At 29.8% G+C, this 72089-nt stretch overlaps 1 protein-coding gene across 3 annotated transcripts; it reads right to left on the bottom strand.

Moving 5' to 3' along the window:
• Window positions 1-18445: 18445 nt before the first annotated feature.
• Window positions 18446-57055, bottom strand: LOC132722108 (glutamate receptor 1-like). Of its 3 annotated transcripts, XM_060706542.1 has the most exons (13): window positions 56626-57054; window positions 30670-30798; window positions 29984-30223; window positions 27647-27825; window positions 26389-26442; window positions 25797-26030; window positions 24986-25090; window positions 24208-24336; window positions 23069-23272; window positions 21602-22431; window positions 21175-21352; window positions 20454-20475; window positions 18446-19806 (listed from the first exon to the last, which is right to left on the bottom strand). In XM_060706542.1, coding segments are annotated over exons 1-13 (2412 nt in total). In that variant the 5' UTR covers window positions 56732-57054; the 3' UTR covers window positions 18446-19804. The 3 variants fall into 3 exon arrangements, with proteins under 3 accessions (XP_060562525.1, XP_060562523.1, XP_060562524.1); XM_060706540.1 differs by lacking the exon at window positions 20454-20475 and having other exon boundaries at window positions 56626-57055; XM_060706541.1 differs by lacking the exon at window positions 20454-20475 and having other exon boundaries at window positions 18446-19055.
• Between the last annotated feature and the right edge of the window lie 15034 nt (window positions 57056-72089).

Here is a 72089-nt window from a genome sequence, read left to right as displayed (position 1 = left end):
TTTTTTTTTACAATTATCTCAGATTAAATAAACTGTTCAATTTGTTTATTTTATTGGGTTTTACGTCACACCGACACATTATAGGTCATATGGCGACATTCCAGCTTTACTGGTGGAGGAAGACCTCGGAAGCCCTTCCGTGCATTATTTCAGGCACGAACGGGCACCTGAGTATAACCACCGACGTTCCGTAAGCTAGATGGATAGCTTCCTCAAGTTTCTTTTTAAATAAACTGGCTAATAACAGACTTAACATTTGTCAGTTTTCGAAAAATATCACGCTTAACGTTTGGGCCAAAGGTGAGCCTTACCAAAACAAGACTGTTCTCGTGTGTTATGTGATTAAGCAAGAAGAACATTGTCAGTATTAATATTGGATTTGTTTTCATTTCCCATGGCATATCGATAAGATTGGTCTCCAAAAATGTTAAATATATCAAATGATAAATAGATGGGACGAATATAACAAAACAAACCTTTAAGTGTAATGTATACATGTTATGTGGTAATTTTAGTTTTCTATTTGCCGTTTTCCAACTCGGTTGGTTCCAGTATTCCTACTTGAATACTGTATAATCACCCTCAGGATATGTTGTCTGCTTTTTAATTTTTTCTTTTGGGGTCTTGTCTGTGATATGAAGGCTTCATAACCTCTGATCCCCATTCAAAACTCAATTTTATTTAGTTACGCCCATTGTTTTCTCGTTTAGGGCACACGCATTCTTTAAATTGGGGATCATACGCCGCTTTTCATGGAATGGCACTACTGTGTCACTTTGAAGGTTCCATAATAACCACCGTATGGACACATCTGCGGATGTTTTTCGTGTTTAAATGTTGAATACTGCTTAAGCCTGTGCTAGGGGGCATGGACGGTAACTTGCACTTTCCAGTACTGTGTATGAACAGTCTCTATCAAACCGAGACCGCAACATTGTCAGTTTTGCCGTGTTTGGCTTCCGCTCAAGCCGGTGCTAGGGGGCGTGAGGGATGTTGCACGTATTCATTATCCCTCATGTACAGATTCAATCAAACCGAGTCTGCAATTCTCTTGTAATTTTGTTGTGATTAATGCTTCCGTGGGATCACTTAGTTTCCAGATTTTTATACTTCACAACAGCAGGTGTCAAGTGCTGTGTGGCAGCTGTAAAAAGTTGCCCCGTACTTCACTTCAGTGTTGTTATATTTTTCCGGTCCTTCGGGATCATTGATGCCAGCTCTATTAAGTGTTGAAAATTGAGTTCCGCTCAAGCCGGTGCTAGGGGGCGTGAGGCATGTTGCACGTATTCATTATCCCTCATGTACAGATTCAATCAAACCGAGTTTGCAATTCTCTTGTAATTTTCTTGTTATAAATGCTTCCGAGTGATCACTTTGTTTCAAGATTTTTTCCTTTAGGGATTCTCTTTTTCTCTATTTTATACCTCGTGTTCTTTTGTTATTTTATTCCAAGAAGTGCTATTGATAATTTTAATTGATGACAACATTTTAATCTAATAAAGCTGTCACGGCTTTTACCCTTCTTTATTTATACCTGTTTTCTGTACATTGTAAATTTTAAATATCTTATTCTTATCATTCCTTTTAAAGTGATGAAATTGATTTCATGGTATTTTAAGGAGCAATGGTTTCCTCTTATGTTGTCCCAACAAATTTAATTCCTAAATAATAGTGTTATTTGCGTCTTTCCTTCAATATTAAAAACATAATATATATAATGACATTTAGTAAATAAAGATTTAAACAGTACGTTATACGTGTAATTACTTTTAAGTTAAAATAACTAGCTATCTTAGAATGTATTTTGTTCCTTTTATTCATCTATCATATAACCGCTTTGCATCTTTTTGTGCAAGATGGAAGTCATAAAGTGATTTTTAAGTTAGGTACTTCACAATAATGGTTAACTATGCTTTTAGTTTATGGAAATGTCTGGCATATTGTTCACACTTGTCTATAGAAAATAATATCTTGTCCAATATAATTAACTGTCATTTACATCTCCTTGTGCTTGAAAAAGTGTATATATAATTAATTCATCATGCTAATATGATCATGTTAAGGAAGTACACCCCTAATCTCCACTTTGAAAAGTTTTCAAATAGGCTAGGATCACTGTAAAGTGTATTGAAATGGAGGGGCATGGGTTCAAACCCCAGAAGGGGCAACTTATTTATTCTTTCTTTTTTTTCTTTTTAACATTTTTTTATTAATCTCTTAGATCCCTTATGGAAGAAAAAAGTGTTTCATTGTAATTATATAATTTTTGTAGGTATTTATTTACTAAATAATGCCAAATTTAATAGCAAATATGATACCAAATATATTCAAAGTTTGGTAAAATAAAAACTACACGGTAAAAGTATTTTATATTTTGCAAGACCAACAAATATACATTTAAGAAAATTTAGACAAACTTTGAAAACAGCCCCTCATTGTGGAAAATTTTAGGGATATTTTAAAAAAGTTTTTTTACACATGGGAATGGTCAAATAAGTGTTAAAAGTGAGTGGGGTAGGGTTACATTTTTATTCATATTAAAACCATTTCGTTTAAAAACAATCATTTTCCTTGTTTAATTTGTTACCTAAATGTCATTATTTGTTTCTTAACAATGAGCAATAGGAAAACATTTTTCACAATGATGATATTATAGATTATTTAGAGTTTCCTCATTTCTGAAAAAAGTCCTTCTAATGGCAAAGTTTTAGTTCAGACAAATGGCCATAACTCATAAACCGCACGGTAAATTTTGTTTAAATTTTGCATACAGGTGACATTTAAGGCATATAACTGTCCTATGTTGTCAATTTTACAGTTCCTTATAGTGCCCATTAGGGGTGTACTACCTTAAAGTGTTATTAAAGAAGACAGCATTCGGTCATGTTTGATAACACGCAAGTGTTGTATACAAGCGCCAAAGTGATTTTTCAATCATTCACTGTGAATGCTTACTTTTACATACGATAGACATTGTACTCTGCCGTTTTCAATATTGAATAATTTATTGAAATAATTTAATAAATTGAAATTTATTTTGATCATTTTTTTTGCCAGACATGTGGTTATGTACATACGTAACAATTTATACGGAATCAATTTAAACATTTATTTTCTTACATGCATCCTACGAAATTGTTACTTATTTCGTTTATCTCGAACTTTAAGTGTATAACTAAGAAAATAAAACAAGCAAAGAAACAAACAAAAACAAACGACATAAATTCATAAAATTTTAATGTATGACTTGGAATGATTAGAAAAGTATAATTATGATAAAACAATGTTATGAAAATCTTTTGATTTAACAAAACGCCACTTATTGTAATTTTTTGTCTATTGAATCTTTTGTATCTGCACGACGTCTCTTATTCACAAGTACAAATGTTGCTGCAATGCAGCAATTGAGAACCTCCGCGCAAAAAAATGCGCTCATTACAAATACCTTACCAAATTATTCCTACGCACAGGTCGTGTTATATTCAGATTAAGTACTAAAGTCCATTTTTTTCCGAATGTTTTGTAAACCGTCTTTTGCATAATTATACTTATCTTATGCACTGTCCATAAGAGAGGGGCTAGATATTTTATTAAAAAAATGCTTGCACTGATGCCGACCTGGTAAGGAAAGTAATTCCATTGAATACAAACAAGACTCACAAGACTTGTAAATGTTATGTGACATGACTGTACTGTGTTCTGTTTGTGTCACTACTGTAGTCAGTAACATAAGATTATAAAAGTATCAAAGTGTGTTGCTTTTTTATTATTATAATTGTAACAAATATACAAATAGTAACAAAGGGGACTTATATTATAATATAGTAATTTTACATGCATTTTTTTTAATGTCAAATTAAAAAAATGGTTTCTTTCAATACTGTATGTACAACACATTCTGGAATGAAAAATGGGATGAATTTCAAATAGTCCAAATCAGGAATTTTTGTTTGTTATTATCAGGCGTTACATGGTGATAAAGTATTTATCAATATAATAGAAGACTGTTACCTGAATTTTAGGCAGGTATGAGGAGATTCACTACCATCATGTTTGTGCGAGTCAAAGATATAAAAGCTACTTGACATTGGTGATATATAAAAAGCTATTGTTAATTGATTTATGGGGTGATCAATATACTATTTTGTTGAATTGCTTTAAAACCCTCCGTGTTTACATTCATAAAAAACATTGCACCTCATGTTCAAACTGCAGACCAAAGTTTCTGTTGTTAAAATGACAGTATTCGGCACAAAACCGAATGCATTCAAACAAAATAGAATCAACATCTTACAGAAAAAAATCGAGATATCATGGTTGATTTAAATATTCACGGTAAAAAATGTCAGAAGTGCAATTAGCAATCAGGGCGGTTAAAAAGAAATGAGCTATATACCAGAAGAACTAACGGAAAAGACAATTTCAAAATGATAACACTATAATATTACATTTCGAAAAAATGGCCTTCTTAATTTATTTCGATAAATTTGTTATTTATTACCATAGCGCGACATGAATGACCACTTCGTTTAGACTAACACTACTTCTATAGATAGATATTCGGACTTTCACAATGTTAAGGTCATCTAACTATTTATAGCTTTTGAATTCATGAACAGCAGTACTGCTTTCCTGTTCTCATTCATTAATATGACATGCTGCGAATCACCGAAGGGGAAACCACTATAATAGAAATTGTAAGGAGTTCTTGAATCCGAATATCATTTAAGCTGTAAATCGAATTGATTAATTGATAAAATCCGGGCCAATGGTCAAAGAAAAATAGTAAACACAGATAGCTCCGCGTCTGTGGGCACGGAGCAATAATCTTAATCCATACATTTGACCTTATGTATCTTAAACAGTGAAACATATAAAAAGAGGTCGTGTCTGGCATCGAAACATAATTTTAACTTTTATTATATAATGGAACACTGTTCAAAATTCTTTTCTCAATTATTTATGATTACATCGTGTCTGCCATAGAGTGTGGGCGTAAATATCTTTAGATAAATTGAAGTTCAAAATGTTGATCTCAGAGTTATAAGAAAATGTCTTTATTATGAATAATACGTTAATTTTTTCCATATCTCCTATGTACGTAGCAAGAAAGTGTGCCATGATTATAATGCTGCAAATGGAAAGAATTGATAGTATAGGAATAATATCTGAAAGAAACGCAAACAATATTGCACAAAATAGTCAGGATTCATTCAATATCAAACAATAAACTAAATAGTAAATAGTAAATAGTTGCATGTGAATCCAAAACAAAATACTAGTACTGACACTTCAATGTAAAATCTTATCTATTTAACCTAACCCTTTATCTTTGTCATTCACAGTTTGTTTATGTTAAGTTCTAAGAAGAAATCTAGATGAACTTAAAAATAAAATTCTCTCACCTGGTGCATCTTTTCTGAATTGTTCGAAATTCAAGATTGAAAGGTTGTTCGTATTTAAAATAATGTTTCATTTACAATGACTGACACAAATGTGTGTACAAATGGTACAAACCAGCGGCCAGGGGCAAGATTTAATAATAAATTGTGCTGTTGTCCCTAATGTACAAACTCAACCAAACCGAGTCTGCAATTTTTATGTAATGTTGTTGTTAATAATGCATTGGAGGGACCATCTGTACCAGGTATTTGAATATGACTCGTAGTAAAAATATAATTATTATTATGTTTCCTTTATAATGACATTGCAGGTACAGGAAACATTTAGTGCAATTTAACAATTAGTAATGAAAAAGAAGTTATAACAAATGCTTTGTTGATTGTCTTTGTTATTTTTTTTTATATATTTGATGAAAATTGTTATGAGGCATGGATGTATTTAAGGTCATCAGTACACCAGATGGTAAGCTGTTTCCTGTGGGATAATTATCATGAGACTGGTTGACGATTTTGTACAGAAACTAATTGATACTTCGAGAATTACTGCCTTTCTATTGTTTTAACTTATCTCAAGCTTTTGTAGATTTTATACGAAAACTTATAAACATGTACACTGGTCATCAACCCTCACAATTACGGAGAGTACAAAAATCTGGAAACAAAGTGATCGCTCGAAAGCATTAATCACAACAAAATTACAAGAGAATTGCAGTGTTGGCAACAATGATCCCGAAGGACCAGAAAAATAAAACAACACTGAAAACCGTATTTTAGAGACTATCTCTATTTGTAAAATATATCCTACTCCTTTTAAAGTTTACACACCATTGTCTGGATGGTCATTCGTGCTGTACATTAATATGTTCATTTATCACACCGCGCAAGAGTTGAATATATAGAGGATATTTTTTTGTTTGTGTGTAAGGTGAAATTTTATTTCATCGAGTGAGCTTTAAAAACAGTATTCTCACGAGTGATAAGAAAATAAACACAAACTAACAAATCCGTTATTGTATATCTTCTACGTTGAATATTATTGAAATTGTTTCTGTTAATGGAAGACATTGTACAATAAATCTAATAAAAATAGTGTTAAATAATTTAAAACAAATTTATTGTTCAAACATATTTGAAGAACATATAAAATTATGTGAGTGAGCAGCCGATATAATTTATCACAGTCATTCAGTTATTTTTTAAGTTCTCGGTTTGATGTGGCAAAGGAAATAAACGTATAAGCAGAACCCAGCTTTTGATTACATATAACACGCAACTGAATTAAATTACATATTGTTTACATAATTATGCTTTTGTCTTAATTTGGGAACTTTCTATTTTATCTGTATGTAAAACTAATCAGCTATTTACATATTAATAACAGCCAATGTGAAAGGATATTCCTGTATGGAATGTTAAGAAAAGCGGTCAATTATTCAATTAACGTATCGTCGCCCTATTCTAAAAATGGTGTATCTACAATTTCCTCTTTTTTCGGAAAAAGGGGTTAAAGGTTCAAGACGTTGTAACTTTTATTTAATAACTCCTAACAGTGTGGACTTCTGGATTGGTATTATAGATGTCAACATGTGATGAAAGCACTTTGTTATATACCTTTATAATTTGCAGTAATTGTAAAAATTAAAAAAAAAATTTGGAGATAGACCAAAAATGTTTATTTTTAGATTAAAAATTACTCTAAAAAGAGTTTGCGGAGATATGACAAAGTAAGGCTAAAATTGTAAATACTTTTTGAGTTAGCATTTTTTAAGAGTAATAATTTTACTATAGAATATTAGTAGATTTTTACATTCTAAAGAACATTTTCAGCCAGAGTGGGTGAACCGCTGACACTGAATCACTTTATCTTCGTAAATTACTATGTCAAAGTGTAAATTAATTCACGTGATCTCCAACGTGGGCCTTTCTCGATAATAACAATATAAAATTGTGCCATAAAAAAAGAAAAACAAACATTTTACAAAATTTTTAATCAATGAACTTGCTAAAACAAACTGACATATTTTGAACCATTATGAAAAATGAAATGATTGTAACCATCTCTAATATTGTGATTAAATGATACAGATATAAATTATATTACCATTTCATTTTATTGGCAAATCGGCAAATAAACATTACCTTTAGCCATTAAAAGAGTATCATGAAAAATATGGCCAAAAGTTAAATAGTTACAAACATTACATCATACAATATATAACAAAAAGATAACAAGAATGAAACTAATTAAGAAGCAGTTACATCTTCAAGAGACTGTTGCCTCAACTTAAATGCATTATGAACATAGTGAGCACATTTAAGAATAGGCTTTTTGTTATTAGTGGACAATATAGGCGAAAATTTTTGTATAGTAGGCCATGAAATGTTTCCTAAATATTTGGTTCTTATAACAGTATAAATTGGACAACATAAAAGGAAGTGGTATTCTGATTCAATAGAGTTATATATACATAGTTTACATTTGCCATCGTTTCTATCAATGTTAAAATGTTACCAATAATTCTTTTTAATTCACACAAAGTCAATACCACATGCATTCAAAGTCTCAAGTATTGTTTGTGGTTTAATATCAACGTATGAAAAAATATCTGCTCAAGTTCTTAAAATCTTTCAAGATTGCAAAATCGTCGTTTTCAAAGATTTTACATCCAGTGAATTTGCGATCTCCCATGATTGGTTTTTGTCCGCACAACGTAGATACTGGACATTCCATGAACAGGCTAAGTCAAACCGAGGCCGGCAACATTTTAGATCATGCCGTATTGTGCTTTAAGAATTCTGCTATTATCTAATAAATATAATCATTGATGACCCGGAGAACACTGAAACTCGCATGCAAACTTAAAATCTATGTTTTGAACAAAGACATTGGTATTCCCGATCCCATTGGAATGTTAAATATCTATTTATTTTGTGAATATTTTAAGACTTAAAACAATGATTTATCTGAAACTGATGCAAGTCAAAACTTCCCCCACAGACTTGATGTTGTTGATATAAAATTCCATAGTTTTGTGGAAGTTCTGCTAACTGCAGTCACAAGTTCTAAGAGACAACATTTCTGAAAGGACAACGTCTGATAATGTAAGTAAGTCTGACCTGAAATGGACAAAATATTATCAATTAACAATTAAACAACAACAATGTTCGATACTCCAAATAGTTCCAAAATAGTTCATACGAATATCCGAATATAGTTATCCGAAACTATGTGATTGTGAAACTTTGAGAAATATATATAAAATAATGATAATACTATGAAACAAATACTAATACAAAATATTAAATTCACTTATAAAAACGTATAAGAGCTAAAATATATTACTTACATGCTTCAGAAATCATTTTTAACTGCTACAATTCCTAGTTAGGCTGGCTGATTTAGATACGATTGTTGTTGTTATCACTGGAGTTAGAAACAATTATATTGTCAGGGCCCTTCAGGTCACATGACATATATTTTTCAACTTGATTGGCTGGCACGAAAGATTAGCCTAAAAGTGTTACATGTGTTGGAGATACGACGAAAAAGGCTAACAGCAAAGCTTTCCATTGGACATAGAACAAAATACAGACGCTATATCTACAAAAGTATGACGTAAATCTTCACAAGTTTTGTTTTGGAGATAGAACAAACTAATACTAAAATAAATGTGCAGTTATCCGTCATTTTTGGTAAAAATGGAGTTAGGACATTTTTAGAATAAGGCGCCCCGGGTATTAGGGAAACTTTTTTTTTTTTAAATTTTTTTTGGGGAACATAATGAAAAAGTAAGCTATTATGTCCAGTATCCGGGTTTCTTTTTTTAAAATAAGGAATATCCCACGGGATTTGCAAATTAGAAGGGCAAACATTTTGGTTTAAACAAGATAAATTTAAATTTTTAAAATTTACACTAAAAATTTTCCTTTTTTTTTCTTAAAAATTTTCTTTTCTATTAACCCCAATTTTCTGGTAAATATTTTTTCTAGTTCTTAATGGGGGAACCCTTTATCAGTAAATAACCTTGGTTTTTTAAAGTGAAATTTTTTAAATATGAAAGAAAAAAATCCCGGTCGGTCTAAAAATTTAAAATCAGTCTACTTTTTTATTTTAACCCCAACCCGGTAAAAAAGTATCGTTTTAAAATCTAATATATTTTGATACGGGTTTTAAAAATTTATATATTTTAAAAGGAAAATCCGAAGGTAACATTTAAGTTTGTCAAGAACATGCTAATGAAGACTGTAACTAGCTCGTGTATGCGCTACCTCACGGTGTTAGACTTTTAAAATATCAATAGCTGTAAAATAGCTTTAACGGCTTTAACATATTTCATCCATAAATCGTATTCATTGCAATAAACAGAATTGATAATATAAAAGGAATAACTTGTCTAAAACGTGCTTCTTTTAAAAAAGGTTAAAGAAATAAAAAGAAAAAGAATTGACAAAGTTTTGACAGAGTTTGATATGATACACAATATTCCACTATTTAAATATGAACACATTTCTCTGTTCTTCAATTAGCAAAGATAGCATATATTTAACAGCGCAAAGTGCGTTGGATGTATTCCTCAGAATAAAAATAAATGTATTCATGTTAAATATTTAAAGGTTAAATTAGAAAGCATGTTCTCTGTATTTTATTAGAATTTGGTTCAAAGCAACACGCACAGATTACATGGAATAGTTCATTATCGGTGAGTTATGTTGATTGTTTGCAATATTTGTTGGCGGCATAGCACTAATTTCTGATTTAATGATACTCATTTATAATTGTTTGGCGTCTCTCATTGCTCACCTTAACACTGAAAGCATTATTTTTGTTAAAATCAAATAAAAAGTGGCGCATTGCTCTATTTCCTAGGTTCACTGTCATAGTATTTGTATAATTAAGTAAAACAAATCTTTGAAGTGTTGTCGAAAAACTTCTACAATTACGTCCATTTGTTTTCTTCGTCAGTGATACGGGGTTGATTTTGTTGCTTGACAATCAAGTTTTTTTTTGTAATGTCTTCTATATAAAAAATGTTTTGATATTGCGAAAATAAAAGTTGTATATGATGCTCCTCTGACGAATTTCGAGGCATTCTTTATCTTTATCATTTTCTTACCCGCAATGTTTGCGTCAGGACGCTGCTTTGATACATGCGTTATGATTTGCTCTAAAACATAACAAAGCTTGCGTCATTCAGAATTAAATTTCAATATACGTTTTGAATGAATACCATTTCCTTTCACCTCATGCAACTTTCTTATTGTTGTTCAGTTGTTTTGTTCCATTTATCAAATTATCCATTTGTGTGGCTTTGTCTTATTATTGTAACGTTTGATATGCATGATAGCAATCACTTTTTTTATGATCGAGTGTGTGTGCAATAAGCTTCTGATATCTTTGCTTTTGTTCAAACAGGTCAGTTGTAGATGAACTCGTTTGATTAAATGCTACAGGTTGTGAGGAAACTTTTGCCCTTTAAATTGTTTGATGAACTTGATTTCCTTACATCAGTTATTCCCTCACAAAAGCAAAAAGAACAACAATTTACGAAATGTTGGCCGTTTTGTTCTGTTTACATAATAATTACTTGATGGTGCAAATGAAAGAAAGATAAAGGACACAGAGATATAAATGATCTCTCTTGACAATCTGATGTACGCAAATACGACATTGATAAGTTCGTGACCCTAATCAGTTTAATTTGAATTCTCATGTTAGTGGATTACAATAAACTTCTTCCTCAATATATTTGTTAACAAATGACCACATGTTCATGTTTATGGTAAATATATATTGTTATCCATTTAAAAGGTCAAAGTATTAATCAATCGTTGTCAATTATTTTATTGTTTCTTTTAACACACAATCATATGGTAGTGACTTGTTTCTAAGATGAAAGAGTTCAGTTATAAGTAAGAAAGAAGTTACTGGTGTTACGTTTACTTTATTTACGTACAGACACTTTTACATTTTTCGGCTGGGTAATTCTAATCTTATTAACAAAACCTCATTAAAAATGCTTGATACCTTTTTAATGCTATTTGCAATTTTTTTATTGTCTTACACGCAACAAGTGCGTCAAGATGTTTCTTTGATAGATGTCTCTTGATTTTCAAAAGATCGTTACCTTTGTTGTAACTATTGTTTATCTATATACAAAACATTTTAAATTACTTTATTTTAGAAAAAGGCTTTACATTTGCTGATAGCATATGATTACCGATGGATTTTACGTCTCAAACATTACTTCTGGAAAATTAAAATTGTAAAATCAATTTAATGCTGTTGTAGTAAGTGCATAAAGTTCAGGCAAAATGATTTTGACAACCTTACGTTGAATATGCCAAACAAATTATAAATATATCAATAATCAGATATTAAATCCCAAAGACTTGTTTTACCTCTTTTGTAGGCAGCAAAAAGTTAAAACAAAATCCTTAAAGAATATTTAAAAATAATAGCATTCTAGGTAAAATAAATGAAGGATACCATATCTACAAAGACATTTTAATGTCAAGGCAGATTGAATAAATAAATTAGCAGATCTATATGAATAATAATATCTGTCATATTTTGCGGTTCGGATCGGAATATCCGTCCCGAGGTGACCCGCCCATTGGGCGGTAACGAGGCTTGCCGATCCGAACCGCAAAAACATATGTCAGATATTTTTTCTTGCATATTCTACCCATATTCCATTATATTTTAAAATTCTTTTATCTTTATTTTCAAATGAAAAATTTATATCATTACAACCGTAAACTACTTTCATTCAACAGCGTATGAATTACAAAATCATTCATCAACGGTAAAATGACGTCATCTTTTATCGTGCCATTGGTACAGCACGCGACTCATCTGGAACCCCCCATGCCAGATGACATTTCCGGCATGGGTAAAACTAACGGAAACGCCAGTCTGATATGCAAGAATATATTTGGTCAATCATAAGATGCATGTATCTTTTTCAAAATCTAGTTTAATATCAATTTTTACAAGACTTTAAAGAGTATATAAAGGATATTTGTTTGTTTGTGTGTAAGATGAAATTTTATTTCATCGAGTGGGCTTTAAAAACAAAAACAGTATTCTCACGAGTGGCGTTTTTACTGTTTTTAAAGTTCACGAGATGAAATAAAATTACATCTAACACAAACAAACAAACAATTTTCTTTTTTATTTTATGCCTAAAAAACAAGTTTAAAACGAAAATTTCCTTGATTATTAAAACTTTTAATATTAAAAATCTGTTTTTCCCCACTGGTAGCCTTTATTATGTAATGTATTTAGTCAAATTTCTCATAAAAATACAAGAAGTCTTTGGGCTGAAAAATAAGTTCGAATAATTTTCAACGTTTAAAATGGCGGTTCGATATTATTCATTTTATTAAAAATATATGAATTGATCGCTTGTTTTAATAATAAAAACCAAAACAATTCTAGTAGGAGAGAAAAAGTCCAAACCATCCATCCATATTTTCTGTTACTTACTGCGGAATTTATATTAGACCTGGCTCTTGTTAAATGTAAACGGCCGCTATTTTTAAAAAGTTTGTGTATTTCACGGGGAGGAAATAATTTGTGTTTTGATTCCAGAGGGATATCATTTGGTTTTGGTTGGTCATTACACCTTTTGAAAAGAAAGAAAACTTATTTGAAAGGATTGAAACAGACAATATATAAGTGTTGACAGATGTGTTAACATTTAAAAAAAAACGGGACTTAGGGGAAATTTGGAAACTTGGATTTGTTGAAAGGCTGCCTTACGAACGTTGGGTTGTTTTCTTATTCTTCGGGGGACTGATGGCTGTCATTACTTTTCAAGTTTTCATTAAGCATACGGGCAGTAAATTGCTCGTAGGATACATATTGCCCAAATGTCATCAAGAACAGTTTTTGCATGTGGAAGGAATGTATTTTTCAAGACTGTTTAAAAAGGGAAAACCCAAAAAAAAATAAAGAAAGACGATATTTGGCAGTTTTGGTAAATTTGGATGAAAAGAAGTTAAGTTTTTCTTCTTTTTATTACTTTTGACATTTAAGTTATTTAATCAATTTCGGCTTTGCCTTTTCTCTAAAAACAAAGGGCCTTGGACATTGTCAAAAATTGTCAGGCAAAAAAAAAAAATTGAGGTACCCACCATGGGAAAAATTCCCTTAAAAAAGTAGTTTCCGGTCATTGAAAAAGTGTGGAAATCAATATTTTGGAAAAAATTTTCACTGTTTTAAAATTTATCAAATTGATAATTTTTCACGGATAAATTTCAGTAATCCACTGCAAATCATAAAAAAAACCCATTTAATAAAATCAATATTAACACTTGTTGAAATTTTAACACTTTGTCGGGGACGTCATTGCGTTTATATACAAGGGGCATAGGCTGTAAACAGCGCTCCTAAAAGTTAAGCGTTTTCACAACAGGTACGGTTCAATTAAAAAATGGGACTCTTTTAAACTGTAAAATGGGTCGGTTTCTTATTCTAAGGGAAAGGTGAAAATAAAGAAAATCATGTTCGTGGATTTAATTCACTTCTAAAATGTATTTAAAACTGTTAAATAAAAAAAAACCACCTATTATTTTATAAAAACCTTCAATAAATTAAGTATTAACATTAACACCACTTGCTCATTTAATATTCTCTATCTATTTCTATAAGGACTCCATAGTGGTCGGAGTTTAAACAGGGTTTCTGAAGAAACCGGGGTTTAACATTCACAAGTGTTGTTGAGTAACTTTGAGGAATAATAAAAACCATATTTTTCTTAAAAGTTTGTAGGCAAGCAATATCGGGTAAAGTTATGGCAAAACAATAATTCTTATTCAATGTTTTATTCTAAACACATATTTGATGTTAATACAAAATCATTAATATGCAGATTCACATGGAAATAAAGCTTCAAATACGTTTACTAGTACTTGTTTATATCAGTACAGTGGAGAAAAGGAATAAGTCAAGCAGTAGTCGATATCAGTCAAAAGTGAATGCAAAAAGCCTTTCCATTAGCTCTGTGGATAGCTTTCTCACATATAAGAATCTAAAATATCTGGCATGAACTCACAGAAGTTGGGACAAAAGCATTTTTTTTGTTCAGGGAGGACAATTATACCATAAATTTATAATTATGTCTAACGACATTCATTTATGTTGTGGCATCGCTAACTGTTGTCATAGCTGTCAAAGCGACATAAACAAGTAGTAACAAAATCAATAAACGTTTTCTACTTTCCTACTTTGACTTAAATTAAAATACATTCATCATTACCCGTTCAAAAAAACGTCTATAGGGTCCAATAAAAGAAATCCCCTGCATTCCAACAGTCAATCGCAGAGATTAATTCACCTACTATGTACCACCAGATATATCTCCATTTTATTCGATGGTATTTAGGTTGATAAAAATGTGTCCATCGCATCTTTTGACTTTTCTTACATTGTAATTTACAATTTCAGCTCAGAAGGAAGACATACGTTAAAGCCTTGAAATACCTTAATATACTTAATACTTAATATAATGTCTTATTTTCTCTTTCTGATAGTTTAGTAGAATCGAAAATACGCTATTAACATAATTTACACATTTATTTATATATTTTTAAAACATGAAATATAATTAGATTGCTAGAATGTGTTTATAAATAATTAAGCAGATTTTTCCGTAAGAGTTTTATATGTACATTGGCACGGATAATCTTATTTAATGTTCTGTCTTCAGCTCAACACAGTTAGGTTATATTGCGACTTTCAAGTTTCATTGTGGAATGGAGACCACAGGTGCCCCTCCGTGCATTATATCAGGCAGGAGTGGGCACTCTCGAGTAAAACAACCTACGTTCAGTTAGCTTACTTGATGATGTTCTCAAATTAAGACTACAAAATCCCTGGCAGGATCCGGACCTACAACGGTGAGTAGGATTGTCTTGATTTAAGTGAAACTATAATAAAATACACTATAAAAATCTCAAGCTCTCCATTTGTTTTTTTGTTTAAAAATTGTATCGAAAAATATATATATACTCACATTTTATTATTAACACTAACCAACTACCTATGGACTTGGTTCATTTAGTCCGATGTCCAATTTCTAGTCAACTTCTTGTCCTCTTTTGCGCTATTCGGCTAGATTATTTTGGGTTTGTATCACGTTGATACTTTATCCCTTTGTCTAAAAACGTCCATTCGGTTGTCCGAAGCAGGAAATTGCCCGTCGTATTCAACATGAGAACAAAACGTTTAGCTTCTTATGGACGTACATGTACATGGTCATGCTGAACATTAAATAAGATATTTTAACATTGTTTGATGTTAACAAATTATCGAAGATATCTGCCTCTATTTAAACATTGTCTTATTTATAGAAGGAAATACTCTCCATTAAGCATTATAAAAGAACGTGCAGTCAATATGACCATCACGGACATTGCTAATGAATCTCAAATAAAGAGAAAATGGACATCAACTGAGCAATTCAGTGAACGATAATTTTCTATAAATCAATATAAAGAACAACGAGTCGAACATTGGCAAACCTCGGAAAACGCACCGTCGTATAATATACAAAGCGCATGTTTTTACAATGTTGAAATAAGAAAATTTGAAATTTCGTTTCATTTTCATAGAGTAGTATTTTGCATAAAAATATAATCGTCTATTTGTCGGATAATGGTATTTGTTGTGATCAAAGAAGTCATAAACAGACTTAATGCGTTCGAAGGATCACTTTTTTCAATAAAATATATACATCACAACAGCAGGTGTCAAGTTCTGTGTGGCAGCTGTAAAAAGTACTTCACTTCAGTGTTCTTATATTTTTCTGGTTCTTCGGGATCATTGAGTCGAGCAATTTAAAGTATTGAGAAATGAGTACTGTTCTAGCCAGTGCTAGTGGTCGTGAAGGATGTTGCACTTTTTCATTATCCCCCATGTGCAAACTCAATCAAACCGAGTCTGCAATTTTCATGTAATTTTGCTGTTTTAATGCTTCAGGGGAATAACTTTTTTCCAGATACTCGGCTATTATTTGGAGTTGAAGTTCGTTTGAGAAGCAAACTGTATACTGCAATAACTAAAGTAAGCAAACATGTGCATATTTAGAAAAAATAATAAATTGATGCATATTTTAGTTATAACCTCTAAACTGTAATAATTTGAATGGGTTATACACACAATAAAAGGACAACAACATTTCGTCATTTGTTGCCAAATTTATTTCAATTTGCCTATTTATTAGGCCAGTACAGATATGTCAAACAAAATATAGGTTTGTGTCACAAATGGTTTACGACTGAATGCTGTGATGAACGATATGAGAACCGTTATTTCTTTTAACATTGAAATAAAACAAAATGACGTTTGTTATGTAATAAAACAAGAATTATTAAAGATTATGACATTTTAAAACAATCATTTTTCAAGAAAAAAGATTTATATTTCATAAATGCATCAGTCGCCGATAAATATATCTTACATTATTTTATGAATTAGCATTATGATAAGTTTTATGTTATTCCTACTGAATTAATAAATGAGAAACTCAATACTTATTATTTTCACCTACCCCTTACGAAATGATTCATATCAAATTTCGTACAATAAGTATTACAATGTTATGAAATTGAAACATTTTATTATGAAAGGAAATATACATGCACACACTATAATTATTTTAACATACTGATAAACGAGATAACAAAAAGAGTAACATGATATTTATTTTAAAACTTTATCTCTTCTTACAGTAGTACGCTTTATTATTAAGAAAGCATTATATACTTTCACAATAATCGAAAAGTTTTAGTGATAAGAATGTTTCCAGGGTATTTAATTACCGGTATTTGTCTAAATTAGACATAGTAAGACGAGGGCTTTTCCACGAAGGCGTGCATAATCATTATATAACACAAATATAACATCCGGGCTTAAAAAGATGTTGCACAAATGTATCTCAATCTATTTGAAGAAACATAAATAAGAATTATTTAATATGCAGTTATAAGAATTATTATTTCAAACAATATTCATACACTAAATATTAAAGGATTAACACGAACCCGGGGTATGCATTTCGGCTCACGTCAACCAGCGACATTTTACAAAACTTACAACATGGTAAGTGGTCAATAACGTAAAAAATCCCAATGTTATGACTGAAAGACATAACTGCAAGACAATCGCTAATTTGTTCAAAGTTATTTTTCTGCTTCACAATTTGATAGTATAAGCGATATTAAAGAAATGCGGGTTGCATTTCGTTTCCAGGAAGTCTTATGTGTTCACACATGTACACTCAACAATAGTGTATTAAATACTTGTAAAAATCTGAAAGAAGCCCGATAAGCATTTGGTCCGTAACCGTTGTTTTTCATCACTTATTTGGACAGCCCTCGCACAGTTTTGTACACGTGTTGTTATAGCCAAACCATATGGTTAAGGATAAACACTTCTTAACTTACTAAAATTTCATATTGATCAAGGAAATGGTTGCGCTGTGTATTCTACATCAATTTATAAATACTTGTTCCTAAAGTTCAGAATTGAGTAAATATATTAAGTGGTAAGTCATTTAAATGACGTAATGCCCTGACAATTAATGGCTTGAAAATGTAGCAGTAAAATGGTCAATATATCACAGAATATAAACACTATAATGGTGTAAACTGACAACCTAAGAACACATACATTACTTAATAAAAGTGCATAAAGTGAACATGCTATGTATGACATTGTGTATGAAAAAAAGAACAATACAATCAATCAATCAGATATACAAAATCATCATACGCAAAAGGGTCATTAGAATTATTTACACTTATAATAATACAAAATTACATTCAGAAAGATTAATATACATACACAGTATTTACAGTCATGCACTTAAAACACTGACGTCACAATCCTTGAACATGTAGTTAATAAAATCAACAGTATCACATTCAATACAATACGTTATATATTTGTATTGGCGACACTTTTATCGAGCTCTCAAATATTCGGACATGGACCAAACCCAAGCATTAATAGTATATGAATAATAAAAATGCAAACATCTCAAATATTTAATAAATGATAAGATATTACCAAATCGGATGTGTGTTTTTTTCTCCCGAAAATAGGTAAGTAACTAAAATATCTATTATGTGTTTTGTTAAAGGAGTCTGAAACTGTTTAAGACGGAAACAACTCTCCCCCCCCCCACCTCCTTATAATTCATTGTTTCTTAATTTCTTAATTGTGTTTCACAAATTGTCAGGCATAACAGTTTTTTTTCCTTTTGTTCTGCTACTAATATTTCAAGTCTTTTTCCAATCTTTGTTACGCGTCGTCAGTTAAATAGGATTTTCTAAAACCTCCTCCCATTGCTTTACACACTAGTTAGATATAAATATCGCAATAAATAATTTTAACAGGAAAATATTTCCGGAACTGTAAATGCTTTAATTTAAGAAGAACATTACTTAAATTTAGGGCGATAAACTGAAGTCTGGTAATTTATTTATTAGGTTTAATAATATTTACAAGAAACAACAGACAAAATGTAAATAGTACATAGAATCACACAATTGGTTGGCGAAATATCATGCATGACAAACACTGATTATTCCATGCCTTTACAGGAAACTCTCCCTCTCTTTGTCTGTCACCCGTGCATGCTTCTCCTACAAATATATAAATAGAAACATCTGGACAAATGTTGAGAAATTTATTAAACGATTTTGAAAACTTTGTTCATGCATTTAAGGAATTTACTGTAAGAAACTCATGCAAAAAATAGGTATTTGACATGCAGTTTATAAGTAATGTAAAAAAGTATGAACATTATATTATGAAAGGACTGAATCCGTTTTTAACAATGTTCACGATAATAAATGAAGAAAATATGATAAAAATGTATCATCTGTAAGATAACTTTTAATCGAGATAACACTTGGAAATAATATTTATTGAAATATATTAAGCTGCACTGGTGTGCTTCCCTAAATGATCTCTAAAATAGGATTGTCTTCGTATGGCCTTATGGGATATATATTGAATCAAATAAATATAAATGTTATAAATAATACAATTGTTTGCTAGCATAAATGTCTATAAAAGTCAAATATATTGCTGCAGTAAATATTGCCTTGAAGAAACCAGGTGTAATAAATTTTCAATTAACAATACGTAATGTCAACAGCTATTTTGCATAATGTATAAACACATATAAAAACAGAATCAGAAGTATATATCTATATCCCAGATAAATCATGAAAAAATGATTATAACATCATATAGTATAGTGTATTTATATCATAAAAGTATGTAATAATGTTATGGCGGAGGGGTTCTATTTTGTTCATCAGTGGACATTGTCCGGCCAATGTTTTGAAGAATATCCATCGCAACAAGCGAACCTCTCACTAAAGCCCTCTGAAATATGAAATATCATGTCAGTTTGTTTCACATCAAAGAAAACATTGAGTATGTACAACGATCTGTTATTTGTGTAAACTTAATTCATTTTGAAAGCGCACTACTCACATTATAATGTTAACGTCACATCACTAATTTTTATAAAGCCGAACACAAACAAATTATAAACTAATCTCGCGTTGTTTACGTTAAAAGTAGGATAAACCAAAGAAATGCAAGTTTATTTCACTCTTAAAACTTACGTTTAGTAATTTAAACAACAAACAACGGACGCAAACAAATTATAAACTTATCTCGTGTTTTTAACTTTTCGATACCTAAGATCAATAGAAATTCAATACACGTACGTGTCCCTTTTAATATTTTTTTTTCTACTGCTCACGTTTTCGTTACTGATTGAAATTACTTTTTTCACATAATTTTTCACATAAAGATAAAGAAATGAAATCATAATTTCATGATAGCGGATTTAATGTTTTGTTAGTTTAAGTTATCTACGAAAACTGCAAACATAACACATTTTAAGTAAAACTTTTATCTAACATGAACACTGGTTACTCTCGCATGCTACTATGTTAATAAGTTTAGAGATGTTTTCTATGTGAATCTCAACTAGATCACACGAGGCTGTGCAATAAACTTACATTGCCTGTTTCTATTCTTAGCCTGTATCAAAATTAAACCCTTATCATTTTATAAATTTAAAGAAACGACGTTTTTCTTCTTCTTCTTGCACACAAGAAAAGACAATAACAAATGACACAACAAATACTGTTTATTGAATAATTTCTGATTACGCACACTTTTTAACTAAATAAGTATGACATTTTATTTAATGCGTACTTTCTGGAATAGCGTTATAATATTATACATTGTGATCGCAAATAAATAAACGAAAACGCAATGTGTTCTCACTAATTGATTGTGATTAACTACATATAGTGATACAACAAAAAGTTCATGAACTTAAAAGGAATAATTGACGACCAGTCGCTGCAACACAAATCAACCAAAACATGTATTTCCTTAGGGCAACATTATTATTTGCCAGGAGATTATAAACGATTATTACATCATGTAAGCATGATTAGCCAGATGCTTTGAACACTGTTTTATATGCCTAATAAAATTGGGTGTAAAATCATTTAATCCTTACGTTAAATGCATATTTCATCCCAGTAAATCTAAACAGAATCATTTGCATTTTAGTTTTGCATTTAAATAGGTTGCTTTACTCAAGCACAATCAATCTTATCTGCAATATGTAAAATTGCAAGAGCAGTTTATACATTAAAGTTTTTTTTATATTTCCAAGTGAGAAACCTTACATGTGAATATTGTAAAAACAATTTGATAATGATTTACCTTTTTGACACTGTTTGAAATTTGTTTGGCAAAATATTCACCAAGGCACACGACAGCAGCAACAGCAACTCCTCCCACGAGAATAAAGAACACCCCAGCAACATTATCAATCTGCAGTTCTGACGTCTCATCTGTTGAAGGTTTACCATGATCAGGACAATTTCGTCTACCCCACCACCTTCAAAGTGACAATGTAAGATAAATGTCGAAAACATGTCAAATCGACAAATTATATATGAGCAGCAATTCAGATTTATATCATGTCATAAATCTATCTTTTTATATTTTTCTTTACAATAAGTCAATACATTGAAGGATAAACAGCGTTAAAACACCAAAATGCATTGCCTTAATTGTTTATTTCGATAAGCATTGATAAGCAAGAAATAATACATTGTATTATTACGCATTTGTTAATTTATATTACCTGTTTTCTAGCTCGTGAAGCCTGCCAATATCACTAAGTTTTAGAATCGCCATTGACAACTCTTCTCTATACGTTGCACCAGGTGGAACACCAATCCCAAAACCTTTAGGATCAAATGGTGGTCCAACTTCCATGAAATCACAGTTTTCGATGGTCTTGTATTTATTGACAGTTGTATCCCAGAAAAATGCATAAAGTTCTTCCTTCACTTTCTTAAAACCCTCTTCTGTTGACTTAACCATAGAAGAAGGCTCGATCTCTGACATTTGTGCCCACATTTTGGAAAAGTGTTCAATGTCGGTGTTTTTAAAGAATGACATAATACCACTACTTTGGACTGTTCCATATTTAATCTTAGTTTGTGATGCTAAGTCAGTTACGGTTTTTATGGGTGTATTAATTTTCTTAACAGTCAAAAATGCAGCTAGATTAGCGGTATAAGACGATATAAGAATAAGCGCGAAAAACCACCAGGATGATGTAAGAATTCTTCCTGGTAATGTAGATGGTGATGAATCAGTACTTCCTTGTAGTAAAGAGCCAAATACAAACCAAAAGCTCTCTTTGAAACTAATTGATGGACACTCTTTCCTGTCTAAAGTCCCAATACGTTCAAGAATATATAAAACTATACTAACAAATACAAAGGCACCGAGGGTACAAAACCAGACTGTTGGGTGGAGAGGATTAAGGAATTCAAAATAAGATGTCTCGGATCGTGGCACTTTCATTAACACACTTATATATCTTGTCATAAATGGTTTTGTGAAGTCAACAGCTGCCTCACGTTCAGAGTTTATACTTAATGGTGCTACAGACATCGTGGCATTCTGGAAGCAACACATAATAGGGTTATTCCTACAACTATAAAGTTACGTTTAAAATCTATTCTAAGAAAGTTTCATGACATCAATGCTATCAATTACATGACATAATATAACGAAACATTTATTATAATTATATATAAATTAACATCACGTGACGTTATTTCTAGATAAAAAATTAATGTTATTTTGTTACCATGCTAATATAATTTTACCTATCATTAATACCGATGTAACTAAATAAAGCCAAAAGAAATTGTAATTGTATGTATTATTAACTTAACTTATAAATACACATAATTTATTTCAAAAATCATCGCCATTAATGCGTACAATTGCAAAATGTGTTAATCTGGAGCATGTTTTGATATGATAATGTATTTTATTATCAATGCTGAAAATATATCTGACGATAAGTTTTAATGTCTAATAATGATAATCAATAATGCCTCGAAATGTAAAATATCTATTTAAATTTTTTATATGTATATATAAACAATTAATATATTGATATATTTATAATTTTATTAAATATACTAGTCAATAAGTTAAACATGCTTTATAAGAGAAGCACGTGAATAATCTATATAATTTCATACCGAAATACGATTCATTATTACAGCGTTTTCTCAACTTTACTTACACCCTGTAGAAGTTCTCCAATCATGCCATTCCAACTTCCGTCGGGCATTTTTGATCCAAAATTTCCGTCATGAACGAGATAGATTTCATAATCAAACTTTAACATTGTAGCCACCTCATGAATCAAATCTACGGCAAAACCTTCAAATCTATCATTACCCTTCCGCACTTTGTGATCTCTTTTGTACATGCAGAACGGCTTTTCCTAGAAATAATTGAAAACGTAATTAAATGTCGGAATAATGGTAAACTTAATCTAAATCTAGACAATAAGCTTTGATTGTCAACAAAAATGAACGGATAGAAATGTTAGCTGCTGGCATAATTGTGTATAACAATTTTGTGCCTAGGGATTCAATATAAAAACACAATTTCGCATTTAATCATTCACTCATTTTATTACAAATTACAGCCTTTAGTTATGAACCTAATAACTTCCGAGTTTGATTACCAATGTAATCTCATTTTATGTTCCCCTTATTAAAGGTTAAACCGATCAGTCAACAGATTGTTAAAGCAGTTATTTAAAACAGTTTAACTGCTTGCATTATAAAATCTGTGTTAGGAACATGTATCAAAATGTTCTGTTTCGAAGTTTTACAGTCTAGCAATATGCAGTAACTTTCATGTACGAAATATGCTTTAGAAAGCAAAGCCGAGAAATTTGCAAAATGTTTCCATGTTCATGTATATATTGTGCTTTAGAATAAATATATTCAACATATGTGTTGGTAAGATGACCGTAACGATGAAGTATATTCTTATAAGTAAATAACGGAAATAAAAACAAAGTCTTCTGTTTATCTATCAATAAAGTAATAACTACCAAAACAAAAAAGGCCAGGCACAAACATTCAATTTTATTTTGATAATAAAAGTTTCAAAATATTTATTTTGTTTGTTTGTGTAATATTCATTAAAATTCATTTACTTAAAATATAGTAATTATATCAGAAGTATACTTTTACATCCCAGCTTAATGCATTGAAACGTTTTGAAAAGTAAATACTTGTATGATGTTTAAAAGGCCTGTTTAAATAAAGCGCATCATACTTTATGACCGGATATACCAAGATATCAATATGAATAATACAAACTCTTTAAATACATAAAAATAGTAATTTAGTACGTGAGACTTACCAATATTGTAACAACCCTTGCTGTTCTTCCAACTAATGGGAACGGATGAGAAATATTACCAAAACCAAATCTTTTTGAGATCTGTAAACGGTTGTCAAACAAGCTCACATTCGAGTACCACATGCCTATCTGTAAATATAATCGTTAAAATAAATAATGAATAATGTATAAATTTGAATTAAAAACAAAATAAAGAAAAAAATGTTATATATAAATAAATCAACCTCTCTGATTAAAGGCATAAATAATCGTTCTCATATACATGTAGCTGATAATGTCTGTATGATTCATTTTTTTTCTTCAAAAAAGTGAGAACAATGTAAAAGCAGCATGCCTCCAGATTCATATCATTGTATATGAAAGTTTTGTAAATGTATTTTAAGATAACATATTGTATAGTGAATAAAGTAATAAACCCATAGCGAACGGTATTTACAATCCATGTGAATTATCAAAAATAGGTCAAAATACGAAAATGGAGCTCTAACTGCGTAAGTCACGCAAAAGAAAATTTGGTGATACATTCTGCAAATCAGTCATTAATAGCACAAAACATTTACATTGTAAATAATTACTTGAACCTTGAATATGTTTTAATTCTCTTGCAATCTTAGTTCATGTTTCTTTAAGTTTGATTTGCCTGAAATGGTTTTGCTCATCTGAAGGCATGCAGCCTCAAAAGTCTTAATATTTTGCCATTTTTACACACATTTATTTGTAAAAAAAATGTTATCGAAAATTGTCGGAATATGTTGATTAAATGCAGTGCTGAAAGTACCTGTTGTGTTGCATAACCAGATATCTCAGTCAACAAAATGGACAAATTGACTCGTTTTCCGCTTTCATCAAACTGTATTGATCCTGATTTACCTTTGAATTCGATCTGAAATACATATCGATAAAAATACAGCGGGATATTATTATTGTTTAAAAAAATTGTTCTGGTTACACAATTCAAATTTGTGATAAATATTGACCAGGCTTAACATATTCGATAAGTAATTGATGCGGTTTCTTTACAGATACAATTCAATGGAAATATCGTACTTTGTAAAGTTTGTTATATTTTCTAGACAGTGAGAAAAAATGTGCACATTGACCGCAACTCATTGGAGCCACTTGACTATATTTTTTATCAATTTAGCTATTCGGCTGCTTACAATTTTTTACAATATGATTTTTCATTTTTATACCGAAATACACTTATAAACTATGTTGAAATTCGGCTCGAATGTCTTATTGGTATATAAAACTCTTATTGACTTCGGAGGTACAAACCACCGTAGTCATGGTAGTTTCCGGTTTGATTCGAAATGGATGAGAAAAATTTGCTGCCTTGCTAGTACTCAAACCCGGAACCCACGTAAATTCCATTCTGTGGCTCTATCGACTGAACTTTATGGTTGCTAACTGAATTACTCTCCTTATCAGTAAACAGTTCTATATTTCATCATACCAATACACAACCGAATTTATGAAAGCCAGTTATACATATTATGTATATGGTGCTCATGTGCTATTATCCTAGTCCTTGCATGGTGACAGTAACAAACTGACACAAAATACTCAACAAATAAAATATATCTTACCGATTGCATTCTCTCAAGTAGACTGTTCCTTACAGATTCAGTGCTATTCTTTTCAATTGGTTGAATCACACATTCCTGAAGAATAGCAACTGAATCTCGCGCCAGTGTTTTATTAAAGCTATCCCTGAAATATTGTTCGGATGGAACTGTACTATTGAAGGGCATCATTGTGAACACAGTAAAGTTAACATGAATATCTGGAAAGTTATTCATAATATCTGCTAACTCATCGCCCTGTTTAAATAGAAATCAAAGATAGGAATTATATTTTTCAATAAATAACAATACTAATACTAATGCTTATGCTAATGCTAATAATCATAATAATAATAACAATAATAATAACAACAATAAAAAAATCAAAATATGAAAACAATCATATAGAAAAGATGACTGATAACATTCTAAACACGCCAGATCTTTTTTATACTTTCATTTATTAAATTTTCAATATATTAAAAAACAACAACATTTTTTACCACGTTACGTTAAACTGGCATTTTTATTAGACTTTATGATCATTTTTTTTTATTTAAATCATTTTTGCTCAGTAATAACAAAGTCGTAAGCCGTTTTTCAGCTAAACACTTACAGGATCGTAGAAAAACCACTCATACGGTGTTGAAAGCATTGCAAGTGAACGTGCCTGAAAGCAATGTAAACAACGTACTTTTGTCATTTTATGAAATTAAAATAAATCAATAGCCGAATAAAATGACAATAAACAAGAAAAATAAGTGACAAGTACAATTTACGCTTAAGGCATTTTTGTTTGATTATCAAATAACAGAATAAGGTATTATTAATTCATCATAAATTTAAATTACTAGAAACAAAAGACCAATCGAGCGTTTCAATGACGCAAGCCAGACGTGAAATAAATAAATCAACTCAACTGTCAAAGGCAGAACATTAAACTTATCCGTGCTTTTGTTATAAATCGGGCTGTAATGCATTTATGAAATTGAATGCATTTGTTTACACAGCAAATAGATGCGTACGCTTGTTTGGCGTCGCAATACGCTTGCATTATGGATAGTTTTAACTGTTTTTAAGTAATATAATATTACTACATTTACAACAAAATGTTAATTTGAGCTTTGCAAGGGACAGAGCATCAATTTTACATGGTTTTCTGAAATAAATCATAACGTATTCGTTCCTGCAAGGGCAATGACGATATATATTATCTGATAATCCGACAATGCATTGCAAAGAAATGTCATATTGTTGATAAAAACAAAACAATTTGCAAATAACCAGACTGCAAATAGTGTAAATCAACAAACAAATTTGAATTCCTGAGTCTGTCGTTAAGTATTTTCATGATGAAATAGTTGGAATAAGAACATAATAATAGTAACTGGTATATGATCGTTTTGTAAATATTTGTTTTGATAATCGCGAATTTTCGCAACCTTACTATATTTGCATACGCATACTGTATTATACTTTGTCATTTTTTTCTTGATTGATTTCTTTTGTGGAGAGTGGGGGGGCTCACTGCGCATTTGCATGTTCTGGATGATAATGTTTGTGTTTGTCTTGTTCATGTCTCACTAACTGTATTGAGATGTTGTTTCTTCTATTCCATTCATGGTCACTCGTTTATATAATATGAGAGTTATATAATACGGGTATTAAAGACAGAATAACCAACTATATCGCGCTACCTGCATATGATATGCTGTAATATTATTTTTACAAAACAGACTCGATCATGAACAAGTCTGCCGAGTATTCCTGTCTTGTCCTCCAGCATTTTATCTGTAAAGCAAGCCTAATGATTTGGTAAACTATCTTTAATACAACAAATGTGAAAAGGTGCAAATTAATGTATAATTTTATACCGTTTCAAGCAGGATTTCTACATTCCCTTTCTGGCAGAAGACAATTGATCTTTGCATAAATATTCGGCGCATATGAACAAGATGATCTCGAACTTGCTTTTCATCAGAATTGTGATTTAAACGCCAGGATTTTATTAATAATTCGTGGTCTGTAAGAAGCTTCTCCACTACTGATATCCCTGTATTATTTAAATATATTTATACAATAAATGGTGTAATAATGTTCAAAGTAAAGGCAATAAGCGTAAACTAGACTGTTTTAGGCAAGTTCCATATCTTTAATACAATTAATATTTTGGTATTTTTAGCTACATGCATAGGGTTTATCACTAAACAAAAAATGAAAAACATGTTAGTTTTAAAAACCTTACAATATTTCAGTTACAATATATATTCTGTAGAGGAACATCTTTTTGTAGTGGAGGCAAAAAATTAGTTGTTGCTGCAAGGAATTGCCTAATACATTTATTTAATAGGAATTTATGTTGTTGCTGTTAAAAGGATGTTGCTCTTGAAGGGGCCAACCTGCCTAGATTGCAATATTTATTTGTGTATAATAAATGTTAAGTAGATCAAACAAATGAGGTCCGGTGAAGCAATAAAGAAATACTTTCAAATCCCAATGTGTTGTTAATGAATCAGTTCGTAATCAATAAATTAAATTAATAAATATTAATCGTTTTTAATGATTATTCATACTGCACTTTTTGTATATTGTACCTTGATAAAAATTTATAATAGATATTCAAAAGTTCATTTAATTAAACAGCAGACATGACTGATACGGAACAAATTACAATGCATAATGTATGATTTTCATTTAAGGCTTCAGATTATAATGAAACAAGCAATTATCATAGTATTGCAAGCAATCCATAAGTCCCCTACCGGTAAGAGCCCAAGCAACTTTCTGAAGGGCCATTGTCCATTCACTTAAGTTCCTATTTTAAGTAAATTTGTTAAAAAAGTTATTTAAAAGTAATCACAGGAAACAGTTTTTATGTACAGACAGACAAACTGAAGGACACTCTAAAGTTATTTTTTAAACATCCCTGTTATCAAAATATAACATTTTTAAAATCCTATCATGATTGAAGAAGTTGGAGTAAAAATAACCAATTTCTCAAAAAAAAAGTCTAAGTTCAAAAGGGGCATAATTCTGGAAATAGTCTTGCTAGAGTATTGAACACTCACAAATGTTGAGTGATGATAAGAAACCTTTATATGAAGTTTGAAGAAGATACATTCAAAAAAAGAAGTTATTAAAAAAAAATAAAAAAATGTTTTTTTTCATGAAAATTTTAAGTTCAAGGGAGGTAACAATTCTGATAAATTTTGTGCTAGAAATGTAAACCTTGTCACATATAATGTGGTTGATGACAAGCAACTTATATTTAAAGTTTGAAGAAAATACCTTAAGAAATAAAGAACTTATAGTGAAAAAACTTTAAAAAAAACTAGAATCAGAAATCTTGAAATTCAGTCTATTTGTTGCCATAGCAACCAGAATTTTCAACATAGGAAGATAAGAAAAGAATGTGCATAATTTCCATACTGCCATCTACCCATATGTCAAGTTTCATAAACATATTTTCAGTACTTTTTGTGTTATCAATGGATCCAGGTTATGTGTAAAATTTGCCATATTTTCAGTCTATTTGTTGCCATAGCAACCAGAATTTTCAACATAGGAAGAAAAGAAAAAGATGTGCATAATCTCCATACTGCCATCTATCCATATATCAAGTTTCATAAAAAATTTTCAGTACTTTTTGCGTTATCGCGGGATCCAGGTTATGTGTAAAATTTGCCATATTTTCAGTCTATTTGTTGCCATAGCAACCAGAATTTTCAACATAGGAACAAAAGAAAAGACGTGCATAATCTCCATACCGCCATCTATCCATATATCAAGTTTCATTAAAATATTTTCAGTACTTTTTGCGTTATCGCGGGATCCAGTTTTGTGGACGGACGGACTGACGGACGGACAGACGGACAGACAGACGGACAGACGGACGGAGGGTAAACCTAAAAAAGATTTATTTAGATTTTATTTCTAAATGATTGCTATAAATATGATTTTTGAAATTCAGATGAAGATTTAGTAGGTTTAGTAGGCACATTCTTTAAATAGTTCTGTTTTTTATCATTTTATCCTTCTCACAGTTCAACTACAAACTATAGTACTGCTCGAGAAAGAAAGAAAAAACATATTAAATAACAATTTGATTTTAATGAAATTTGACTAAACATTACTGCATAAAAGGAAAGTGTTGCATTATTAGACTCAAGTGAAAATAGTTAAGCAAAGAGGTAATTTAGTGCAAATCTTACCTTTACTGTCGTCAAAGAAAATGCTAACTTCACTCCAGCCATATCGTTTCACCATGTCAAGTAAAGCTTGACTAAAATCATTTAGTCTTGGTATCATTTGAAATGTTGAATTGGTGAACCTGGTCTTTACTTCTGAAGCCGCTAAGTATGTAATGTTTAGCGACTCTGTGGCTAAAGATATTGGTACATCAAAGGGTCCGACAACAGCATGTATATTGTGGTCTTTAAGGTTTTGTATCGCTAACAAGAGAAATGATTTAGCTTTTACTATGGAATAAGCATTAATTGTATTAACATAGAATAAATATAAGTCCATGATCGCAATAAAACAAAACTATGAAGCAAATGTTGAAGACTTGGACTTGTATTCATATTGTTGAATACTCATAACTGATACAAACTGTGTTACATTAACAATCGGATCCTAAAATGTGATGCATTTCGTCGGCGTTTTCAGGGCTTTATCCTACTTTAGTTATAATAATTTATAAGATAAATTCAAGCATTTATTTTAATTGGATCACTCACTAACTTAACAATAAATCACAGACGTGTTTAACTATAATAATGTTTACTATTCAAAGTTTATGAATTATATTGATGTACAATTATTTGTACGTTTGAAACAGCGCTGTCTGTCAGTCGTTAATCTGTTAACTTAATATGAATATATGGGGCAAGTTTACCTTTCTTTACTTTGTCGTATTCCGATCTAGTCTTGCCGAGGTCGAATGTGTTGAGATTAACAGGAACAGAGCCAAGATGTTTAGATGCCATGATAGGGTTTATAATGTCTTTCCATTGTGGCAAAACAGCTGAAAATAGAAAATTAAAAAGTCTTAGATATAAAAAATAAATCATTTATGCTGTGAAAACATTTTCAAACCAAGTTAATATAAATAATTTGCGCCAGTAGACATAAATACATCAATTTCGGCCATGAAAAGTTATTGTTTATGCTAGCATTATTGTCAATTATACATTTGCATTAAGGAGCAGTTGCAGACATTTGTCAATAAGGTTACAAAGCTTTGGTAATAAAGGAATATTACTACAGTAAAGGATATTGAATAACGGTAATCAGAATATGATGCATTTCACATTAATTTTCCAAACCAAATTTCGATACATTTATGAACCTATAATATTGCATGAAATTCTATTATTTACGGAATATGTTTTGATTATGTTCTCCTTTTGAAAACATTTGTATAATTATACAGCATTGCAAAACAAAATTGTTTTGTTGTTTTCGACTCTGTTTATGCTAATGATAAGAATATTAAAAATAAGTTCACGTCATTCACTGATGATGACTAGTTCGAAAAAGTACATCCGTTGCAATAATAATGTATTACATGTTTTAAAAAACAATATAAACATTGTAAAAATGAATTTTAAACAGATTCGAAGGTTGAAAAAAGAGATAGGGCACGAAAATGGCATAAATAGTACGTATTTTTTTGTTCCCTACGTGTTTTGTATTTGTTGTGTCTACCATCTTATGACATAATTCATCTTTTAATTTGATGAAATAATTTCCAAATGGTTTATGCCTTTGCATGTTGTCTTTAATTTCCCCTTAATAAAACTCAACTTTCAGAATTACAGATTCGACTCGCTGGCACACACATTGATTGTCTTATTTGGAATTATCCTGCGACAATTCACATTTTGGTTCCATTATATTGCGTGCAGAGCAAACTGGAAGCAACCTCGAAGTGCGTTGTTAACGTCAACGCTGATGACTATTTTACAATTAGCCGACTGTGTACCTATGCAAATATTATATCTAATACTATATACGTGTGCCAGTCATGATTCGTCTATAATATTAAACTAAACTGTTACAAATGTTAAGTCTTATTCCTAAATATTGGTATATTTCACTCTAATTTTAAATTAGTGTTTGTATATGGAAATGTAGTAAATACTATTGAATTTGTGGCCTAATTCCAAGCTTTTCTGGGTCAACTCCTGTACTTGTGTCTAATTTAAATTAATCACGAATTAACGGACAGCAAAATCATCTGGTACCCAAACAATGAGATATATCGTTTATGTTCTTGAATTAAAACGTAACTGAAATAAGATGATCCAAACCTTTAATAATTATAGAAATAACCTTAAATTATTTAAAATTAGTAAATAGAACAAAACAAAAACGCTTTTGATATTGACAGTGCATCACGCACATAACACATGACAGAACTTTGTTTAATAAACAAATAACACAAATGAATAAAACGTCTTGCCTTCTATTCAATTGGTTCTTTCCGTATTAGGTGCATTATGTCTAAGTAACAGTCAATCTCATTTTCACAACAAAGAGAAGTGTTGCTAAAAAACAACAATATGCTGCCCAACCATTATTTGCCTCGTTTAAGAATATCAGAAAATCTGTCGACTTCAGTAGACCAGTTTTTTCTTTAAATAAGATCGGTAGAACCGTTTCACTATTCTTACAACAAACAAAGAACAAACATTCATTCATTATGTCATATTACATACAATAATTATTTGAATTGTTTCGTTGCAATTTTGAGAACAATTCCGGTTGCTAGCTTGTAATGTAAAAATTGTTCTGATATCTTTCCGCTTTTCCGCAAAATATATTTTTATAGCGTCAAACCTAACATAATAATCTATAGGTTATCATTAGTTCATGACTTTATTTCGGTACTTAGGGAATAAATAAATTTCATTACAAGTCTGGAGGATGGTCAATGAAAAATGAAAATGATTTGATTTTTTATCACCATAGGGATATTAAGACAACTCATTGCACTTTCTACCTAGTTATCACATATTGTTGTTTCATGAGTGTTCAGATTGATTGATTAATTGAAACTTGACAATCGTCAGTATGTTGACGATCTTCTTACTATGTCATGGGAAATATTGGACTGCACGGTTAATATGTACTTTCAAATTAGTGTAGTCAAAGAAACCGTTTAGCTATCCGTTTGATGTTGCCTTAGACAAAGCAGAAAATCTTGTCAGTTACGATTTCGGGTAGGGTATTGTGGTTTTTCTTTAACATTAAGGCAATACGTATCACTTATATGAAATAAACTACATCATTCTGTGCAGTGAAAATGTTCCGACTGAATTCGTCATAAAACAAGCTAAACTTATTCCAGTATAAATATGAGGTAAAATAAGATGATTTAGGAAGTAATTATTGATTAAGGTTGTATACGTAATATCTGAAATCAAGAGCTGTGATATGTTAACATTTGCATATCGGGATAACTTAATTAATATTTATTACTTTTTAGTTATTTAACTGGCAAGGAAAATACGATTATCATAACCATAACATTGTGATATCATTAAAAATCAGAAAGTAACATCTGTTTAAGTGTGTCGCAGTCAGAATCAATGTCTACTGGTCGTCCTTCTCAAAATATGATAGCATAGATATTATAAGTAATGTGTACTAATTTTGTTTGACAGATTAATTACGTATAATACTTGCATATCAATTTTTCTAGGATAAGTAACTAAGCCATTTAAACAATATAGTTGAAATATATACGCTGCAGGTGTGCAGTATGAAACAAATATCAATATTTCAGTTTAATCATAGAAGTCCATGCCATTTTAACAGGGCAGTATATAACGGTATTTTTATGATGTGTATGATACAAATTTTAAAGATTAATCTTTACAAAAACGTTAAGGTACTATTGACCTAGCATTATTAGTTGTAGTCAATGTTAAGTGAATATAGTTCCATTACAATATATCAGTTTTTTTGCTGTTTGTTTAGTTTGATAGATTGTTCGTCAACATGTCATCAAAAGCAGTATTTATCATTGAGGATAGCTTCATATTGATCTATGAATCACGTCCGACATATGATAGCCTTAATGGACATGCCGACCTTTTAATAATTATATAAACAAAGCTCGATTCCTTAACAATAGTAACTTCAGATTGGTCTGTAAATATGACTACGTTGAAAGCGAAATAGTTATTATGAAAGTAAATATACTTTTCATAACCGTTAAAGTAAATATATCAATTGACGGTCAGTTTTATGAAGCTTTCAGAACCTGGAGTACCTAATATACATTAATAAAGGAAGCATAGTCTCGCTATTTGAAAGACATAACGCTTAGTTTTTCGCTGTGTGCATGATTATGTTGTCTGAGAGACATTGACTGTTGAAAACGCGCTTTCATCCACAGAAGCTAAAAAGTGCAAGTCTTTTAGATGGTATTTCAAAAAATTAATAAGTAAATAAATAAATATGAAGTATATGAAATTATGTCCTCTTATTTACTTTACATTTTTGTTTTGACCCTTACCATTGGAACATATATTTAATGATCCATCATTTAATCTGGACAAGACCATTCATCATTTTTTTGGAAACAAATAGACAAAAAAATGTAATGACTGAATTAGGAACACATAATTCCATGACTGGACTGCATTAATGTGATGACTTATTCTGTCATACACAGGTCACATGGTTAAATTGTGAAGCGCCAACCGGCTTTGTGTAAAACTGCAGAAGTTTTCACGCGGGACCACTTACAAATAGCACCATCAAACTACCGATGTTATTAATTGACCCATGCTTTGAATATATTTGATTAAAAACAAGCGCAATAATTACGAAGAGGTTTTCAGCAGTCCATGTGTTATTTTCCGCACATAAAATGCTCCTGTTTTCTATTGGGTCCGCAATCAATTAAATAAATCCAAAAAATTAAGCGTCCTTTATGTATCAAAGGTCATGCATGTCTCAGCTGTTTCAATATCTAGATGAAATGATAGTACACAATAAGCAGCTTGCAAAGTACGTATTGCACATGTTGTAAAAAGGAGATGCACTTGAAATGACAATTCATCGTAAAGTATCAGTGTAGATTTATAAATAACTAGAACAAATACAAGAACATTTCAATATTGACTAAAATCAAAATTTATATTGAAATAGATAAATTATAATATATTAATATAAATTTAAATACTAAGTCGTATTTAAGATTGTAGTTTCAATAATTTACTACTAGTCCCATTAACATTTGTATTTACGCTATCGGAATTGCCAAGTACTTACAAATTAAATCATTTTGTGTAGACATATTCTTATTGATGTTTTATATTTATGTAAAGGTGCAACTGTTTCAAACTGTAAAGTGCAAATGAAGTCAATTCAAGCAATCTGTAACATAGAACATATTTAGATACAAATGCCAAAAGGTTTTGCGGTTGTTACGAAATATAAAGTGAAAGCAGACTTATATAAATTTCTTATTACAATGTTGATAGAAATAGAAGAAATTGTGCCTCAAGTTATGGTTTCATTACTCTAACAGTTTTTTTGTAAATATAAAATCCTTTTCCGCTATAGTATAAAGACAGTTTCAATCTTGAGATAGACAATCCAATCTTAATAATTCGTTATTTCTTAGCGTTTGTTAGTTCATTATGTACTCTAAATTATTTTTCTAATTTTATTTTTCAGTCAAGGCTTGTCATAGAAACCATCATGTTGGTTAATTGCTATGTTGAAAAACAAACAAACAAACAGACAAACAAAAGCTGATATGTATCCAGCCTTTTAGAGATACAACAACACTTGTCAAAGCTGTTTAAAACACATAGAGCGCGTGCCTGCGTATGGTTTGTTGTTTGATTTTTATCTCTGTTTCGGCTTTACTTTTTACTTAATCAGCAAATATCAAAAATATTTCAGACCTATCCACGTAAAGTTGACTAAGAAAATATTGAGAACTATTGTGTTAACTGCACATGTGTAAATTATATTTTATAGAAGGGACCTCGTTTTTTTTTACATTATAGTGAAAAGAACATGATGTCATCACACCGACAAACATTTTTTTTTTATATAATTTAATATAATTGTAACAGTGTTTATTAACACTGGAATTCCGGTATGTATATTATTGATAATGTCAGAATTTACGAGCTACGTATTGTATACAATTTAACAGCACGATTAAATAAATACTTGTGTTTATAATCTAGTTATTATCATAACTGCCAAGAAAAATGTAGAGAGTTACCATGACGTGACACATGGCTAATTTTCTGATATTTGCAGGATGCTGTATCTGCTTTTTTAATTTTTGATGTGAAAACACATGGCTAATTTTCTGATATTTACAGGATGCTGTATCTGCTTTTTAAATTTTTTGATGTGAAAATAAATCTTTACCTGATGTTTGTAATCAGTATATGACGTAACAGATATTACAACGTTATGTTAAATAGGAATGTAAATAAAATATTTCATAAAAGACTGTATTGTTCTTTTCTGGATTTGTTCAGTTTCAGTTTATTGAAAATCAAAAAAAAAATTGCCCTTGGCCATTATAAAAAAAAACGAGAGAAAAAACGAATAATTCAGTAATTTAACTTATTGTAATTAAAATATATATTCAATTTAGTGAAATCTACCCAAAGTGTAGAAAATACTATTGTATTTAAAAGAATTAGACATTTATGCTCTTATATTCTATCTCACACCCAGTTAACTTTACACTACACCAATGCTCTGCATTGAGAGTAATAGATGACAACATTAGGTTACAATTAGCAAGAATGTTCTTAGGTTAAAGACATGCAAAAATGACATGTGATTGTTTAATAAATGTTACATTTATACGTTGGACTGAATTAAAACCGTTTTTTTTTTTGTTAGTTAAACAAATCTCAATTTCCTACATATGGCTTTTACTCTAATATATAAAATTGCAAACACATTAGGCTAATCTATAGATTATTGACTCGTTTCTTTATCTATGAGTTCAGCTTCAAATTGACCTATTTATCATGTCCGATATATAATAGCCTTTATGTGCATAACGACCTTAAACGACTCGTCCTCATTTCATCAAAACTTGATTTATCTATGAGGTCAGTTTCTTATTGACCTATTAATCATGTCCGATATATGATAGCCTTTATGGGCATATAACAGATATTTTATATGAACAAAGTTACTTCCCTCAACAAAAGTAAAGTCAAATTGTTCTTTGAATTTGTCTATTATGTGAAAAGTAGAACAATTATTTTGAAGGCAAATATATTTCATAATCGTCAAAGTACGTATTAAGTAAACATACAACTGACGGTCATATTAAAATGTCTTACAATGTATCTATAACCGGTTGATAAAAGATATTAAAATGTATGTTTGATTAGGATGCCAATGCACTTTTTCACATAAATATTATATAAAATGTATCCGGAAAAATAGCTAAATTAATATAACAAGTGTTGTTTATTCGTATACTGCAACTATAATGAATTAACGTTTACGATCAATTGTGTTTCCTTATGAATATCTGTTATCAATGCCCTTATACATATTTTTACAACAATTAACAGATTGAATTCATCCGGTTAAAATTGAACCTCATTAATTAACCCTTATATAGGACTGCAATTATACATTCACAACGTGACATGTCGCATGTCCAAATTTAACATATGACGTGTCAAATTAAATGTAAATGGAATTGTGAAAACTATGTTAGTAAGTTTTAAATGTCTAAAAACCGTCTATCCACATTAAGCATAGCACTGTTATTACTTTAAGGTAAATGATTCACTTGCTTATACTTTATGATTCATGTGGATAGATTAAACGTCATAACAGATTAAAAGCCATGCATGCATGAACAATTTTCAAAAACATAATTGCGCAATATTCAGACATCAAATTATTTATTGAATGTGTTGTTTCAAAATATTGCAAAGATAATTCTTTGTTCAATAACAATACGGGTATAATAGTTAATTTGGAGATATTAATTTTTACTTAATATTAATTGTTGTTGTTCATTATGATTTCTTTTATATGTATTTATAGAAGTGTTTTAGATAATTATGTCGTTGGATGTCGAACAATATTTTGTTTTGATTTCATGGTATTTAAGTAATCCAATGAATCTTTTTGCCTACTGAGTGAAAGTAATTGTTTAACAAACCAATTTCTGGGTTATATCATTATTCCACTGCTGAATGGACAGAACTCAAGTCTAAAAAAGACATGAAAACACTCTTATATTCAAATACAATCAACCCCAACCCCTGCTCACCCGGTAATTAAAAAAAATGGCTAATTTTTTCTTTTATGGCAATATCTTGAAAGGACAGAAATATACAATATTTTACTATAATTAATTATCTACGCAATAATAGTATAAACTTGAATTATTTTTGTATGCGCAGCGTTCGCGTAGTCGTTGCACGCCTAACACGTGCGTCTTTCTTCCCGCGCTTCAACGAGGCAAAAATTGTACATGTATAATTATAAGGTTGAACTTTTGTGATTTATTGAAATTTCTTAGCCTATTCATATAATAAAACAATTATTGACTAGTGAACCATTGAATATGATGTGATATTCACCGGCAGAAAGTCATATTGACCTCGGCTATCGCCTCGGTCAATATGTCATCTGCCGGTGAATATCACATCATATTCAATGGCTCACTAGTCAATAATTGTATAATAATGTTGAATTCATTCCTGGTTTTTTACGTATCCAAATGAATACATTTGCGGGACTGAATGAACTGTAAAATGTAGTTTAACAAACATAATTTTCAGTGAACAATTTGGCCACCACATTAAGAGATTTAACATAGCATTATCTGAAAATGATATAAAGTCAGAACAACAAATCATGCAAAAAGAAATATGAATAAACATAAAACCTCTTTATAACTGACAACTAAACAACATTCCAACCCCCACCCTCCCAAAATGTCATCAATAAAAAACTATTCATCCATTTCCCTACGGAAATATCTGTGGTAAAGGACAGAAATAAACATATCATGTGTATACATAATTAATTATCTACATCAATAGAACAATTAGTAAGATATTATTGATACAAAGGAACAATAATAGAGAGCAAGATCACTATCAGACGTAATTTTACAAGTGTGTAATGTGCAGATGATTCATTTAGCATGGTGATTCATGACCAGGTCGTTTTTAACACGGTCAGTACAATTTAATTTTAATTACCCGAATGCATGAATTAATTTCAGAAATAGTGCAAATTGTCATAAGGTTCAAATTAATGTTATTTCTTTTAGACCAGACTTTCAACACTAAGAAAGAAATTGTTCTCAAATTACGTTTTTATTATTGTCTTTTTCGGTATCGATTTCAGCTGCAGGCAAATATGCTATGTTCACAAAAAATATTACCTTAATATAATTTTAAATAACGCCTACGGCGTTAGTTAATTACTGTGTTGATGCCCATTTATTTGTATAGTTTTTAGTAAATTTTGATCACAAAAATCATGATAATTATAACTGGCAACTATCGCAACTTAAAAATAATTTCATTTCACTCCGTTTCTAAATAAGAACAAATGGACTCATTATCTATAAACATAGACGTTATGAATAATTCATCAAATAAACAGTGTTAACGATGTCTATTTTTGTTCTCAAGCACTCGAGACGAAAGTTTAGTCCATAACCATATACAATATGGACTCCTCGGAGAATATGTAGGTGGGATATTTCAATACAGGTAATTTCTCCTGATAATTTAGCTAATCAATGTGGTGATATGTCATAATCTTTTTGCATTGGCTCCATTTCTCAGAGTTTTCATTGTGAATCAATACTTTACCAATAAGCTTATTAGATGAAGTGGTTGTTATGTACATAACAATATCATAATTAACAATATTCAATACAATAGCATCAATTATGCAAGCTTTGTCGTCAGTAATTTTTTAAGTTTGATATATAAGTTTGAGTCATTTTCATAGATTCCTTATGAATATAAAATCAAAGTTTAGAATTTTCGACAATGTGCTTAATTGAACGATTGTTTGATTCCAATTCAATACGCTATATGTCCATGCGAACAATTTGAACTTCATAGAAAATATAACTATATACACACATGTATTTGAGTAATATTCATATTGTTAAACCACACTATGTTTTATTTACGAACAATTAATATCCGACATTTTCAGCAGGCAACACCCGTTTACCTACAATTACTTTTGTTCATAATAACAATTTCCTTATCCATAAGTATTGAAAGTGTTAAACAATCTTTATTTATTATTTATTTGATATTAATATAATCCAAATGATCAGAATTCTAGCAAGAAAAAAACAACATAAAATGTTGCGACGATATCTTTAACAAAGTTGATCTCATCACCCTTTCGGGAATGATAGCATTTTCGCAACATGGTTCTTGTTTTATCATAACAACGGGACTATAAAGGCGAAGTTTATACTGTGAAATGGGATTCTCTTACTAAGCAATCGCAGATTGTAGCATGATAATGTTCACTTTGCTTGACTGTAATGTTCATAAATCTTGAAACTTTCATCTCGGTTGAGAAATTAGAAGTACAATGTATATGGGATTGAAGAGAAACTTATTTTATCGGCTAACAAAGCAGTGTACGTTTGGGAGGGTGGCGGGCGAGGGAGGAGGTGTAATTTAAGTATTGGTTGTTTGTATAAGAGCCACAAACTTTAGGTTTTCGATCAGTATCGTCAACTGTCAATTCCAACCGAAGCATAATTTATCATCCTCTGAAAATGTTATAAAATATATTCTGCTTGTCTGAAATGTGCAAAATAACATAGCGTATTCGCATTATCTTGCACGAAACAGCCTTATTCAATGTAATTCTGTTAACAGATAACCTAATATACGTTTGTGTGACGGTCTGAGATTCAAGTTTGTAGAATTTTACTTTAACAATGTATCACTGAGTGTTGCCTTGTATGGAATAATATGGCATTATTCAGTTAATGGTTTCTATAACAAATGTTAGACTATCAGGTCAGATTTGTTTAACATATGTTTAATTGTCAAGTTAATGTTGTCTTAAAATCAAGATAATGTAGTTTTAAGAAGATATGGACTGGTGAGTCAATGTTCTTCATGAACATATTGAACTTTGCAATTTTAAGACCAGTCGACTTTGCTTTTTAAGAGGTAGGTCTTTTCCCATTATAATAGCAAAGGTTAACAAGTTAAAAAAAAGAATTCCGTTATAATTTTATTGTAATAGCTTTAGTTATTTTTTGTATTTATATATTTGTATGAATAAAATAAGGAAGTCATTAATTATAAAGGGTTGTGAACATAATGTCAGAATTGACGTTTTACGAAATGTTAACAACTATAAAGAAACGTAATTTAGTATGTATTTAATAAACAGCTCATAATCACAAATGCCACGGAAATTCTGGCGAGTAAACATTAACACACCATGTCAAATTATAGTGTGCAATATCTGCCTAAGTTCTCGATGTTTAAATAAATTTAATCCAGGCCGCCGTAATCAGAAAATAAGGCATTAGAAAATTAATACTATCATTTATATGTGCGCTTTCAATTGAATCTATGTCATAACAAATTGCAAGGTGAAGTATTGTTTAGTTTGTTTTGTTTGTCAGTGTAAGATATAAAGCATATGGAGAGTGCTTACAAATCAGGTTAATTTTTATAAATAAGTAAATAGGATTATTGGTCAATGAACCAGATCCGACTTTTGATGCAATCTAATTGAAACAGAAATTTTACTAAACAAAGCTAACTTTATTGACAAAAGTAACTTGACACTGTGGTGTAAATTAGTACGTTGAAAGTAGAAAAGTTATCATGAACGCAAACTTTTCATGTATATATATAATAAATGAAATGTTAAAGAGGCAGGTTACCAGTTATTATGGAACCTGGCTATTGATACCTTTAATTAATAATAATAATAATAATAATAACAATAACCTCAACAACAACAACAACAACAACAGCAATAATAATAATAACAACGATAACGATAATGATAATAATAATAATAATAATAATAATAATAATAATAATAATAAAATAATAATGATGATGATGATGATGATGATGATGATGATGATGATGATGATGATGAAGAAGAAGATGATGATGATGATGATGATGATGATATATGTTTCTATTGCATGTCAACGCACGTCATTCTAACTGACATACGGTACGACATGCGCAATCGCATTACGACAATGCGATACGACGGATGATTAACAAAATGGAAATTAATTTACAATGATAAAAGAAAACAATTTTACCTTGCACGTGTCACCGTTTATAAATGGTATGTTACAAAATATGTGAATCGTTGACATATTTATAGCAAACATTGGAACAACGACAAAGACTATAATTATTGCTAAAAGGGTAATTTTGGTCAGGCATTATGTTCTACAAATGAACTTTTTCCCTATGTGCCTGAGAGCGATTGGTTCAAATAGATAAAACATCCTTTAATATCGACAGGTCATGTATGGTTCATGTATTTTGCTATAAATCTTATGAATCTCAGTATGACGTAATAATATGAAATTCGTGAGTTACGGAAAATGTATCTTAAGTATGGAAATGAACCAGTACGTTCAAAAAATAGTTTATATGCCATTTACAAAACGTCCAATGTAGCTAAAAACAGTTCGGTTACACTTTGAAATAGTATTTTATTGATTATTACTAAAGTTACAGTCAGCGCTGAAACGAATACTTTGCAGCCACTGAAATTTTTGCTGACATGTTTAATATCTACTAAAAAGGCAAACAATGCTTATGTTTTCATGTATTACCACAGCTGAATAATATTTATAAAAGGGTATAAAGTCATATCTGATGAAAATGTTCATGAAAAGTAGATACAAACAATTATTTAAAGTTGTTTGAATTATATAAAGGTTGATTCTCATGACAGGTATTAAAGATTGTCTCTCTAATCTAACATACATTTATTTTAACAGTGCAGTGTAACAGGATAATTGAAAGAAAGAACCATTATTTTTTATATAATTTAAAAGGACTCATTTTTTAACAGGACTAGAAATATTCTTTTCAAATTAATAGAACAGGGAAAACCAGAATCCCTAAAGAAAGCCCAACACGGCATTACAGGCTCGGTTTGATTGAGCCAACTCATTTTGATATAGGTCTAGACCAATAACTTGTGTGTAAAATGTCAGATCATTTGCTCACTCCGTTTTCCCAGAATAATTATTCAAATTGTGAAATAATGATCAAAATATTAAAGTAAGCGTTGAAAAGGCTTTTCAATCAAGTTTAAATAAGGATATCACCAACATACGATTTTTTAATTAATTTCGAAGGATATATCTTAATAATCTTTTGCATATCTTTGTTTAAGAGCACCAGTTGATCTATGAGAAATTCAAATTTTATCGGTCAATTTAGGCTGAATTAAGTAGAGGCAGTTATACAATTTTCTGTATTTATTGTATATTAAATGATATTATATTTCACGGTTCCATTTTATACTTGTTTCTCTATATTAGCAAATACAATTATGATTAAGATAACAAGTATCATTTGAGCAATATATAACCTATGACATATGTTTATATAAATGTCAAATAATTGCTCAATGTCCCAATAAAGAGTCAGGCCAGATTTAATATTAATACCTTATTACACTGTTGATGGAAATAGAGGAGAGTGTGCCTCAAGATATGATTTTATTGCCTTTTGTTAGATTCCTTCCCGTCTATTTTATGAAGCTAATTCACCTGCTTTCTATGAATGTATGGTTTCAAAACAAATGTGCAATAACGTTATATAATGCCCGATAATTGTGACTTTATAAGCTGAAATTGATAAATCGACAGTTTGTTAATATCTAAAAGCGTTTTGTATTCATCTTGTAATAAGCATTTGTCAAACCTTGAATATTGTGTATCCAGTGACTCTCATTTCAAGAAATACTTCCTACTCAAAGTCAAAAATAAAAATGTCTGATTTTAAAATATGCGGTTTTATACATGCAATCAAAATATAATGCATATTGAATACTTTGCAATGACTATTTCACGCAGTTTAAGTAGCCCTATCATTTTTTTTTGTCAGCGAACTATGCAGTTGTAGAATCTTGTTTGCAGATTTGTTGTATAAAATACATTATGTAATATTTGTATTACACAGTGTAATATTTATTTACTATTAAGTATCATAATTTATACTTATATGCTTTTCTGTTCTACCTGATTAGGACTCGGGCCATTCAACATCAATTGGTTACGTAAGTGGAATAAATACATGTATGAAGTCACTGTATTTATAATTTTATAATTCTTATCTTATCTCATCCCTTTTAATGATATTAATTAAGCAAATATTTAATGATTATTACGTGAGATGTCATATAGGAAGGGCAAAGTTTAACCCACTTTATCTTTAAACATTTGGCTTTATGTAAACAACTGCTGCATCCCTGCACATATTTTAAACGTATTCAATAACTGTTTGTCGTATGTACATGTATGTATGCGAATTTGTTTCGATTTATCTTTTCTGTTTAGAAAGAAACAAAAACCATTTTCTTACTAACCCAAATATAAAATAAACGTAAACTTTGATAAAATTAGTACGACTATGATTAAATTACGCTGATTGGTAAATAAAGCAGATAAGATCATTCAAAGCCAGACTCGCTTCTTTAACCTGGTCTATTTAAAGGCAATATGGAGAGTTAGCACGAATGTTATAAATATTGTATCAAATAAATTGTATTAAACATGCTTATTTTTATTCTTAAGCACAAAAGATGGAATGTGAACAAAAGGTCATACGTAAAAAGGAATCGATGGAAGGTATGAGAGTGATGATATACAATGCAGGTAATTTAGGAAAAAAAATACTCAAAGAATTAAGCTAATCAAGTTCTATTTGCATTGGCATAATCTCACACAGTAGTCATTGTAAATCAATATTTTATAAATAAACTTATTAAATGAAGTGGTTGTTACGTTCATAACAATGTCATAATTAACGGCAGTCAATGCATCATGAATTATAAAACATGTGCTATTGGTATTTTTCTCTGTTTTTACATGGGTTTGAATCATTCTTCTTGGACTTTTATTTGATTTAAGATAGCGACAATTTCAATAACTGTTTTTTTTTTATAGAATAATTGCTAATTAAATGCTGAATGAAATCGGTCTTTAGTCTGTAGTATATATTTTTCTCAAAGTCGGTTGTGTTACATATTTGACGTAATTTAACGTATAGGAGTTGAAAGGCAAACTAAATACAACCTGAACAGTTTTAGCATGGCATGTCAATAGCGTGCGCGTTCAGTTAACTTGAACTGCTATCAGCAGTAGACATATTTTGACACCGTTAAAAAAGATAAGATGTTTATGTCATCTCTAAATGTACCATATGGTAATTTCAAGTAGTTTTCGAAGTTACTGGAATATATTTTATTCGACATTGAACTATTTAAAAGAAAATAATTCTAGTCAATCTGATAAATATCTATTATTCATCTCATTTACATGGTAACTAACCAGTTAGTTGATAATGTGCATGTACTTAGTTAGAAAATTATCTTGGTAATTAAGTGTTTAACTGTTGGCAGAAATATACTAAAATAGTCATGCAAACTCGTATTTCTGATCAATTTAAGATATAAATATATATGTGACACTATTGAAACTCACTACATATCAATATAAATAAATGTTGCCAAATAACTCTGAAAACTTTTTAGATTACATTTTATTACATGCAATTTTGTTACGTCATGGCCTTAGCATGTTTTAAATCAATAGAAAGCAAAACAATAACAGCCATACTCCTCTAGCTAAACTTTCATGGCATTGTTTACTGTTTTAGTGTATGTATGCAAACAAACACAGGATTCTAATAAATCCGCCATATGTTCATGAGCTTATATTGTTATTACATTATGTAAGTACATCATTTAGTAATGCAACTTTTTCAAAACATAAGCTTTTCAGAATTAGCCTACTAGTCTGACTTAACACCATAGAAATGTTCATTAAAAATAAACACATAATATACTCAAAATAAGCTCCCTTTAATCCGTGAACATACTAAAACGTTTTATAGACAAGATGCCGTCTGAAGTCTATAAGACAAGTATATAAATATCTATCTTCAGTTGTTGTTCTTTTTTTAATTAATTATTTGATTTGTTTTTTTCTAAGAGAAAAGAATGTAAAGTTCTATTGTTCAAGCATTAAAAATCCCTTGTTCCTGACAAACATAGATTGTTGTTGTTTAAAGTTTTCACTGGAATAATGGCCCCGTTGAGTGTATTCTTTAGAAATTAATCTATGTGGATTTTTTTGTGTTCTTTTGTTTGTAAACTAAATCTGATAATGAATACCGTTCTCTTGGATTAAAATCGTTGCAAATTTAAGAAATGATTTTTTTGTATTAAGAGAATGGAAAGATTGAATGAATTTCTTGTGGCAATCATAGATTGTGTTGTAATAGTGTTCACGTCGCGCAATATGGCCTGTAATAAATCTAGAAAATTTAATCATGTGGATTTGTTTGTGTTCATTTTGTTGTAACCTGATCTGATAAGAATACCGTTCTCTGATTAAACGTTCTGGAACTAAGAATGGATATTGTATTAAGAGTGATTTGAAAGATTGAATATTTTTAGATTTATCTCATACATGTCATATTCATTCATTGGTTATTAAATGTGAATTTTTAATATTGATTTTCTTATGTAATAAATGTCACTACCTTACATGTTTATACATGTGGGTAAGGAACATTGTAAATAATGTCATATGCTCATTAACATATTGAATTGAATTGAATCATCGGATAAAAAGACAAGGACACGGATTGTCTTACTAACACAAACACGATTATGTCTTAACCCTACTCGCTGAAACAATTCTTTTGAAAATGTAATAAAGTTGAAAAGGTAATTTCGCTTAACTGAAACAATCAACTGTCGTTTATAAACATTAGCAATGCAGCCGCAGAATTGATAAATTATGTAGTACTGTTTACACAAAGAATTAACAATATTGATAACAGCTTGAAAATAATTAATTCCATTGGTTGTTTACATAATGGAAGAAATTACGAGCATTATTAATTTATCACCATGAATAAATGATTACTTAATGGTCTGTATCTCAAAACAGCTGACAAAACCGCAGGTTGTTACTGATGTGTATTAGTTGGGGTAAAATGTTCCTCAATTATATGTGTATAGGTACACCTACTCCACTTTGATAGCATTTTAAATGATGCATGTTGCCAATCGAGTTTTAGTTGAATGTAAATATACACTTGTTTTGTAAAAGAGTTCAGATGTCTTTGGGTCGTAAGAAAACAAAAGCTGAATTTATAGCTTCTATGTGGGGGCTATTGATCTTATTGTGACCTCACTCAGCTTAACGCATGTAATGGTTGATATAATGGAAAGATACAACTAGGTTTTCAGAAAAAAAAGGCTGGATTCTCTTAGAAAGGTAATTCGAGTCTGTTCTGTAAAAATGACCACGGCAGATGCGGTATTGATATTTTGAAGACAAATATGACGTTTAGAACAGCCAAATTATATATTACACTAACTGCAACCTGGTCTGTCTATGATGTTTTCAAGCAGCTTTTCTATTTTATGAGTGAGAAATTATTTACAATAAAAGCTTTAACAATGACATAAAGTATTAAAATCATCTACAATTACGCTAATTCTTTTTATCTAAAACGAATAATTAAATTGGATGCATGTTTGTATAATTTAGCTTATTTTAAGAACGAGTTCAATTGTCTGACATATTTTAATTTAGATTTAAGGTTCGCGCAAAAACAGCTTAAATATTGAATAATTCTACATACATGTAACTAACCCTTTGTCTGTCTTAGTCAATGGGGACAGTTCTATCTGAACAACAAACTGAAGTCTTTTTACATCACTATGTTAAAATCTTGTTGACGGGCGTGATAGTTACAAGTACTGTTCTGCTTAGCTTATTAGTAAACAAAGTGACAATAGAAAATATTGTTGTTAAATCAAATTGACTGTACACCTCCAGTTTTAGCAATTGACATTTTTATATAAGCATCTGAAAAGAGAGGCAAATTCCTATAATTGCAAAGTGGAAGGATTAAGTGAGGCGTTATGTTTTGTTCATTTGCTTTTCCTTTGGGTTCGACTAGACTAGTCTGAATAATAAATAATCCAAACAGATCAAAAGGTCGAGCATGCCTCAGCTGTTTTCCATTTATTTCTTTATAAGACAAATTGCGCAATATTCGGCTGGAAAATTGCTCAATGAATGTATGCAAGACATATGTCAATATTGTTAAGAACATTGGCTCATTTATCAATATAGAAATAAATTTTGTCTTCAGCGAATGTTTCTTGTTTGAGATAACTCATTTGACTTGAAGCATGTAACTATACAATTGTTTAGTTTTAATTACTTTATTCAAAAGTTTTTAAGCAATAAAGCGATATGTTTGTGCCAGTCAAACATTTATCTTTTTAAATTTGCAAAAAATGCGTTTTCTGCACATAGCATAGGTACAAGCAAGTAGCTCATTTATTTAATCACATATTCTAAAGGTTAAGTACAAATAAAAGACACATGTGCTGATCTATTGCTAATATTTACCTACAAAATATCAATAGCATCAAGGTCGAAAGACTCGTCAACTTCATTTATTTAGTTATTTTATATAAATAGTAAATGTATTGTATAAGGTTACAAATGTTTAAATAAAACATCACAGTCTGCAATAAAGCAGACGAATCTCGGTTTAAACATATAACACAATTATTATACGACATTACGAATGTAAGCCGTGTAATTTAATGACATTTAACATTTTGCTGCATTGTTTTGTAAACATACATGATTTTACAATTGTTTTTTAATTTATTTTATTAAATCTACTAACATATTGTTGTGAATAATACATGAGCCTACCTTGCAAGCAAAAAACGAACAATTTCATTACAAGGATGTAAATGGCTATTGAATGTATCTGTATTTATCTTCACCATGGGGTTAATATTGCAACATTTGTAATTTAAGATTAAAATCTCTTACATGGCAATCATAGATTGTGTTTTCAAATTGATTATTTTGATCACATCGCTTAGTATGACCTATAATAAATCTTGAAAATTTAATCAAGTTTCTTTTAGTTTTAAGTTTGTGAAATCGAAGGGAAGGTGATCTAATTCGATTGAAATTCAGTTATTTGATTAAACACAGTTAAAGTAAAATATAAATATTGAAATATACACTGGTATAAAGATAACACGATTGTTTCATTATAATAATATTCACTTATAAAGAGAAACAATCACGAGGCAATAAAACGCATTGTCTGAATAACATAAACATGGTTATCCAAAGAAATGAGACTACGAAAACTACCTTTAAAAGTTTTTAATGTAATTTTGAAATAACATCTAAATATATGCTTTCCATAAGCCATCATCAGACTTACATTAACATATCATTAATGTTTCCACAGAATTGATAAATTCATTTCTATAGGGATGTTAACAAAATGTATTTACATTATACATAACACCTTGGAAGAATTAATTATAAGGTTGTTTACATAATGCAAGAATTTACGAGCTGCGAAACATCAACAATTTACAAATATGAATAACTGATCTGTTGCTCTGACTACTAAACTGTGAGGTTTACTAATATAGATTTCATGAGGCAACTTGTCTTGAAAATATCTTTGCAAAAAATATGCAACAATATACCTAATAAACGAGAATAACATCTTGATTTAACTACTTATAAAATATACAAACTTGCCAAATTGCCTTGTTTAGTTTTTGTCGTTTGGTTTATGTTTGTACCTTTAATTGTTCTTAGTTTTTAACTCAGGTATAAAAACATATTTTTTTCTGCAACATTTTAGTTGTTTTCCATTTATTATAACAATTCCTTTCATAGTTACATTAGAAAGTATTGATCTACTTTTGATTTATGAATCAAAAGCTTCATGTATGAAATAATTGATGCCATGAATGGACGCAACTGGCTATTCATGAAACAATACCTGATCTTTTCATTAATGTAATTTGAGATTATTCTGTAAATATGACCCTGTCGAAAGCGGAATTTTCATTATGAAAACAAATACAACGTTTGGACTCGTCAAAGTAATCATTATGTCTAGGTCAACTATATGTCCATGATGTTTCCAGGTAGTTTTCTTTTCTTTCTAATAAGTTAGAATTTAAAAGCTTTAGCCATGCTATCAACAGTTTGAATAATAATCTGAAATTCTCCTTTACGTTAGTTCGTTGATGTAAGCTTTGGCTCAGTTGGTTGTGAATTTGTATGATTTAAGTTAGCCAAATAGTCAGTTTCATTAAAATGATAATTGCTTTACATGGTCTCTGTTAAAGTTACTTCAATATAGATTATATGGTGTATTCAACTTTGCAGATATTTAATTAAGACTCAATATATTGGATATGACGTAAGTGTATTTATAATCATACTATTGAAGAGATTTTTTTTAATCAATTCATTGTATGTTTTAGTCAATTAAAGCAGTTATATTTGAAACACAAAACCAATACGTTTACATGTTACATGTTGACATTAGCGATAAAATAATATGCGTTTCAGCTTTCATATTCCACACAAGGAATGTCCCATGTTCTCTTTGATGTATACTAAATTATAAAAAATAGACGCTCTGACATAAACATAAGGTATAGTTTTGTTTAACCAGAATTGAGTGTTCACATTTACAATTAACATATATCTAAAATACATTTTCTAAAAAGATACAAACTATATTATTGCTAAGTGGAACGATTAAGTGAGGCGTTAGATTTGACGTTTTCCTCCGTGTTCAAGATCGATATGTCTAAATAGATAAATTGTACTAACAAATCAAAAGTTCGAGCATGCCTCAGCTGTTTTCAATTTATTCCTTTTATAAGATAAATTACGCAATATGTGGCTACAACGTAATGAATTATTTATTCACGCGGAATCGAATACAAACTACAATGTTCACTCCTTGCAATTAATTGATTCAATTGATGCATATAAAATATCTTTTATTAACAATTATTTTATCAGTAATAATCAAAAAAGCAAACCCTCTTTGCGTTTGAAAATTTTATGTCAGTATATGCATTTTTGTGCATACGTTTCAGCAAAACGTTTTGATATAGGAGATAATTATATTGGTCTTGGCTTTTTACCGATTAGTTAAGTAACTAACAACTTCTACAAAAAGCCAAATACGAAGATATATTTATATTTTCTAAAACATCAGAAATCGTTCATACAATTCTTCAATGAATATAATTACAATTAATTAGACTGTCTGCTTTTAGGCCGATTTTCCCATACTTTTATCTCGACAGTCAGTCCATTTAACAAGTTCTAAAAGTGTAATTTATATCAAGCCCTGTTTGAACTCCATATTAGATTACACAGATCTAAATTTTGAAATGTCACGACCTTTGCCTGTTCCACCTACTTCCTCTTTCAGTCTAGGTATTATCATAAATTCAGCATTAGAACACTAAAAATACATGTATATCTAAAAATGTCATTGTACAGGACTGTAACGGCACAAAATTTTAATCTTTGTACATAATTATATGGTTTTAGGATACTTATATCGTCAATTCTAACGAGTCCTATTAAACAGATACGGCAGTCGAGTGCGTTATTACACGCTAGACGACATATAAAATAATTGCTTACATATTATATGACGTCCAATATGACACCAATAAACGTAAAGGCGCCAAGAAAATTACTAATACGCTCTATGTATTTCAACACATTTTATCTACCCTCTATTATATAAACATTCTGGTCAGAATGGAATTTTATATTAATAACTATTGCGTAGTAGTAAAACAATGTATTATCTATCGTTCAAATGCTTTGTAAAAATTAGACAATCATGCCTATCGGCGTTCGTGTAATATTTCAGCGCATCTGTACTCGAACCGTACATTTTTCTACACCAACGCACCTAAAATTTATATCTATTTACAACACTTTACATGGATACATTATATTCCTTGCAGTTTACAATGTTGTATAGGAAAATACGGAGAATATTAGCTGAATAAGAGCATGAAATATAATAATGTTGTCATTCATAAATTACTGTACACGTAGTGCTAACCTCAAGACAACATTGAAATGTCCCAGAGATGAATGCCACAAAATGTAAGGCAATCTCTCTAGGGAAATAACAATGATAAAGAGCGGACATAAGCATATCAAATGTATAAATAATTGATAATATACAAATGTATGAATAATTGACAATCTGCAATAACAGATCACAATATACATTTTATTGAAATAGAATAGAAAAAGCAACATCAAATTTGAAGAACAATATATTCAAGCTTTTATAAATTCCATCTAATTTGACAATACGGTCATTCATATAAATGATTTAACCATATTAATGTTTGCCAAAATCATAATATATTTATGAGACAAGAATATCTCTGTAATATTTGTCAGTCTACTTTGCTACTTTCTGCTGTAAATTTTCGAAAAGAAAAATCTAAGCTGGAGAGGGTTATGCAAAAAGTAACTGCATAATATTCAAATCATTGTTATCAGGTACTTTGAATTCTACTAAATGTAGTAATTTACTATAGACGGATCTATAAATCTTAAATGCTTACCATCGATTTGATTGGATGGGGGGAAAAATCCTCATAAACTTGTCAAGAATACATTTTTATGCCACATTATTGTCATATTTACTCTATGGTAATATTGAACAGTTAATTAATTTCTCACGAGATCTTAGGATATGTTTCTACGCAGTAAATTCATTCATTTTACTGTTTGCTATCAAGGGTTACGAGCTATTTTTAAAATGCTCATGTTCGATGATAAGATACCACTCACATCTGTAGAAGCATTTGTTTTTTCATATATACTTTATACACAAAACATTTATATATATACGTTAAACTACATTAAACGAAAACAAAAAATATTTCAAGGATATCACAAACATTATTTTGTAACTTAATTACATTTATGAGTATACTTTTTAAATTGTTTTAATAACCGTATATAACGCTTGCCATAAAGTAAAATAGCCGTTTTAATTGCAAATGAAAATTTTAAAAGTTGAAAATAGCTCGACTGTATTTAATAAACCTACTTTAACAAGAAATTTCCAGATAAGATTTATTTTTAATTACAAACGGAACTGCATTTGCTCACTTCACATGAAAACATCTCTTTTTAAAGACATACGCTCTTCTCAAAGATATCAGTATTCCAGTTTAAGTAACAAAATGTTTAATAGTTATCAAATCGTCTTTCTTCACAGTGTGGAATTATGTCACTTGGTCAATGCATTTCTGTAAGTATGCATTCTGTTAGTATACATTAAACACAAACAAACAGTTTAGTTGCGTTTAAGTGTCATTATATGGATAAACAAGATATTTAAACACATTGCTATTTTTCAACATTGATTTTATTTCATGCTTATGTAAGATCAGGCAAGATGCAATATCGCCATGTTATTACATTTACAATGGACGCAGAAGTGATTGTGCCTGAGGTTATGGCTTTATTGCAGTGTGTATAATCCCCCCCCCCGTCTTTATTACTGGTGTGATAGCAAGGTGTTTATCTTAAAATAGTTATTTCGTAAAAATGTTTCCCACCTTCTATTTCATTGATAATTTTGATTTAGTTATTGCAAACCCCATAGAAATTTATTTTTGATTTTTTGTAAAAAAATATTTTTACGATTTAACTTATATCTGTCGGATATTATTAACTAATGTTTGAAGACATTTAACTTCAATATGAAAATGCTACTTTTATAATGGTATTTGATTATAATTATGTATTGTGCAGAGCTACCCTAGAGGTACAATCCTAACTTTTCTAAATAATTTTAAAGAGTGTAATTGAAAAGAAAACACTCAAGAAGATACAACAATACAGTTATTGTGTATTTAACTATCATTATATGTTATGATGCTTCATAGTTAAGACTAGTTTTATTAGACATTTTGTTATAATTATATATTCAGTTCATTGGTATTCCTAATACTTATCAAACTCTATTTCCTTTTAAACCTTTATTTTTTAGTTTGATCTCATCATTATTATGATTCATATGTCATCTAACACTATTGCTACCATATTCAAATCGAGTGACAACTATCTCAAGAACAAAACGTAGAGAGAAATGTAGTAAAATCTATTATATCTATAATAGAACACATCTAATACCATTGATGATCTGTTGAGCTATAAAGACAACAAATTGTCCACACATTGATTCGTATTCAAAACAAACACAACATCTGAATTTAATAAACTATATTTTCTTTTTTTAGACAGTATAAAAATCTAGCTATAATGGAAATTATGAATTTTTAATCGGAAATATTTTCTCAACAGCATTTATTTATGTTCCTGAATTCATTTTTGTTGTATTCTTAATAAAAAGGAGTTATCCCGATTCAACAAGAAACCGCATGGGAACTTGCAGGTGGTATGGTATGGTATAATATGAAGATAATTTTTCAAACACTAGATAATCAAGGGTGGTAGTTTATCATATTCTATTTACATTGGCTTCATCTCCGAGACTTGTCATTGTAAATCAATACTGTACCAATAGGCTTATTAGATGAAGCTGGTTTTTATGTACATAACAATATCATAATTAACATCAATCAATACAATAGCATTAACCATGCAACCCCAATGTCATATCTAGTTTATTTTATATCAACTTTATTTGCATTTGAATATTTTTGTTTATTCAAAAATAACACTTGTTATTCAATACAAACAATTAAAAAAAAAAATACGCAAACAATATGCACTTATATTCAAACCATGTTTTTGCTTGTAAGTAACAGCTTGAAAACTGCACTGAAATTAAATGGCATGTTTCCAACGCTTTATCATTTATTTCATCAATGATTTAGATATCAACTCTAAGTATAGATAAAACGTGTATTTGCCCATTCACTGACATTGAGCGTGTATTTTCCCTTGTACTTTACAATACGAGTGGATCTATAAATCATAATATCATAATCGCATTTACTCTTTTTACATGAACTTACATAAAGCAAGCATTTCCTTGTGTACATTGACTTATATTAGGCGTGAATTTTCCCAGTGTACAGGAACGTGCAGCAATCATTTTAACATGCATTTTCCTTTAAATTTGCATTTTCTCTTGAATTTACATGATACCAGTGTAGATATAATGTTGTTATCAATGATATTATTGTATATTGTCAGTGTTTGTAGATTTTTAACCCTTATTGCCAATATTTTAGAAATAATCCCCCAACAAAAGTATGATATGGACATTGCTATAAACATATTAATTCTTTTTTAACTGCCAATAATTTTTAATCATTTCTACATTACTTCCATTACAAACAACATCTATACGTTATTTCATCCAATAGATAAAATACAACAAGATGCTAGTTATTCAAGAAGAGTTTTCTGGTACTGTTATAAAGTGTTAAAAGGATTTTACGCATCTTTTATCACACTTATAGATCATCCATTATTTACTGTGTATTTGAATTTGCCTGCTTTATTACTTCATTGAGCAATCTACGTTTTCGTATTTTAGAGAATATATTTTCCCTAAACAATCAAAGGAAATGAAGGCTTTCATCTTAAGAAGGTTATTTAAATGTTCATATACAAACATGATTTAAGACACCATTGCACAATTCATAACAGTTATTTATTTCATATAATTTTCGTCCAGACAAAAATTCTATTCAATAAAAGCGATTTACAGAGGTTACTTCCCTTTGATAATAAACTCGCAGAAAAAAATATATTGAATGTAGTATTGAAAATTATTATATCAACATTACTTATAGATTAAAACAAAAGCACAGGGACAAAAATCGGTTTGCACCACACATTTGTACCACATAAATACATATATTCAATGTTGCCAACAATAGCTATAATTGCTAAACATTGAAACAACCGGGAAAGAAATAATGATTGCATTATAATAATTATTTCTTAAATTACATTTTATTTTGTACAATTTGGCTGGAGAAACCCGCTATAACTATTTGAATACACGCTCTGAAAGTTGAACGTTATGGAACCACATTTTTAAGTGAATGTTTGCATCAAAGGGTTCATCAAATACGATAATACCATTTACTTATCATTTAAATATGATCTTACTGTAATAATTAGTTTTTATCAACACCTTTTACAAGTGCTATATCAACTTGATCATCATCCTTAACACTTGTAACAAATAGCATCGCCTTTTTCATAACATTAAAACACATTTTCAAAATCAGTCAAGGTAATTAATAGTTTTATATCATACAATGAATGTATCCTGTTCGATAAAAAGCATATCAGACATGCTTATTTCAAGTGTTTCCGCCGTGTTTTATTATTAAATCAACCAAACGATTTATCTTGCTATGTAAATTTGTCTGAATCGGATCATTAATAGCTATATCATTCACACTTATCTTTCTTAAGCTTATAATTTTAATTTCAATTCATATGTAGTACTCAAAATGAAGAGAATTCATTGAATAGTGATTTATTCTAAAAGCAAAGTAAATCGCGAAGAAAAGGACTAAGTTAAGTGCTTTTATATCAAGAAATGCAATGTTTTTAATATGAAAAAATAACATAACATAGATAAATCAAGTCTGCATAGGTATATACATTTTCCATTTGTAATTTAATAACTATAACATGTATAACAAAATAAAACACATAGATACAAAAAAAAACACTTACCAACATTTAGTTCAAAGTTATTCTGCGCAGCACGTGTTGTCAAAACACCCATAAGAAGGAGAACAAATACCATTTCACCATATCCGTTATCCGCCATGCTTTTCATTTTTCATTCTGTATCATTATTTAATGAATAAATTATCTGTCGCATGCTCTTTTTATACTCATTTAATCTCCGTCGCGCTTATTTTAATGACGTCATATTATCCGGCACTTCATTTGATGAACCATCAATATGTGTACTCAGAAATCCAATTAACAGTACAAAAAAACCTGTTAAATTTACGGTCACCAATATCTGTTAGAAAACAATACGAAAATTACCCTAAACATGATGTTCAGCGTTTTATAGCGATTCTCGCTGATTTTTTGTATGCCATGTTATAACAGAGAGTGGTTCTCTATACTTTAGTCAATAGAAAAGGTATGCAGTAGAGTCATGCAATTGGCTTTCCAATGGTCGATAGACCGGATCGGTATTAAAGCATTATAATACTTTAAGCGCTGATAGTAAAATAGACACGTTTAGTGTAAAGCTATAACGTTATAGAATAATTATATTTGTAAATTAATATATATAGCTATTTACTGTAATTTTTACATAGCACGAAAAGTTTGAACGAAGAATTATTAAGTGAAAACAATGACGTTTATAAAGTTTTGCATTTTAATTATTATTTTGTATTCAAATAATATAACACTTATTTGTTAGCAGCTCTTTCACTGATGAACAATAAGAAATCTAGGTACATAACTAAGTCATTAGGCCAAATGTTCAAAACAATCATTTCTACAGTATAAAAAGTAAAACAAATTATGCAACTTTGTTGCCTACATGTAGCACATATAACAGGTTAGAATGAAAATCGACTTAGTAAAAATAATAAATAAAAAGTAAAAAGTAAAAAAAAAATATCTGAAGTTTATAATTTGATTATTCAAATCATTATCATTTTGCAATCCTTTCTTTCTTTTTTTCTTGGCAATATTGTTATTATTGTAATAAGATCTATAATTATTGTAATTAGTAATTTAATCATTAATTTTAATATATCTATCATCATTACTATAATTTTTATTATAGATGCAACGTTATTATTACCACCATGATCATCATAATAATCATGATTATCACAAATATAAAAAAAGGAAATTTTTAGTATCATTTGTTATTGCCATATTTCTTGTAATTCTGGAGTATTCTTTTTCTTTTCATCGTCTATATAATTTCAATATTCATTCTGCTATCGTACTGTGTGTGACTTCAAAAGAATAGGTTCTGCATTGACTCATTTTATTGACGATTTATTGCTTATCTGTATACATCTATGATATCATACATCTGTTGTATTCAGACAATAGACTCTAACAAATGCAAACAAAATATGCATGCACAAGCCTATAAATTATGCACTATCCGTTACGATCTTGTTATTCACCCTTACCACGATGCAGGAGCTTGTTTGTAAAATCTGAACGAAGCTATTTCCTTCTGTTTTATGTACTGAGTAAAAAGCGAAAAGTACAGACCATAATCTGTCTTTCTTTGCATTTTTCACATGTGTAGATTCAGTTGCCACAAACAGGCCAATGGGTTTAAAAGCTATCGAAAAAAATCTTTATAATTCAGATTAAACCCTTATTGCGACATTTGACTGGATTAATTTGAAATAGTTTTAATTACATGATTTGACCAATCCACAGATTACTGTTGTTTCTGTAATATATGTGTTAATTTGACAACCTTTGATGTTTGTTTTTACTTTTATACCGAATGCCCTATAATATGAAACTAAAGTAAACCGATTTTATTGTGACTATATTAAAATCTAGCATGTAACACCTTGAGCATTTTTGTGTTTATGCTTACGTGATTATATGCACACACACTTGTACCTTATTTCAATAAAAAATCTATATTGTTCTTTTTTTTCAATTTGACTTTAAATTTATATACGCATACATACTGATGAATGTATGTCTTTTCAAGCAACATTTGTCTTTTAAGATCACACTTATATTAATTTTGATTGTGGTTTAAATGAATTTAGAACTAAATTTTGTGTTGGTGTTAGGGAATGCAAGCATTATGTAACAGTACAGTTTCCGTACACAGGTTATGCACCTCAATCAATACATAGGACGCAGATTAACATCCGTCATGCCGAATGGACTATTTTGTACAAAAAGAGATATCGTTTATATAATATTAATTTAAAATGTTAAATTTTCCTTACACACATATTACACTGTACTACATGTAATCACAGTAAACGAAAACATAATTACCACTTAAAATAATTGGAATATTAAGCACTCAGACAATTTCTAATGGAAAGATTAATCTAAGACGTTGTTTTCCTTCTCCTTTTAATACAATGCCTTTTGCATTGTAATTTTTCGTGAGATTAGTCCCAGATAAGAATTTTAAGCCACACAATGAAGCTCTTAGTATGTAGGAATAAAAAATTAATAAGATTTGTAAACAACATCAAACGGCATATTGCATTTTACTGATGCTATGCAAAATTAATTACTTCGATGCTTATGAAGATTTAACAGATATGTCATCTATCAATTCTTTAAAGTGTATAACAATATAGATATTAATATGATGATAAGAAAAAGGGGTGTAACATTTGTAGGTTCAATGAGAATGCTGTTTAGATGTAAAGATGGCACGGTTTGTTGCTGTGGAATATGCAATTTGCTAGTCACATTGAGAACATATTTAGCAATAATCGAACTTCTTTCAATTTCAATTTAAATATGCTTTATATTTGTTAAAGGGTATAAAACTATAGCTTATGAAATATGTTTTTTTTATAAAATAAAACATTAAAATCATATTGCTTCCATACTAGTATGGTATATTCTCGAAAGAATTATAATATAATTATAATATAAGAAATCCTTGTTAGATAAAACACATGACTATTGTACATGAACAGAATAACATGTCCCGGATAAAATGATATGCAGCTATTTTAAGTAGATTTCTATCCGTGTTTTTTTTGCAATGATTTATTTCCTTTCACCTTTAAGGCATTTTAAAACCTTATTCTCACCATACAATCATTTTGGGAGACTAGTAATATGTTGAAAAAATTAAACAACAATTCTTTGCACTAGATGTTTAGCTTTTAAATTATACACTTATGATCAATATTTACAACAATATCTTTTATTTCTCATCCATTGTGTCAGATATCGTCTGACTGTTCCAAAGTGGAAGTCACACATACCGGACTTTTATTTGTCTCTACTTTCAGTTCAACAATCCTCAAGGGAATGCGATTTGCCTGAATTTGTCATATGTCATTATGCAAATAATCTACATAGATTTCTTTATGTCGAGAACATGTAATTGGCATTTTGAACGAAATCTGCTCCAAACCATTGAAAGTCTGACCCAAATGAAGAAAGCCCTTTGCGAATAAAACGTGATTCGTCTTTATCGTTTTGTGTTCATTTTAAATCGTTGAAATAAATTCTTAAGTTGTTGCTAGGCCTGCGCCATAAAGAGGTCTTTTCAGAGGAGAGATGATTTCATTTTGTCATTAAAAGAATATAAAAAACCGAATATAAGAGTTTAACCTTTCTTTTTTGTTTCTATTGTCATCAAGGAATTTTTGCTTTTCAAAAACGTATTGAAGAAAACATGAAAAATGATCCGACAATATATATGTCTGCCCAATGAAATATAATAGAAAGAAATAAGATAAGGACTTTTTTCGCTGTTTTAACAAAATATTAATATTACTATCATTAGAATTTATACTTTCCGTTGAAACTTCTGTACTAACAACAAAACAAAGACAACAAACAAGAACGCAATTGGCCACATGAAACTTGTTTCAATACGTTTTGATTTTAAAGCAATCTTATTTCGGATCTGATAAAAGAAAATCAAAATTTTATCTTAAATATGCAGCAATACCGATATAAAAGCGTAACATGTGCATATATTGATCATTACATCTAATGCATTCTTGTAAATTTACAAAAATCAACAAACATATGTTGCAAATAGTTGAAAATGATATTTCTGGCGTTTACAATGCAAACTACAAATGTAATATTTTAGATATCTCCATATGTCGCCACTGATCAAATTGCCACAAATGCAAACATATCATCTCAAAATATCTTGAAGATAATTCATTAAAAACCAAGTCTGAACTATAAGGTCAATATTATAATCAATTAGTATCAGAATATACCATTAGTATCAAAATATAAAGTTATATCAAATGAAAAGGAAATACGATAGTTCTATTAATGAGCATCGTCAGAATATTTTGGGTCAATTCATGACACTGATTAGCCATTGCATTCATGTTGACACTTATATCTTACAGAAATTCCTATCGTATACAATAGCATTTTCTCTGTATTTCTATTTAACATAATGAAGATTAGCAAAATCTAAATTCAGTACCTCAGATCAAAAGTAACAAAACTGTATATTATTTTTATGAATGAGTTGCATTTATGGGTAAAATGGCATCTTTCCTTGAAAAAAATAAAAAAAAATATACATGAATGTCATTTCGGAATTGGTGAAAGCAGATTTATCTTGGTTTTAAAGGAATACTTTCATTTTCTAAAGTACGTGTTTGAATTTAAATTCGAGTGATACATCATTGACTAAGATATGGTGCTTAGGGGAATTGATCTAATTTGAAAATGTCTACAAAATAAATAACCTTCCAGCATTTGTTTAAACTCGTGCGTTTCTTTTGTCAATAACACTCATATGAAGGAGCATACAATATGACTTTTATGCCTCCTTCATTGTGAATTGACATTTCAAAATAATTATATTATACCAAATACGATAGCCGTAACATTAAAAATTCACAACTGTATTCTGCACAATCTGAACATTAGATATACATAAAACGAAACAAGAGTAAATGCTAGTAAAAAGTGCTTTATAAATAAAGAATAATAACAATTCAATTAATAAAGAGTGACCAATGTTAGGCTTATTGTTGTCTTAACAAGTAAGACTTTGATGAACATTTTATAATTTAATTTATAATTCTTCAATCTTCAATCTTAAGAAATCCACTTGCTGAACGAATTGTATTATATCAATGTTTCCTAAAGAACTATATTCAAAGTAAAGCAATGAAATTCTAGAATGTGTGTTTATATCTATCTTGCTGAGGCCTGACTTAAATTCCCAATGGTCTGTAATAAAAAAAATAATCATTTTGTGGCAATTGAAAAAGTGTTTAGAAGCCGAAAAGTCAAAAATGTTTTGTTACATACGTCCACGCCTACGTTGAATCGATCTCACATTCGGATTGAATTATTTATCTATGTTAACAGTGTTGTCCACGGCGTGGTTCTAATGTATCTATTGAGCGTAAACATTACAAAGTGTTATCAACATTAAATGAACACAGTCCAAATACCGTCCATTCACACTTATTTGCAGACAATATCACAGAGGGCATATGAACGTCACCTCGCTGTGCAACGCACAGTATGTGACAAACACAACGCGACAGGCAAGGTACGTAATCATATGTATGCATTAAATTTCTCAACATAAAGTACAATTTACATTGCATTATTCTAACAGTATCAGTATAGTATCGAATACAGTTTTATCTTTGTTGACTATTTTACGAAACATTTAGGGCATTATAAATAATTACGACGACAGATTTTATGGTCAAGTGATTAACAAGTCGGATTTGTAATCTAACGATTGTTGGCCTCGTGGGTTTAAATGCCGCCAGGGGCAAGCTGTTGCTCCCTTAAGTAAGAAACTTTACACTCATTGCTGAGTACTGGTTGGTTACAGGAACGGATTCGAGAGTCAGTGTTTTAATAACCATATAGTTTTCAAAACAATCAAACTTAAACAAAATTAGTATCAACAGCTGTTGCATACGGACAGCATGTACGTGAGAACTAAATACTCAAGTACCGCAAAACATATCGATAATTTCTCTTTGCTAACTATCCATTAAGGCTGACATATTTCCATTTCTCTTTGTCATTTTAAAAACGTCAATTTTATGTTTCTACAACACTTATTAATTTATGGTTATCATTTAAGCCGATTGACATCGGAAAATCAAATTATGTACTATCAACGGGATTGCATTTTGCTATTAGAGGGATTGCACGCTAAAAAATGCTTGTATTTTTGCAATAATTGGGATTACATTGCATAGCTAAAAGGTTCTCAATATCTGCTTTACGTTTTATTTCTGTATTATTTACAAGTTAAGTAAGACCATTTATAATACTTTTTGCGTCCAAACATGCTGATATTATATGTTGATTACATTTATATTTGTTCTTGTTCTACAAGAGGTTCATCTGATTTGAAATTGTAAATATTTGATAACAATGATATACAGTTTAAACAGCCCATTCAGTCATATTTCACCTGAATCATGCAATGGCTCATTTGAATTTGTTTTGATTTTATATATGTTTATATGAACTTGTTTTCTTCAGAAAATATTATTTTTGGATTGTAGGTTGTATAGATAAATTGTGTCATAATGTGAGTATATGAACATATCTCTTAATTAAAAAAATCATGTTTGAGTTGGTAATATACGTATATTTCTTAAACTATCAAATATGTTTATTAATGACATTCGAGATATGTGGGTTGTAAGTACGTATGTGTCTATTTCGAAAACAATAATTTGATATGCTTTTATGTAAAAAAATAACGCTTTAATGGTCAATATATATTATTTTTATCATTCTTTTTTATTCCTATCATGATATTACAATGATAACAAAATGGATCTGGTTTAGCATATTCAATAGCAAGGTTCAAATATAATCAAGAACTAACGAGACACATTTTATTCTTTTCCATAACAAGGAGTGCTCAAATATTCAGACATTTTCTAATTGCAAGTCTTACCTTTGGTGATTTCTTCTTTAACAATGTCGCGATTATCTGAATGATATGTTTTGATAAAGATGAGCAATTATAGTCAGACAATCATCTATAAAGATGTCTCGTCTAGAAATACAAACCATAATTTTACATAATCATATGCTTGATACTGGAGTGACAGACTGCAGGAGTATATCTATTAGCATATCAACAATAAACCCTCTTTTTCAGTAGCTTTTTAGGACAATATTGCACACACTATTTGCTTTAAGAATAATAAAAAAATTCGACAGTGATTGACCCGTATATACAAAATAATCCTTGTTTACGTTGATACAGGTTAAAAATTCTAATAAAGTCATGATTTTTCAACCTTATGATTGTTGCAATGACAATATATGATAATTAAATAATGGTTTGGTTAAATTGTTTCATTATGATTAGAGTATTAGTGTTTCTATGAAATTAATTAGATTTCTATTAAATTGTATGCAAAGAATTCAAAGTTATTTAAATCAAATTATTTCTGATATTACTTATTATTTTATAAATTCTGAGTCCTCTTAGATGTGTTTTTCAAAATGTTGTCTTATGAGGAAACATGGTGTTAAGATGTTAATAAAAAAACATAGGCCGGTTCAAGGGATGTAAGATATATTGCATTTCCTATCGTCTCAAAAACAAAGCCTGTCTTTTTCAAAAAAATTTTCTTGTTTTTGCTCTTTTCAACCTTTAATTTAGGGGGGCAATGAATATAGTCGTTGGCAGGAGCTTGAAATGTTTAATGCAGTTTTTGAATGTGTCATTCTTTTACCAAATACACATGGTTTACATTTAATGAAACCAATTTCGCTTCTGTTGTTTGAGATTACCTTTGACGTTTCTAGAGTTTACCTCACACGTAACTGCTTCTTATAGTTTTACTATTATCAAGGGAATATTATCTGTTATACAGTGTCATGTAGCATAAAATAAACATTTATCAACATAGAGTTGAAAAGAAAGCATTCATCGAAATCCAATGATACTTGTTACAGAATGATTTTGGTGAAAATTTGAAAGAAATTTAAAATATGTTAATCTAGTCAGGATGTGATAACGCATAGTAACAACTTCTATACTTCTTGTATTAGGTGTATATGCGAACGAAGATAAAAGCGAAGTAAAAAGTACAGATTAGCTTTAATGCAAATATACCCTTAAACATCTTTTAAACCTAAAATTTTTATATTATTATATTGCTTTAATGTATCACCAATCGTTTATGTGTTACTAAATAAATACATTTTCCAATAGTCATTTGTCAATATTCAGTAGAAAAAGCTACTCAAATAAACCTGTTCTTGTTTTTAAATTTTGAAGCAGTTGTTCAAAGCTTCAGAAAAAAGCACAATATTCTTAACTTCCCTCATGTTTTAAATAAAACGTTGAAAAACATTACCATTTGTCATTAGGAAACAACCATTTAAGATACTCAGCACGTCAATTGCTTTATCATTAACATCCTAAGCTGAATGACAGCATACAATTGCATTATATGTAAACATACATTGAAAGTGTCTTCATAAAAGCTTTTAAGGGTGAAGGAAGTGGATTCGGTTTACAATAAAGAATAGCTTGAAAGTGATTGCGGTTTTGCTGTAACTCTTTTTCTTTAAATTAGTGTTTTTTATATAAAAATTTTAATTTTAAGATACTTACGAAGATAGCTACAGGTATAAGCTCACGGACAAACCGTCCAGTTCGTTTCTGAAACCAACAGGTACTGAGCAATGTCTGTTACGTTATTTGTGTCGACTTGCTATTGACTCGGGTTGATGGGGTTGAGGTACACGGCTAGCAACCTCAATAATACAGTTAACAACATTTCGAGCATGTCGCCACATTAACTTAACATACCTAAAATACTTTTTATCATTTATATTTCACAGAATTTTTGGTCATGTTAGAAATGCAACAGCAAGTCTTAGCATATACGATACTAAAGCGTTCTTTTTTTCGCTTTCAAAATAATTCATAATTTTAATTAAATACTTAATCAATTGAATTCCAGTGAAAATCTAAATCCCTATGGCGTGATCTAAAATATATCCATCACATTGAAGATTACCATTTCTAATTTATGTTTCAGCGAGTTCATCTTTTGTCAAATGAAAATACTAGATTATAAAATGTCAAATAAAATGTCCATTATTATCCGCATACGATATTTTATATATAAAAGTTACAACATGGCCATTCTGAGAATTCAGCAATTACGAAGCATTGGGGAATGACTTCCTAGTTCTCTTATTTAAATGATTATTGTAGTTTACCAGTGATGCCTATATAGAGGATGTGAAGTGCTGATCATCACCGGATAAAATCGCATGTATAATTGTGTTACATGAAATGTTAATGAAAAAGAAAAAAACAACAAAGAAAGGAAAACAAACTATCTATCGATACAACGAGTTTTGTATGCAGACAAACTGTGTGGCATTGCTTTTTGTATCAACTCTGCTCATTCCATATTAATTTGTATGACGTGAGCTTTCAAAATGGGTCCAGAGATATTAAACGTCTGTCACATACGTGCAAATGTAAAGTAATAGAACAACGTTTAGTCAAAACGTTACTTGATACCAAGTAATAAAATAATTTATAAACATAACAAATTATACAAAAGAGCTTAGAATTACTAGAGTAACTTAAATACATAATCCTCGATAAGCCTGCCTTTGGAGTTTCAAACATCAATATATTGTCTAAGTACGCCAATTGATTCATTGCTTACATTTTTCCCGAGTGACATCAGAAAATTGAATTAAATGTAAAAAGAGACACTAAACGATGCATTAATAGTCATTAGCTGTACGAAATTGGGTTGATTCACTTGATTTACAAGGCTTAATCGTTCGCAAATCATTTGAGTTGTAAACGAATTTGTCGGCTAATGCTGCTACTTTGCAAGAATAGAAAAAGGTGTTAAGGTCTTTCATATTTGTCCCGTTTACATGCTTACACAATGATGTCAATATGAATGTGAAGGACATATTTATATATACTTAAAACTTTAAAAGTTATGAATCATACTTTAACATGCTATCAATATTTGTCATACCGAATCGGATCGCTAGCGAAATACAATTTTTATTGAGAAGTTTACGCAATAGAAATATATTTAACTTTACAGATAGATAGATTAATAAGCGCAATCAAATGCACAGATTGACATGAGATCCATATTAAGCAAAACAAAAACATTTGTAATTATACGGTTAGCATCATTTAGGATTATCTTGCAATGTCGTGTTTGTTGCAACGAAACTAGATGTTGTAAATATGTTGAGAGGTTGTCCGTAGATTGAACGTATCTCATTAGATTTGGAAATCAGACCTTGGCTAATGAGAAGCTTAACTTAAGCTGGTTTTCACATCTTTTAAGATAGTCTTGACAAAAGTAAGATTGTATCTATGATTGGTTGCAAGATATTTTGATAATATGTCCTGACACTCAGACAGGGAGATTGAAGAAAACAATGAAAGTAGTAATACAAGTAAATGTTTCGAATTAGCAACTTACAAAAAAATAAGAATAAGAAATAAGAAAATCAAAATTATCATGGTCATGATTACAAAATAAAAGAAGCACAATCATCTCATTTCACTTTGTTTACTGATAAAACATGTTTTTCTATCGTAAAGATTGAGATAGTATGAAATAAAACGTATTTTAAAAAAGCAATCAATAGTTTAAAATATAATATAACGAATTAAAAAAGCAATATACCGTAAAGAATGAAATATAATCGATTAAAAGCAACATACAGTATATAATACGATAATAACTGATTCAAAAACAATATACAGAATTTAATAAGATAAAATGGATTAAAATCAATACATTGTATACAAAACATAATTAATTAAAACAACAAAATGCCGTATCGAATAAGATATAAGATAACGAATAGAATAAGTTATTACTGATTAAGAACAACATACTTTATAGAATATGATATCACTGAAATAAAAAACAATGTACCGGATAGAATTGATATATCTGATTCAAAAGAGAATAACGTTTAAAATAAGATATACCTAATTCAAATAGAAGAAATTGATTTACAGCAAACTCGAATGGGATGATAAACATAGAGATTAACTTACAGTTTACACAGCAAAATACATTAAAATAGCGGTAGTGCATTCAATAAGCTACAGGATTTATGTTCTCTTTTATTCAAATTAGACATATTCACTAGATTTCAATACATTTCTGCAAAATAGGTATTTGACCCCTAAGTTGAGCAAAGTATAATCTTGTTTTTTTTCTTTTAATTTTAAATCTTGCAAATTTGTCCTTTTTTGACCTTTTGCAGTGTGCTTCTGTTAAAATAACAGCACAGTAGTTCGCATAGTAACCCAAACGTTTGCTATAGAGAAAACAGAAAGAACTCTAATGACACGTTTGATAACAACAGAAACAATTCTGCCATTCAATTTATTTCAAATCTCTAGGGATGAGTGTGTTTAATACTTACTACCTACTATCGTACGTGTCTTAATTTAAAAATCGAGGTTCAGAATTGAGACAAGAAGATGGCCAAATATAGTATCATTATAAATTGGTATGTCTGAAAGACGGAACACCCAACATTGATGACCATACATGTGTGTTTTATTGCAAGTACTAGAATTGTATATATTATACACATATTAATGTCTAGTTTTTTTATATTTCTATATAAAACTCTAATATCTTTTGTTATGTATTATCATACATTGTCATAAAGTTATAAGTGACAATACATAACTATTGTAATAGTTTAAAAGTTTAAAGTACGAAATAATACCCTTCAGAAATTGTCTGTTTACATTTAACCTTTACAACTAGAAGTCTTATGTTACGTACTGTAAGTACTATTGCACAAAAGCATACTTGCCATATTTTTGAGTATGTGCCATTACCCCTGGAAGTCGTAATCTTTCGGATTCATGAGGACGTACATTTTGCCATTATTACGTCCTCTGAAACATGTTTATGCCTTGCGAACCATTAATTGATGATGATAGTTGTAAAACAAATTTACTGATTAGTCAAATGTTAACAAATATATCTTCAAATGTAGCGTTTAAGAAACGAACAAATTGCTGATTTGAGGCGGTAGTTCCATTTAAGTGCCAAATTACAAAAAAGCACTGAGTAGCCTCAACCCCCAAGGGAACATGTTGCGTCTGAATTTGACGTGTTTTGTTATACAAGTAACCAACATCATGTTTTGGGGCGACAATATATAAAGAAGCAAGGCCATCTCTTTATCTAAAATAATTTATATAGGTCAATACAATGCGTATGTCATATACAGAGTCGGCAAATTGTTTCTTGTAAAACGGCCAAATCTCAAACCTTTTATTAAAATATTTTCTTTATACAAAGTCAGAACATCATTATTAGTATGACTTCCGGTTATGTACGCGACGAAAATATTACTGTAACGCTAACGCCTGTCCGATTAATTAGTTACTTCAACAGAAATTATCAATGATTTTGCGTTTATTCATTACTTATCTAAAAAAGAAATAATAAGAGTCTTTAGTTGATCTTTCGTTATGTATTTCAACCTATCCTTACCAAGCAAATCTCCTAACATGCACATGTACCAAACTATTAGATAACCGCTTGGGGAGAAGGAACAGTGGCTCAACTCCTTCTTTATAACAATCCAATATCAGAATTGAGTTAAGAATTATGATAGTTTATAGTAAATATCAAGTTCTTCGCCTTGCCATGAAGTTAAAGGTTTGTTGATAAAAGAATAATTGCTGTATGTAATAATGTACTTTATGACATATCGCAATGGCATAATCGTTTTATAACTGCAATTTTAATTAGAATTATATCTATTTTACTTGAAATACTATGTTGTTGATTTCACTTTGTAGAACTACACTAAGTTCTTATATGTGTACAGGTCTACAGTGAACACTTTTTCCATAAGTAAAAATAATAATTGAAATGTATCATTTGGATATTCGTATAAAACATTGTTTGTAAAACAATACGGCTTAAGTTCTTTGTGCTTTGGATATACATTTGTATGATGATTCTAGATAACTTTATTATCTTCTATTTAAATATACGTAGTATCTCACACTTGCCAACAACTTCCTTGTATAATAATTTCGTAATTTGTGACTCATGGCTCATGACTCATATTAAATACTATCAACATAATTATTTATTATATTTCATCATTCAAGATCAAAGAAATAGAATTGTTCAGGCACGCTCTAAATGCAATATATGAAAGACATGTGAGACATTGCAAATGAATATATTCCCCACAGAAAAATCTTCTATTCACAACTTGTTTCGTTTGAAATTAAATAAAAATGCGTTACACAAAAAATGACGAACTGCAGTATATGACGCAACCCCACCACCCCTCCCCCATAAAAAAATTAATTAATATTAAATAAATAAGTGAATAAATAAAAAATAAAAACCAGATTTTTTAATCAAATTAAACTGTGTAACAATATCGAAATATTTAGTCAGTTTCAGGAATAAACTTTCTATCTAGCATGTAAGCTTGTTTTGAAGAAGCTACGGTCTTGGATATTTTGCATATTGATACACAAAAGAAAAATTACAAATGAATAAACCTGAGTAGGACGACCTTTTATTGTATGTCATTAAATGCATTTGAATGATTCTAGTGTAATTCGAAAGAAATTGAAACAACCTTGAGTAAAATCAATCTTGCATTATCAATGTTTATATACATGTATATTTGTTAAATAATAAATTTTGCTAAGTATGTAAACTTAATTCAAATGTGTGTCCTGGTATCTGACCGTTCTTGATGTTTGAATATTAACCTAAATATCTTAAGACATTTTAATTGTCAGATTCTTTTAAATAAAATGTTTTTGTTCAATAAATACAAAACTTTAGTACATAATGAGCAAAAAGGCAAATAAACTAAATTAAGTATATGAAGACCTAAATAACATCATAAAAGTGTCAAGTGAAAATGTCATTTTCCCAATTCGGATTATATTTTTCATGAGAAGTAAATCGTGTCAGATGTAACAGTTGCAAAACTTATAATTTACGTGTGCAAACATATTACATTTTTTTGTAATTCAAAATCGTAAACAAGATAATTTATTATAATAACAAACCAATATCACACGCCTCAATGTATACAGGATATACGATGAACATCTTATGAACCTTAAAATTAATTTAAGTTCAGTAGTACCAGTAACAACTACAGTAACATATTGCTTAATATGTTTTATGAATGATGTTTCGCATGCGGTTATTATTTTATTATTTATAAAACCAAAGAAAAAAGATGTGACAGTTTTATTGTTGTTAAGATAATATCTTTCGATTTTCGTAAATTTGCTCAAAATAAATACTTTTAATAATATTTGTCTATGATCTAGTTTAAATTTCCCGTGCCTTCAAGCAATTTCCCCAGTTAAATTGATATAATTTTATGACCTTGAGTAATTTGCAAATACGGTGAAATTGCCGTTCAGACGTTGTGTGTTAATTAACCGCATGTATTTGTTATCATTTCTGTATTTTATGTGTCCATGTGCTGTATTGATATTAAACATATGTTATATACGGGTAAAAATCGAATTATAAGATATTTAATCAAAGCTCAACACCAGGGAAGCAAACAGTGTCATAACTATACAAATATGACGTTTTCCTGAGCTTATTAAGAAAAAGGAAAGAAAAAGCAACATATATAATCCCCGATAATGTTTGCTTTGTTATTCTAAATCATCAAATGAATCAATTCAAGGGTTTCAGTACGCCAATTGCTTTATTGTAAACATTTTTTGCTGAGTAGCGTCGGGGAAATTGAATTAGATGTAAAAAGAGATGTTGAGTGCCATTAGTAATATAAAAGGGATTTTATTTACAAGGCTTAATTATATGAAAACGATTTCAGTTGTAAACAATCCATTTTCAGATTTAAAGCTACCACTTTTGCAAACTGTAACATTATATGTTTGTTATCAATAAATCAGAAAAAAATAGCCAATGTCCCATGTTAAATCAAAGCACAGAAGGCGCCGCTGAATTTGTTTGGGTCTTAGAATGTCAGAAAGGTGAAGGTGGTGAGATTATAAACCAATTTGTTTGTATAGTGTCACCAATGCTGTTTCCAGTGTTATAACTATAGTAAATTGGCTATAAGACTTATTGCAACACCGATATTCAATTCAATGTTTTTGCAATGCCTTAAAAAAAGCAAAAACAAAAAAACAAACTTAGATGAGTTGCCTTGACTGGGATTTGAACTCAAGACCTCTCGCTTTCAAGCGAGCGTGTAAACCCCTCGACCACGGGGAAATTATAAGATAACAGCCTGAAGAAAACCATATTATTCTAAATTAGGGTCTGCAATCCTTATTAATTTCGATATTTTTTGTTCAAGGTAAACCCGTTGTTTAACACTGATGTAAATAATCATGGAGCTTTATATAGGCATGTATATCTATAAGAATAACACAATATTAGAAATCCTCGACCATTCGGGAACAATTTTGTTTTAAGAAAATT

This window comes from Ruditapes philippinarum, unplaced genomic scaffold (assembly GCF_026571515.1).
Source record: "Ruditapes philippinarum isolate M1 unplaced genomic scaffold, ASM2657151v2 ctg1514_1_1_1_1, whole genome shotgun sequence".
Classification (NCBI taxonomy): Eukaryota; Metazoa; Mollusca; class Bivalvia; order Venerida; family Veneridae; genus Ruditapes; species Ruditapes philippinarum.
This window is presented reverse-complemented; position numbering and strand designations above follow the sequence as displayed.

Excerpts from the sequence above, each read along its gene's own strand:
- LOC132722108 (XM_060706540.1), bottom strand. The coding sequence starts at position 56,731 with ATGAAAAGCATGGCGGATAACGGATATGGTGAAATGGTATTTGTTCTC. Across the intron at positions 26,443-27,646 it reads TAGAAATCCTGCTTGAAACG|GCACGTTCACTTGCAATGCT; the intron begins GTATAAAATTAT and ends CATTGCTTTCAG. Across the intron at positions 21,353-21,601 it reads CTTCACGAGCTAGAAAACAG|GTGGTGGGGTAGACGAAATT; the intron begins GTAATATAAATT and ends GTCACTTTGAAG.